Source organism: Pseudophryne corroboree, chromosome 10, assembly GCF_028390025.1.
Source record: "Pseudophryne corroboree isolate aPseCor3 chromosome 10, aPseCor3.hap2, whole genome shotgun sequence".
Classification (NCBI taxonomy): domain Eukaryota; kingdom Metazoa; phylum Chordata; class Amphibia; order Anura; family Myobatrachidae; genus Pseudophryne; species Pseudophryne corroboree.
The window spans coordinates 333,471,912-333,544,000 of record NC_086453.1 but is presented as its reverse complement, the minus strand read 5'-3'; the positions used below and the strand labels follow the sequence as shown (position 1 = coordinate 333,544,000).

Genomic DNA, 72,089 nt, shown 5'->3' with positions numbered 1-72,089 from the left:
GCTGCTACTGCTGTCCCTCATGTGTCACTTGTAGTTACATGGTAACAGGTTCAAGTATCAAACATCCTCACTCTGGTAAAGAATTCGACATAAGACATGTGGTCACTTGCACTACACGATATGTAGTGTACGTTATTATTTGCCCTTACAGGCTTTATTATGTGGGCATGACAACGAGAACTTTTAAAGAACGGATGGCCCTCCATCGGACCGCTATTAAGGCTGCCCTGGAGGGAAAACCTATGGAACAGCCCGTAGCGGCTCATTTCAGAAATAGAGGACATACTTTGGCTTCGCTACGTTATAAGATCATTGACCATGTTCCTCCACCTATACGTGGCGGTGACCGTCAGGGCATTCTTCTTAAAAAAGAAGCTTCCTGGATTTTCAGACTTGGTACTGTGTCATCTATGGGTCTTAATGAGCGTATCACTTGGAATGCGTTCATATAATTAATCTACAATATCGGTCTGAAAATGCTTCTTTAATGTGAATGAATATTTCCATCTAGACGTTGTATGTAATTACTATAAGCACTTTGATAGTACTTTTTGGTTTAAGTGTCTGTTCCTTTTTGGTAATTTCATTGCTGCTAATGCACAGTAACTTTATTATATATGAATTGTTCAAAATTGTTACTATTATTTCTATGTCTCCTCGTATCAGTGTTAATGGTGTGTTTGTTTATTTTTTTCAGCTCCCACGCTGACGATCGGAGCGGGAGAGCGTCTAGCGTTGGCATGACAACGCCGGGTAATGAGTGCGAGGGACGTCATTCTGATGCACCGCACGTTATCCCGGACCACGCGACCTGTCTCTGGCGCCCGCGGTGGGGATGTTCACCGGGATATAAGGTTTGTCTTTTTCATTATTCTTTTTATACTGCTTCCTGAAGACGGGGATATAGTCCTCGAAACGTTGAAGTAAACTGCTATTTTATTCATCAATCCGGGAGTGCCGTGCCTGCTTTCTATAGATTGCACCTGTATCCATATGCATCTTTGGTAAAGGCACACCGGTGGTTGCCATTGCTGTATGGAGTGCCAGACCTACTTGGGACATATATATATATATATATATATATCTCCATCCGTTAAAAACGAGGCGGCACTCAGAGACTTCAAGCAGCAAAGTGAATCGAGTGCAAAAACTGCAGTGAAACAATCAACGTTTCGGGGTACTTCACCCCTTCATCAGGATAACAATACAGTGCAAAAACATCACCCTTTATATGTGCACTAACCCCCTGGCGTCTTCCCCATGCCTGGCTGCCGCTGGCCGTGCCGGTCCGGGCCCGTCATCCGCCCACCCGGAGTGACCACTTCCGCCGGAAGTGACGTCACGGGTCCCGGCCGTGTTGCCCCGGTAACAAAATACCATGATTATGCACAAGCCACCAGTCGCACAGCAATAAGAGAACATCTGCAGTGTTACCTTACAAAGTCAACAATAGAAATCTTCCCAGTAATAATAGCCCTTATTCTGATATAACATGCCATAGTTTGTAAATGAACAAACCACGTGACACTCTATAAAATCTCTAAAAACAAGTGTAAAACATATATGTAAAGTTAAAAAACAAATGTGTAAATACCTATATCCCATGGGCTGGTACCTTCCATTACTAATTTATATAAAAAAAAGTATAAATTGGTAAATAAATATGTGTATATATACGCAGTTCTTCTCCCCCCTGTTGTGCGTTCCGTGACCTGTGCATATAAATAAACCCCAAATATAAAACATATCAGAATTGCTGATGTTACAAAATTTTTAAACATTAATAAATATAAATATTTTAGTCCGTAGACTACGTGCTCCCTAGCTATACACCGGTGTTTAATAAATAATCTTAAAAAGATAACTAAATAAAAAGCACATATAAGCTCTACACAGATAACAATAGCCTGGCGAAATAACCTGTAAAGATGTATCAGTGTACATGTGTAATTATCCAAATAAATTGCATGTGCAAAACATGGGGCATGCTGGAATTTGCCCAGATGTAATAATGGCACAATACTGGTGCACTTATACAGCAGTACCACTAAACTTATACGGCTGCACCACTGGACTTATAGGGCAGTACCCCAGGACTTATACGGCAGTACCAGAGCACTTATATGGAAGTACCCCTGAACTTATGTGGCAGTACCTCTGAACTTATATGGCAGTACCCTTGGACTGGACTTATATGGCAGTACCCCTGAACTTATATGGCAGTACCCCTGAACTTATACAGATTCACCACTGGAATTATACGGCAGTAACACTGGACTTTTATGGCAGTACCCCTGAACTTTTGCAGCTGCACCACTGGACTTATACGGCAGTAACACTGGACTTATACGGCAGTTACACTGGACTTATACGGCAGTACTTCTGGACTTCTACGGCAGTAGCACTGGACTTCTACGGCAGTAGCACTGGACTTCTACGGCAGTAGCACTGGACTTCTACGGCAGTAGCACTGGACTTCTACGGCAGTAGCACTGGACTTCTACGGCAGTAGCACTGGACTTCTACGGCAGTAGCACTGGACTTCTACGGCAGTAGCACTGGACTTATACGGCAGTACATATAGTTTGTGTAATCCCGCACCGGTATTTTAACTATAATTTTCTTGTGTATACTATTCAAATATATTGTGGTGCCTTCTGCGTTACTGAAAATATTTTGGGTTTTCTCAACCCTATATAACCCTGTACGCAGGTGCCCTCCAAATGCTTTTGAGTCCTAGACTCATATGAAGCTACCAAAGAAAAAAGAAGCATTTTTTTGGACGCACTCAGCCACTATTTGTTTACTTAAAATTTCTATTCTTTATTGGATATACATTAAAATTTAAGGAATTGGTGAAATATTAAAATATAGTGTGAATGAGAAAAACAGTATGTGATAATAAAAACTACTCGTTTCCGGGTGGTGATCCCTCAATGTGTTAACTCAATAAAGGCTATATTGCCTGTAACACAGTGTCCGTGTCTGTTTATTAGTATTGACCTGAAAATTACTTTTTTAGCGGGTACAACAGGCTGACAGTATTCTTGCTTGTCCTTTTGCAACAATTTCAAATATGTTTTTATACAATATAGACACTTTTGCTGCTCTTATAAATGTTGCTGGCTTTATTCCAAGGATATGTTTCTAATCTTGCATGCAGGGAAAATAGTTCCTCCACTAATTATCCTTGATTGATGTGAGGCTTGCAGATATATTCTTACCTGCTATAGCTATTGTATTATTCAGAAGATGTCTTTCCCACCATATCTAGTGTATTATCTCAACAGCTATAAGCAATCCATAAGCCTGTATGTATAAACCATCCAATTCCATCCCATCTGAGTAATTATGATTTTATGTAGCCGCACACAACACTGTTCTTTTTCATTATAGTTCCTCAGTATCCCTATTATTTCCCATTCATTTATTGTTCTATTGGTAATAATGTTTATTTTAAATGGTGATTTGATTATATGTATTAAGATCACAGCATTATATGACTTTATATGCTGTGATCTTGGATAGTGCAGGAGAACACAGAGAGCCGGCCGCCCGTCTTAATACCGCTGGCCGCACTGAGCTCAGCGTGTGTGCGGGCTGACGTCGGGATTCCCCGCTCTCTCTCTCCGTCTGACGGCTTCACACACGAAGCCGCTGCCGGCAGCGGAGATAATGAGAGGGAGCAGTCTCAGGTCTATTATAAATCTCAGTGGCAGGACAACACCATTCAAATACAATTATAGACACATTATATCTTTAGTTAACTTTGAGTAAAACACCACCCGGAAGCAGCCCACGGCCGTTCCACCTTAGGCTTCCTCAGGGCCTAAGGTGGAACGGCCGTGGGCTGCTTCCGGGTGGTGTTTTACTCAAAGTTAACTAAAGATATAATGTGTCTATAATTGTGAGTAAAACACCACCCGGAAGCAAAACAAGTGTAAAACATATATGTAAAGTTAAAAAACAAATGTGTAAATACCCATATCCCATGGGCTGGTACCTTCCATTACTAATTTATATAAAAAAAGTATAAATTGGTAAATAAATATGTGTATATATACGCAGTTCTTCTCCCCCCTGTTGTGCGTTCCGTGACCTGTGCATATAAATAAACCCCAAATATAAAACATATCAGAATTGCTGATGTTACTAAATTTTTAAACATTAATAAATATAAATATTTTAGTCCGTAGACTACGTGCTCCCTAGCTATACACCGGTGTTTAATAAATAATCTTAAAAAGATAACTAAATAAAAAGCACATATAAGCTCTACACAGATAACAATAGCCTGGCGAAATAACCTGTAAAGATGTATCAGTGTACATGTGTAATTATCCAAATAAATTGCATGTGCAAAACATGGGGCATGCTGGAATTTGCCCAGATGTAATAATGGCACAATACTGGTGCACTTATACAGCAGTACCACTAAACTTATACGGCTGCACCACTGGACTTATAGGGCAGTACCCCAGGACTTATACGGCAGTACCAGAGCACTTATATGGAAGTACCCCTGAACTTATGTGGCAGTACCTCTGAACTTATATGGCAGTACCCTTGGACTGGACTTATATGGCAGTACCCCTGAACTTATACAGATTCACCACTGGAATTATACGGCAGTAACACTGGACTTTTATGGCAGTACCCCTGAACTTTTGCAGCTGCACCACTGGACTTATACGGCAGTACCACTGGACTTATACGGCAGTACCCCTGGACTTATACGGCAGTACCCCTGGACTTATAAGGCAGTACCCCTGGACTTATAAGGCAGTACCCCTGGACTTATACTGCAGTACAACTGGACTTATACTGCAGTACCACTGGACTTCTACGCCAGTACCACTGGACTTCTACGCCAGTACCACTGGACTTCTACGCCAGTACCACTGGACTTCTACGCCAGTACCACTGGACTTCTACGCCAGTACCACTGGACTTCTACGGCAGTAGCACTGGACTTCTACGGCAGTAGCACTGGACTTCTACGGCAGTAGCACTGGACTTCTACGGCAGTAGCACTGGACTTCTACGGCAGTAGCACTGGACTTCTACGGCAGTAGCACTGGACTTCTACGGCAGTAGCACTGGACTTCTACGGCAGTAGCACTGGACTTATACGGCAGTACATATAGTTTGTGTAATCCCGCACCGGTATTTTAACTATAATTTTCTTGTGTATACTATTCAAATATATTGTGGTGCCTTCTGCGTTACTGAAAATATTTTGGGTTTTCTCAACCCTATATAACCCTGTACGCAGGTGCCCTCCAAATGCTTTTGAGTCCTAGACTCATATGAAGCTACCAAAGAAAAAAGAAGCATTTTTTTGGACGCACTCAGCCACTATTTGTTTACTTAAAATTTCTATTCTTTATTGGATATACATTAAAATTTAAGGAATTGGTGAAATATTAAAATATAGTGTGAATGAGAAAAACAGTATGTGATAATAAAAACTACTCGTTTCCGGGTGGTGATCCCTCAATAATTGTATTTGAATGGTGTTGTCCTGCCACTGAGATTTATAATAGACCTGAGACTGCTCCCTCTCATTATCTCCGCTGCCGGCAGCGGCTTCGTGTGTGAAGCCATCAGACGGAGAGAGAGAGCTGGGAATCCCGACGTCAGCCCGCACACACGCTGAGCTCAGTGCGGCCAGCGGTATTAAGACGGGCGGCCGGCTCTCAGTGTTCTCCTGCACTATCCAAGATCACAGCATATAAAGTCATATAATGCTGTGATCTTAATACATATAATCAAATCACCATTTAAAATAAACATTATTCCCAATAGAACAATAAATGAATGGGAAATAATAGGGATACTGAGGAACTATAATGAAAAAGAACAGTGTTGTGTGCGGCTACATAAAATCATAATTACTCAGATGGGATGGAATTGGATGGTTTATACATACAGGCTTATGGATTGCTTATAGCTGTTGAAATAATACACTAGATATGGTGGGAAAGACATCTTCTGAATAATACAATAGCTATAGCAGGTAAGAATATATCTGCAAGCCTCACATCAATCAAGGATAATTAGTGGAGGAACTATTTTCCCTGCATGCAAGATTAGAAACATATCCTTGGAATAAAGCCAGCAACATTTATAAGAGCAGCAAAAGTGTCTATATTGTATAAAACATATTTGAAATTGTTGCAAAAGGACAAGCAAGAATACTGCCAGCCTGTTGTACCCGCTAAAAAAGTAATTTTCAGGACAATACTAATAAACAGACACAGACACTGTGTTACAGGCAATATAGCCTTTATTGAGTTAACACATTGAGGGATCACCATCCGGAAACGAGTAGTTTTTATTATACGGCAGTACCACTGGACTTACACGGCTGCACCACTGTACTGGACTTATACAGCAGTACCACTGGACTTATACGGTAGTATCACTGGACTAAGACAGCAGTACCCCTGAACTTATACGACAGTACCACTGGACTTATACAGCAGTACCCTTAAACTTATACGGCAGTATCAATGGACTTATACGGCAGTACCCCTGAACTTATACGACAGTTCCACTGGACTTATACAGCAGTACCCTTAAACTTATACGGCAGTATCAATGGACTTATACGGCAGTACCCCTGAACTTATATGGCAGTATCCTTGAACGTATATGGCTGCACCACAGGACTGGACCTATACAGCAGTACCACTTGACTTATATGGCAATACTCCTGGACTTATACGTCAGTTCCACTGGACTTATATGGCAGTAAAACTGGACTTCTACAGCAGTATATGTGGACTTATTTGACAGTACCCCTGAAATTATAAGGCAGTACCCCTGTGCTTATATGGCCGAACCCCTGAACTTACAAGGCAGCACCACTGGACTGGACTTATATGGCAGTACCACTGGACTTTTACTGCAGTACTGTATACAGAGTTAGGGTCATGCTAGAGAACCATAATTAAACAATCTGAATTGCCAGTGGTTGGTTAAAAAGGTAACAATTTATTAATTAAAATTCAAATACAAATAAAAACCTAAATATCACAGGCAGCACAAAAGATACAAATATATGTAACAATAAGTTTTGTAGCAGACTGTAAATTTCAGCAATTGCTAATCTGTTGCTAATTTTTGCAGTTCCTTATTGTATGTATCTGGTATGTAGCTGTACCAATAGTTAATAAATCAAATGACTTGCAGGTATTAGTGGCCGTTTGGAGACTGGAATAAACTGGTATTAAATTAAATTGTGATCCCGACTTTAAGCTTTATAAATTTGCTCACTGATGATCCCTAAAACAATGACCCTTTGTACTTGCTGGTGTTATATATATATATATATACACACTCCAGACTGCTACTCACTATATACCAATGTTTGGGACCTGTTCCAAGATGTGAGGAGGTGGTGACTCCCAAGCGTCCTCAGGAGCAGCTTTTGCTGGATGGATGTGAAACGTTCACTGTGCTAGAACTGAAAGTATAACCCTAAGCACATAAACATGATGCTGTAGTTAGGATAACGTTCAGCAGTTTCCCCTAAAGAGCCCTGACTCCGTTGTCTCACTCTCGTGGTCAGTCATACCTGCGAGACTATGTCTGCTTGGGCCCATGGCAGCCGCGTTTGAAGGGCGGATTAAGTCCGCCCAACTACGATGCCCCCCGGTCTTAGTTGGAGACAAGGCGTAAACTGAGATGGGGCAATAACAAGGGGAACCTCTAACTTAAAACTGAAACAGAGTGAGGAGCACTACAGAACTTAAACAAAAGTGTGTGCGGCTCAGCCGCCAGGATAAATAACAACCAAAGATTATGCTGTCCACACGCCTACACGACACCGTCGTATACTGGCGAGGATAGCCCGAGCAGAGACCTCGGAACTTTGCGGTCAGCGGTTGACCGAAAGTAACCTCACCGCTGACCGCAAAGTTCCCACCATTGGCTACAATGGAGCGCCTATGCACTACATTGTATCTCTGCCGTGTGCTGCCTCACAGACACTACAGGAGCACACAGCCAATCAGGAGAGTGCCACGACGTGGCGTTCCCTGATTGGCTGAAGGGACCCTCTTTGATAGGAGTCAGGGGGGGTCCTGGCAGTCGGGGAAAGGGGTCCCATGTGTAAACATGGGACCCCTTTCAGTGCGTGGTCGGGTTTCCGTTTTTTTGTTTTGCCAAGTACGAGGCGAGTATAATTTTATTTTCAGGTACCCTGTAATCGCCGTCGAGACGTGGGCCGAGTCAGCATGTGAACATAGGTAAGTATGTGTGTGTCGGAATGTATGTAATAAAGTTGTACTTTCAAGGTGTGTGTGTCCTGTTTTTATTTGGATATTTTTTTTGCAGAAGAACTATAGGTACCAGCGGGCCCGTTTAACCCCCGCATGCTGGTACTTGTGGTTCTCCAAGTACCAGCTTGCGGGGGAGGCTTGCAGGGACTTGTAGTTCTTGTGCAAAAAACAATATTCTTTTATTTTACACTTGGCTATCAGCCCCCTATCCGCAGCCCATGGATGGGGGGACAGCCTCGGGCTTCACCCCTGGCCCGTGGGTGGCTGGAGGGGGGGACCCCTTGATTTAATGGGTCCCCACTCCTCCAGGGTACCCTGGCCAGGGGTGACTAGTTAGTGATTTAATGCCAGGGCCGCAGGGACCTATATAAAAGTGTCCCCCGGCTGTGGCATTATCTCTCTGACTAGTGGAGCCCGGTGGTGGTTCAAAAAAATACAGGGGACCCCTACGCTTTTTGTCCCCCGTATTTTTTACACCAGGAGCAGAGCCCGGTGCTGGTTGATCAAATATGGGGAACCCCTGTCAATTTTTCCCCCATATTTTTTCAACTAGGACCGTCTCAAAGAGCCCGATGCTGGTTGTGCTTAGGAGGGGGTACCCCACGCAATTTTTTTTCCTGTTTTTACACTAAGCAGACCCTTTCCCATAGATAACCATGCACAGATCTCACTGATCCGTGCATGGTTATCCAAACTCGACTGGAAAAAGCAGGTCTATTTTTTTGCTGCTTTTTTTAACGAATAAAAAAAAAAAATAGACCCGCACTTGAGCACTCAGAGACTAACACCCAAATACGAATGTATAGTGAATGCCCGTTATGTAGGAAATAACAGCCGCGTTTGACCGATGGTCTATTCATTCGTATTTCAGAACTTTGCCAATCAAACCATTACGAATAGACCAGACACTGCCGAGTTTTCTGCTTAGTGAATTCCCGGATTGGAACTTAGAAAAAAAAACACAAATCGTCCAAACTCGGATTTTTAGTAAATACTAGCCCAGGACTGTGGATTGCAGGATCAGACAAGGCTTCTGGACAAGAAACGGCTCACAAGAAGCTATCACCGGTGTTAGTGTCAGGCAGTGAGGGAGAATATAACAGGAATCTCCCCAATCAATGCAGAGAACCTAATATACTGATGTCGTGCAGCTGCCCTGCTGCACAACCAAAGGTGTCAGGTGGTAGATTAATTGCCTGGCAACGGGAAAGGCTGTCCAAGCCCGGCATCCCCGTTGCCAAGGACCCGGCGGCTCTCCGCGTGCAGTGTCCTCCCGTTGCCAGGTGCTGTGCGGGGATCCGGAGGAGGCACAACGGACGTGACGCGCCGGGACCGTTGCTTAGCAATGGTCGGGCGCTGGTGAGAGCCGCCGCACCTAAAAGGATGACAGTAATTCCAAACTCGTAAAGCTGACAAAGGGATCTATTGCTGTATGTTGCATTCACAGCTGGGAGCTTGCTAGTCAATTTGTGGCACAGATGTTCGAGACTCGTAGCCCACAATGTTACCGGTTTAGATGTTGGTAGCAGCTCGTAATGCTAGCCACGGGATGTTCAGTACAAGCAGCTGTAACCGAGTGTTAGCTTGTAATGAGATCGTCTGGTTCTACACTGGTTGAAAAAAGAGAGTCCTAGATGCGTTTCGTCACTTCCTGTGACTTTATCGATAGGTAGTACTCCTGTTGCTTAGAGGGGTCCTTTTATATGGTAAATTTCACACACCTGTTTTGGATCAATGATTATGCTGCCAATCTGGAGCTCATTGCTCCGCAGATGCTACATCTTTTTAAGAGACCACTGGCAAACACTATGAAATAAAAGTATAAGTATAAAAAATAATAATAAATACATATAGAATACCGGATATATTTTACTCTAATACACATGTCATTAGGCTACAGTAAATAAATATAGTCTATACCAATAAGCTTAATGACCATACATCAGGTTGTGAACGATAACACATGGCTAACATTTTAATATTTTAAAACAACGTAATGACCATGACCAGTTAGTTACTAGACATATTCATTTTAGATACCTAACATTGAAACCTTCCCAAAATTACTTGAAACGGAATTATTGGATGCAATATACGGGACATAAGCTTTAAAATGTTACTATAGAAAAGTGTAATATTTATTGCTAAAATGAGCAGTTTGGAACAATATAATTGTACTCATCTCAGATTAATCACCTATTCCGACAGCCACATACAGTATTTATGTTTATACTAACATAGCTATTGACCTTTTACACATTTATTAATTAATATTTATAAAAATTTTAACCCAAAAATCACATAAGTGATACATTTGCATTAAACCAATAGGCCAAAGAGGCTTCACTAAAGCCGATTAAATTATATCTTCTGGATGATCATTAAGGCAATTAACTAACATCAATGTTCTGAAGGTATTTTTTTTGGAGGATATTTTAAGAGGATCTTCCAATTACAAAAACGCACTCACAGGGGTAATGAACACATTATCTTATATAGCTAATTATCGATTTTACATAGAACGGAATAAATCTAAGTGATATCATCACTGTGGATATTAAATGACAAGATAGATACAATATTATATATTTAAAAGGAAAGAGGAAAGGAAAAAATTAAATATAAATGCTCCTCTCAACTGTTAGGGGTCTACTGCCGTATAAGTCCAGTAGTACTGCTGTATAGGTCCAGTCCAGTGGTGCAGCCATATACGTTAAAGGATACTGCCATATAAGTTCAGGGGTACTGCTGTATAAGTCCTTTGGTACTGCCATATAAGTTTAATGGTACTGCCGTATAAGTCCAGTGGTACTGTCGTTTAAGTTCAGGGGTACTGCTGTATTAGTCCAGTGGTACTACCGTATAAGTCCAGTGGTACTGTCATATAAGTCCAGTGGTACTGCTGTATAAGTCCAGTCCAGTGGTGCAGCCATATAAGTCCAGTGGTACTGCTGTATAAGTCCAGTCCAGTGGTGCAGCCATATAAGTCCAGTGGTACTGCAATATAAGTTCAGGGGTACTGCGTATAAGTCCAGTGCTACTGCCGTATAAGTCAAGTTGTACTGCCGTAGAAGTCCAGTTGTACTGCCATATAAGTTCAGGGGTACTGCCGTAAAAGTCCAGGATTCTGACTTATAAGTCCAGGTGTACTGACGTATAAGTACAGTGGTACTGCATTATTAGTCCAGGAGTGCTGCCGTGTAAGTCCAGGGGTACTGCCATATAAGTCCTGGGGTACTGCCATATAAGTCCAGTGTTCCTGCCGGATAAGTCCAGGGGTGCTGCCGGATAAGTCCAGTGGTAATGCTGTATAAGTTCAAGGGTACTGCCATATAAGTTCAGGGGTACTGCCATATAAGTTCAGGGGTACTGCCATATAAGTCCAGTTCAAGTGTACTGCCGTATAAGTTCAGAGGTACTGCCACATAAGTTCAGGGGTACTGCTGTATAAGTCCAAGGGTACTGCCGTATAAGATCAGGGGTACTGCTGAATAAGTCCACCAATATTGTGCCATTATTACATCTGGGCAAATTCCTGCACTCCCCATGTTTTGCACATACAATTAATTTGGTGCTGCAGAATATTTTAAAAAATGACAGGGGCATGCTGGATATGCTGTCGGTAGCCCGATAAATTGTGGACCACTTCCGACATTCAGCCACTGCGTGCCACTCCTAGATGGGGCAGGTGTTTGTGCCGCACATTTGTGTCGCTTAGCAAAGTCATCCAGCTACCTCATTGCACCTTTTTTTCTTCATTGCTTGATGTGCTGTTTGGGGCCTATTTTTTTAAATCTGCCATCCTGTCTGCCACTGCAGTACTACTCCTAGATGGGCCAGGTGTTTGTGATGCATACTTGTGTCGCTTAGCTTAGCCATCCAGCTACTTCATTGCACCTCTTTTTATTCTTTACCTGATGTGCTGTTTGAGGCCTTTTTTTAAATCTACCATCCTGTATGACACTGCAGTGCCACTCCTAGATGGGCCAAGTGTTTGTGCCGCACACTTGTGTAGCTTAGCTTAGTCATCCAGTGACCTTGTGGCACCTCTTTTTCTTCATTGCATTATGTGCTCTTTAGGGCCTAGTTTTTATAAGTGCCATCCTGTCTGACACTGCAGTGCCACTCCTAGATGGGCCAGGTGTTTGTGCCGCACACTTATGTCATTTAGCAAAGTTATCCAGCTACCTCATTGCATCTCTTTTTCTTCTTTGCATGATGTGCTATTTGGGGACTATTTTTTAAAGCTGCCATCATGTCTGACACTGCAGTGCCACTCCTAGATGGGCCAGGTGTTTGTGCCGCTCACTTGTGTCGCTTAGCAAAGTCATCCAGCTACCTCATTGCACCTCTTTTTCTTCTTTGTATAATGAGCTGTTTGGGGTCTAGTTTTTATAACTGCCATCCTGTCTGCCACTGCAGTGCCACTCCTAGATGGGCCAGGTGTTTATGCCGCACACTTGTGTCGCTTAGCAAAGTCATCCAGCTACTTCAGTGCAACCTTTTGGCCTAAAAACAATATTGTGAGGTGTGAGCTGTTCAGAATAGACTGGAAATTAGTGGAAATGAATGTTATTGAGGATAAAAATACCGTAGGATCAAAATAACCCCCAAATTATGTGATTTAAGCCGTTTTTGTCTTTTTAAAAAAAAGTCATCCGGATCTAAAACCAAAACCCGAAAAGGTGGTTTTGGCAAAACCAATCCAGATCCAAAACACGAGCGAGGATCCAGATCCACAACCAAAACACAAAACCTGAAATTGCCCACTGCACATCTCTAGTTTTTTCCCTATTGTACCATACCAAGCCATGCTGGTTACTGTTTTTAGGGGGGACACCATGCATTTTATTTTAAACATTTTTTTTTTTACATTTCAAAGTGAAACTTAAAGAACAAAACTGATGAGTTTTAAAGCTGCAGAAACTGGCTGATATATGTTGGTTTTCAATTGAAGCTGAAAGCTGACAGATATTAAATAGTCAGATTTTTGACAGCTACAGTAAATGCTGTCAATGTCTGTTGGTAACAACCGGTTTTGGTTTAGAACCAAAACTAATGGTTGTAAAATTTCCCTTGCAATGTTTTAAATATTTTATGTCAAACTTAATGTAATAGCTAAATTTGTAAATAGAGGAAAACATTTCTTTAAAAAACTCAATAATCCAATGAGAGACTCATGGGGGTATATTTACTAAGCTCCCGATTTTGACCAAGTTGGTGTTTTTTTATCAAAGTATCATCTCGGGAATTTACTAAACGCAAATCTCAGCAGTGATGAGGGCATTCGTATTTTTTTGGAAGGCAAAAAAAAAAATACGAATGAATACACCATCGGTCAAATACGCCTGTTATTTTATACAACTCGGTAATTTACTAAAAATTCGAATTCACAAACACTGCCGGCAATAGCCAAACACTGCCGTGAAAAAATACAAATCGTAAAAAAAAGCAGTTTTAAAATAGACCTGCTTTTTTTTACCGTGTTCTGATAGGCATGCACGGATCAGTGAGATCCGTGCATGTTTATCAGTGGGAAGGGGTGTGAAAGTTTTAAAAAAAATCAGGAGAAAAACTTGCATGGGGTCCCCCCTCCTAAGCATAACCAGCCTCGGGCTCTTTGAGCCGGTCCTGGTTGTAAAAATACGGGGGAAAAAATTGACAGGGGTTCCCCCATATTTTAATAACCAGCACGGGCTCTGCGCCTGGTCCTGGTGCCAAAAATATGGGGGACAGAAAGCATAGGGGTCCCCCGTATTTTTACCACCAGCACTGGGCTCCACTAGTCAGCGAGATAATGCCACAGCCGGGGGACATTTTTATATTGGTCCCTGCGGCCCTGGCATTAAATCACCAACTAGTCACCACTGGCCGGGGTACCCTGGAGGAGTGGGGACCCATTAAATCAAGGGGTCCCCCCCTCCAGCCACCCACGGGCCAGGGGTGAAGCCCGAGGCTGTCCCCCCCCATCCATGGGCTGGCGGATGGGGGGCTGATAGCCTTCTGTGTAAGAATAAGAATAATTGTTTTTTGTAGCAATACTACAAGTCCCAGCAAGCCTCCCCGCAAGCTGGTACTTGGAGAACCACAAGTACCAACATGCGGGGGGAAAACTGGCCCGCTGATACCTGTAGTTCTACTACAAAAAAAATACCCAAATAAAAATACACACACACCGTGATAGTATAACTTTATTACATACATGCACACCTACATACACACATACTTACCTATGTTGACACGAAGAGTTGGTCCCCGTCTCCACGTAGAATCCACGGTGTACCTGTAAATAAAATTATACTCACAACAATCCATTGTAGATCGGTCCTCTTCTGTTTGTAATCCATGTACTTGGCAAAATCAAAAAATGAAAAACCAGGACCACACACTGAAAGGGGTCCCATGTTTACACATGGGACCCCTTTCCCCAACTGGCGGAACCCCCCGTGACTGCTGTCAAAGAAGGTCCCTTCAGCCAATCAGGGAGCGCCACATCATGGCACTCTCCTGATTGGTTGTGCGCGCCTGAGCTGTCAGTCAGGCTGCGCACTGTAGAGATACAATGTAGCGCATAGGCGCTCCATTGTATCCAGCTACAGCATCCTGTACTGATTTTCTATGGTTTACCAGTCTCTATGAGTGCCGTTCTGCCTCCATATACAGGTATATTAGTGTGTGTGTGTGTGTGTGTGTATTAGAGATGTGTTGCTGACACTTTTTGTGTTTTGGTTCTAATTCCACTTTCATGTTTTGGTTTGGTTTTGCCAAACCACCCTTTCCTGTTTTGGTTTTGAATTTGGATCTGGATGATTTAAAACAACAACATAAAAACAGCTAAAATCACAGAATTTGGGGGTATTTTTGCTCCTACGGTATTATTAACCTCAATAACATTAATTTCGACTAATTTCCATTCTATTCTGAACACCTCACAATATTGTTTTTAGGCCTAAAAGTTTCACGAGGTGGCTGCATGACTAAACTAAGCGACACAAGTGTGCAGCACAAAATCCTGGCCCATATAGGAGTGCACTGCAGTTAAAGACACGATGGCACTATTCAAAAACTAGTCCCCAAACAGCACATGATGCAAAGAAGAAAAAGAGGTGAAATTAGGTAGCTGGATGGCCAAGCTAAGCGACACAAGTTTGCGGCACAAATACCTGGCCCATTTAGGAGTGGCGCTGCAGTGTCAGACAGGATGGCAGATTTAAAAAAATAGGCCCCAAAAAGCACATGATGCAAGGAAGAAAAAGAGGCGCAATCACGTAGCTGTATAACTAAGCTAAGCGACACTAGTGTGCGGCACAAACACCTGGCCCATCTAGGAGTGGCACTGCAGTATCAGACAGGATGGCATTTAAAAATACTAGTCCCCAAACAGCACATGATGCAAAGAAGAAAAAGAGGTGCAAGATGGAATTGCCCTTGGGCCCAACCAACCACCCTTATGTTGTATAAACAGGACATGCACAATTTAATAAACCCATCATTTTGGCGACAGGGTCTGCCAGACGACTGTGGCTGAAATGACAGGTTTGTTTGGGCCCCCACCAAAAAAGAAGCAATCAATCTCTCCTTGTACAAACTGGCTCTATAGAGGCAAGATGTCGACTTCATCTTCCGCCTCCAATTCTTCACCCCTTTCACAGTGTAGATCCTCCTCACTGAGTATTAATTCGTCCCCACTGGAATACACCATCACAGGTCCCTGTGTACTTTCTGGAGGCAAAGGTCTTCCCGGAGGAATTTGTAATTTATTTTGTTAAACATCATCTTCTCCACATTTTGTGAAAGTAACCTCCTATGCCGATTGCTGACAAGGTTACCGGCTGCACTAAACACTCTTTCGGAGTACACACTGGAGGGGGAGCAACTTTGATAAAATAAAGCCAGTTTGTGCAAGGGCATCCAAATTGCCTCTTTTTCCTGCCAGTATATGTACGGACTGTCTGACATGCCTACTTGGATGTTGTCACTCATATAATCCTCCACCATTCTTTCAATGGTGACAGAATAATATGCAGTGACAGTAGATATGTCGGTAATCGTTGGCAGGTTCTTCAGTATGGACCAGATGTCAGCTTTCGCTCCTGACTGCCATGCATCACCGCCAGTGGGTGGGCTAGGAAATCTTATCCTTTTCCTTGCAGCCCCAGTGGTGGGAGAATTTGAAGGAGGAGCTGTTGATAAGAAACGTTCCAATTGAGTTGACAATTCACTAACCAGCAGGTCTTTGCACCTCTGCACACTTGTGTCTGCTGGAAAGAGAGACACAATGTAGGATTTAAACCTAGGATCGAGCACGGTGGCCAAATGTAGTGCTCTGATTTCAAGAGATTGACCATCCTTGAATCCTGGCAAAACGAAATAAGGGCTCCATCCACAAGTCCCACATACTTTGCAGAATCGCTCCATCTTAGCTCCTCCTTCAATTTATCCAGCTGCTTCTGCAAAAGACTGATGAGGGGAATGACCTGACTCAAGCTGGCAGTGTATGAACTGACTTCACGTGTGGCAAGTTCGAAAGGGTTGGAGAACCTTGCACAAGACGGAAATCATTCTCCACTGCGGTTGAGTAAGGTGCATTACCCCTCCTTTGCCTATATCGTAGGTGAATGTATAGGCTTGAATGGCCTTTTGCTGCTCCTTCATCCTCTGAAGCATATAGTGATGAATTCTACTTTGTTACCACCTCTTGCTTCAAGTTGATGGCGGGACAGGTTCAGGAGTGTTTGCTGGCACTCCAGTATTTTTGGAACGCAGTGGCAGAATGCTGAAAGTGGCCCGCAATTTTTCGGGCCACCGACAGCATCTCCTGCACACCCCTGTAATTTTTCAAAAAATTATGCACCACCAAATTCATTGTATGTGAAAAACATGGGACATGCTGGAATTTGCCCAGATGTAATGCACACACAATATTGGCAGTGTAAAAATAAAGCAGACAGTATTTACCCTGCACAGAAACAAAATAACCCACCAAAATCTAACTCTCTCTGCACATGTTACATCTGCCCACACTACAGTGCACATGGTTCTGCCCAACTGCTAGCAAATTTGCAGCAGCTATCAGGTTTGAATGGGATCGGTATGAAATACCTCCAATCAAAATCCCGATGGTCGAAATCCCGACAGCAATTGACCGACTGTCAAAATCCCGACATGGACAAAATACCAACATTTAAAATAACGATATGGTCAAAATACCGACATGCATTTTTCATTGTGTTTTTGTGTGTATGTCAACATTTGTCGACATGGACACCATATAAGTGTACCGCGTTCGCTCGCCATGCTTCGGGCACGGTGCCTCGCCGTGCTCAGCACACTATTATATTCCCCCTTCAGGTCCACTGGGATGGTAAAGTATGAACAAGTCGGTTTCAATTAAAAAATAATGAAAAACTCATGTCGCCATTTTGACCTGTCGGCATTTTACATGTTGGTATTTTGACCTTGTCAGTATTTTAAATGAAAAGGGGGATGACATATTGACGCCATTAATGATACGTTGCTCACATTGCGTGAACGCTAACGCCCAAATGGACAATTGGATAAAAATTTGGATTGCATCTCCAGTGTGTAGAATTTAATACACTACAAAAATGGTCCTGTCACTTTTTAACATATATGCTATGCTATGGATTAATATTTACTTACATTAAGACATCTCAAATTTACAGCTCTATAGATTTACCAAATTATTAACTCTCATTTATACTGTATTTACAAGGGTGAAAATCAGAAACTCCCGTGTGAAGATTTAGTAGAACAGCTAGTAATGTGATATGGAACAGCTAGTCAGATATGTGATATGGAAAATTCCAAGATGTAGATAGAATACACAATCATTAGCTCATATAAATGGCAATTAAGTATCAATGTATTAATTATACCCCTTTCACACCAGAAATGCAGGGACAAAACCCGGGAATACTGCCACGGGCTCATGCAGGGACATTCCCGGGTTGGCACCTTTCATACCAGCATTTGGAGCCGAGACATTCGGGTCTGCACCTTTCATACTGAACCCGGGATGGCCCTGCATTTTCTGAAAATGGGCGTCTCAGAAAAAACACAAGACCAGGATGTGCCCTGAATAGCCAATCAGCATCAGCAGAGGATACCCGGGAAGGTGGGACATGTCCCTGCACCATTCACACTGTCCAGGTTCCAGGGACGATCCCGGGACCACCCTGGTTGATTGCAGGGTTGAAATGCAGGGACAGAAATCCTGGGATTTTGTCCCTGTACCCTTTCACACTGAGAAATTTCTCGGGTTGATGCGTGTTCATGTGTTTTAACCTGGAAAATTTGGGGCTGTGTGAAAGGGCTATTAGTGACTCATACCTACTATAAATGGAGTATCTCTGGATAAACCCTGCTTTGGCTCCCAGGCACTCCTAGATGAAAGTAAACGGAATCCACAGGGTAAATCCATATCTTGTGTGGAATCAGATTACCAAGATCTCTTATTCAAGGCTTAGATGATCCCTATGTGGGAGTCCTCTTCTTATAAAGACAAAAAATGAATTTAATCATCTGTACTTCCAGTTCGCCGCTGACCGGAACCGGAAGTGATGTTTTTTCCATTGCTGAAAACTAGAAGTAAAGGTTTTTATAACAAATACTGAAAACCTGGTAGTTTTGGAATAATTTAGTAATATTGTGGCTATTTGGAGATGGTTGCAGATCTTGCTTCCTCAGCAAAATCTGCGTCCATCTACTCACATGTTGGGGGCCACCCAGCATAGGGCAAGGCCACCTAGCATGTGTGTTGCACCACCCCAAGATGCATTCATAATTTCATTGCAAATGCATCAATTAGAGGTTGTCCCCTGCCTGTGCAAGTAGATATACAGTAAAGCAGCTTTTTATCAAGTTAATTGATTTTGACAGGTCCACGCCCCCCTACCACACCCCCTTTTATACCCTTTGATAAGCACTTAATATAAAGTTTATAGAGCTTGATATCAAACTGTATCAATAGATAATTGAGTTGAAAAGAACGTCACGCAACGTCGTGCATCAAAACAACCTTATGAAAGAAGCATATTACACACTAAGGTAGTTTTTGCGGTATTGATAAGTATTATGAATCAGTTAAAAATAAATGTAAAAGATCTGAAGTAAGAATGTGGCTATAAGAACAAGACATATACACATTGCACAAGCCAGCAAGAAAAAATTGTAAAAGGAACATGATTTGCATATCGGGTATTATTCAACAGTGGCAATGTGATTTGGTTTCGCTCATAGATCTGTCAAAGTACAACAACAGTATTAAATATATATTAACCGTCATCGATATATTCAGTAAGAGGGCCTGAGCTGAAAGTATGACTGCTAAGAATGCCACAACAGTCGCTAATGCTTTTGAAAAAATATTCCAGCAGGGGGATGAGCCGAAGAAGCTACAAACTGATAATGATAAAGAGTTTCTAAACAAAATCCTAAAAAAGGTATTAGAAAAATATGGTATACATAATTTCACAACCAATAACGATGTGAAAGCGGTAGTAATAGAGCATTTCAATAGGACTTTAAAAATACGAAATGGGGCGCTATTTCACGGCGAAGAATACCTACAGATATATAGATGTATTACAAGACTTGGGTGGTAATTCAGAGTTGATCGCAGCAGCAAATTTGTTATCAATTGGGCAAAACCATTTGTACTACAGGTGTGGCAGATATAACATTTGCAGAGAAAGTTAGATTTGGGTGGGTTATATTGTTTCTGTGCAGCGTAAATACTGGCTGCTTTGTTTTTACACTGGAATTTAGATATCAGTTTGAACACACTCCACCCAATTCGAATTCTCTCTGCACATGTTATATCTGCCCCCCCCCCCCCTACATGCCAAGGCCCAGTCATGCTGCGGGTCCCCCTATCCATTTTATTGAAAGTGGTGGAAGGGATACTGCCGAGTCTGGGTCAGGTGGGGGACAGCTTATTTCAGCACAGGAAGATGGCGAGGTGTATTAAATGTGGGTAATTCTGCCGCCAGGGCCAGTGTACTTTTATTTGATCAACAGTGCCCCTGTATTTTTACAGCATACAGGACCAGTGTACTTTTATTTTAACAACAGTGCCCCAAAATTTTAACAGCATACAGGGCCAGTGTACTGTTACTTTAACAACAGCACCCTGAATTTTTACAGCATACAAGATAGGAACAGTGTACATTTATTTTCACTGACTGCACCCCAGATTTTTTACAGCATACAAGACAGGGCCAGTTTTTTTATTTTCACCGCTCCCTAGATTTTTTACAGCATACAAGACAGGGCCAGTGTACAGTACATTTATTTTCACTTCTCCCCAGATTTTTTACAGCATACAAGACAGGGACAGTGTACATTTATTTTCACTGACTGCACCCCAGATTTTTTACAGCATACAAGACAGGGACAATGTACATTTATTTTCACTGCTCCCCAGATTTTTTTTACAGCATACAAGACAGGGAAAATTTTAATTTATTTTCACCGACTGCACCCCAGATTTTTTACAGCCAGCACCCCTGAATTTTCACAGCATACAGGAGGGTAGTGCCCCTGCCCCCTGTACAACACAGTGACAGCAACACCTATGTACAGCTGCAGCACCCCTAGCAGCACATGAAATACCAGTGACAGCCAGGACAGCACCCCTAACAGCACATGAAATACCAGTGACAGCCAGGACAGCACCCCTAACAGCACATGAAACACCAGTGACAGCTGGGACAGCACCCCTAACAGCACAGGTACATGACAGTGACAGGAACAGCACCCCTAGAGAGCACACACTGAACCCACCCGACGCCACCACCCACAGAGAGACAGAGGTCTGTCTCCCTCACTCTCCAAGTCTGGAGTGAAAATGGCGGCAATGCTTGGCTGTTTATATGGAATCCAAAACCCTGTGAGAATCCGACATCGGGATGATGATGTTTTGCGTCGTCCTGGTTTCAGAGTTTGGCAGGAAGTCCCGAGCCAGGCTCGGAGCTGTGCTCGGAGTGTGAAGTTCCCGGGGGGATCGAATCCGAACCCGCTCACCTCATTATATATATATATATACATATATATATACTGCAGAAGGCGGCGGCACTCAAGCAGGCTCACAACTTAGATTGAAAAAGCGGTGGTTTGGAATAAAACCACCGCTTTTTCAATCTAAGTTGTGAGCCTGCTTGAGTGCCGCCGCCTTCTGCAGTACATATTGAGGATCAGCCTTGGTCCCCTAGGAAGGCACCGCAGCAAGAGTCTTTGTGGGTGAGTAAGTGCCGGGACTGCAGTATCCCCCTATATATATATACATACATACATACATACATATATATACACATACATACATACATACATATACACACACACACACACATATATATATATATATATATATATATATATATATATATATATATACACAAAGCAGTCAGCAGCACTCACGGCTCACAAATAGGGAAATGATGACACACAGTGAATGTGCGGTCAACGTTTCAATGTTGTTCAAATAAACATTTTCATCAGGACCTAAAAAAACAAAAATTTACAGTACATAACTTTATACCCATACGAGGGAGACCGTGGCGCCCGCCGGGTCTCAGTGCATCAGTGATGACGTCACGGAGCCGCGCCGGCCGCGGCGTCACGGAGAACCCTGGACCACCTGTGTAAACAAATAGCAGCGTAAGCTGTGTAGTGCATAACAAAATGCCTTACAAACGTGGATGCAATTTGCGTGACCATTTAGTTAAAACTAACATCCAATTTCCACTACCTGTGGTATATACTTACAAAACTTTTTTGAATCCTCAAAAGGCAGGATGTGTTAAGTGCCTGGGTTGCACTACTTGTAACCACATGATAGTGGGTACCAGTTTCTGCCACCCCTATACAGGCAAACGTTATAAAATTAATTACAGGCTGACATGTTCCACCAAATTTGTAATATACCTGTTATGTTGCCCATGTGGCCTACATTATGTAGGCAAGACTGAATGCTCATTCAAAGAGCACATGGCTGGTCACTGTGCATCCTTCAGAGCAGCTTTATCAACTGGCAGAAGCGACCAACCAGTCGCACGACATTTTTTAAATGCTAAACATTCACTAGCCGTCCTGAGACATCAGATTATAGATAATGTTCCTCCTCTTAAATGAGGTGGCAACAGGGGACTCATGTTACTCAAAGCTGAAGCCAGATGGATTTTGTTATTGGACACTCTGTCGTCCAGAGGGCTCAATGAGCACTCTGGTTTACATTGTTTCCTTTAAATATTGACATACATCTATTGTATACATATATTTGTCCATTGCTATATATTCTGACAGTCTACTATATGATTCCAATACATGGTTTCCTATCGAGCCCCAACCGTGTTTCTTTTTAAACCAAATAATTTACCACAATTATGCTAAAAACTTTAAAACACACCAATATACAGTGCTGCAGGATAAAAGTCCATATGACTAAAATGTTACTAGTACATTCCATGTATATGCATATACCTTTGGAGCTCCAATAAAGGATGTTCTTAAACACGCTCGGTGCTATTTTTGTAACTCCCGGTAAATGACTGGTTATTTCGCAATTAGTAACTTTGCTATTTTGTGCCAATGGACCGAAGGGATGTCTCTATATAGCCAAAGAGTTCCCAGTGTGCCTGCCGCGTGGCAGCCAATTACCCCTTCTCTCCCCACTGCAAATGATTTTTGCTCACCACAGCCGTGCAGTATGGTCTCCGTGCGGCTTACACTTGAACAGATTAAGCCGGAGTTCTTTGGTGGGAGCGGGGGTGACAGCAGTGTCCATGGGGATGGGGTGCACACTTCCAGAAGATGTTTAAATGGTTGATCCAAAGTGTCCTCTGGCATAAATGTGGTCTGGACAACCTGTGGGTGGTTTTGTAAAAATCCTTGACGCGTTTCTCCATGCTTATAATCTCATGGTTTCATCAAAAGGTATTGAGCTGTGTTGGATTGTCCATATTTAAATATCAGGTAACCAATCAGTGAACAGCAATAATTAGAGGTTCACAGGTGTGTGGTTCTTACGAACATATGTCAATTCCAAACCATGCAATGCATGCATACAACACAATAGAACTATATAAATAACATATGGCAACAACCTGCTTATATTCATTGCAGGAATACGTTTTAATAAAATATTATATTACAGGTGGAGTATCCCATATCCAAATATTCCGAAATACGGAATATTCCGAAATACGGACTTTTTTGAGTGAGAGTGAGATAGTGAAACCTTTGTTTTTTGATGGCTCAATGTACACAAACTTTGTTTAATACACAAAGTTATTAATAATATTGTATTAAATGACCTTCAGGCTGTGTATATAAGGTGTATATGAAACATAAATGAATTGTGTGAATGTACGCACACTTTGTTTAATGCACAAAGTTATAAAAAATATTGGCTAAAATTACCTTCAGGCTGTGTGTTTAGGGTGTATATGTAACATAAATGCATTCTGTGCTTAGATTTAGGTCCCATCATCATAAGATCTCATTATGGTATCTAATTATTCCAAAATATGGGAAAATTTGATATCCAAAATACCTCTGGTCCCAAGGATTTTGGATAAGGGATACTCAACCTGTAATTTCATTTAATTTTATTTTATTTTTATTTCTTTTATTATTATTGTTATTTTTCACGAGAGACATAGGGGTTAACTTACAAATCAATCCCATTAAAATGGTAATTATGATTTCATATAGCTCAAGATGGTATGAGGCCAATGGCCTAGCGGACTAAGGCTCCGAGCTTGTAAACAAGCAGACCCAAGTTCGAATCCTCCTTGGACTTCAAGGATGAAACAACTTATTTTGTTTTAAATTTATTTATTATAATTTTTTACACTTTTACTTTGATCTATTTAAACCAGACACAGCTTGATCCCAATATAACATTTATAACTGGTAAATAATTTTAAACTCAGCACAATTAAGCCTTAGATCTCCTATGGCTTAGATCTCCTATGGAGATCTAACTATACAGTTTAGTAGATCCATATAGAGGCATTTTTATAGAGACTTATACATTACTATCTATAACACCTCACAAATAAAACTTATCAAAATCTTACACATCATATTATAGTATAGCTGTATCAAACTAGACAAATCATAAACAGTAATGATAAAAAAACCTTTTAGTATTTTCATATACATACTGAAGATATATATATATATATATATATATATATATATACACACACACACACACACACACAGGAACTTCATCCCATCTTCCCGAACTTTATGCCCGGATTGGGGATAGTACATGTGACTACAGAGCAAGATCATTTTAGAATATTTTACAGGTACATACTCATATAGAGATATATATATATATGTATATAATATTTATATTTCATCATCTAAATGCCATATTACAATCTAGTTTGGAGGACTTGCTATTATCAAAACTAAATATTGTTCATTTCTATTCAATCATTCAATCCATCTGGAGATAATATGCCTAGGGAGAAGATCCAAAACGCTTCGCGTTTACATAGAAGATTGAATCTATCCCTCCCTCGTGTTGTACTTTTGACATGTTCAACTCCTTGGATACTGATCACTGAAATATTGCCATGGTGTTTATATTTCACATGTCGCACTAAACTATGTATACTAATAATAGAAATAAACATAAAATAATTTTTTTTAAACAATCTATGTTTTATTGAGACCATTTCAGCATAACAAAATAGCAATATGTCATCATTACAGAAAACATGTAGTCAACAGTATAGAACAGGACATCTGGAAATCGGGGAAAAAGTACACGTAATGATGCAGAAAAAACATTAAACGCATTCGTACATTGACCATTACATATCTAGAAAGAAAAATACACCTGTCCTTATCAATATACCAATAAAAACAAGAATATAAAAGTAAAGAAGAAAGAGGAAAAGATCCAGAGAAGGAAGGAAAGGATTGAGGTTGATATTCCGTGAATTTCAATACTTAAGGTGTGGAAGGGACGGCATAAGTAGTATAGGTGTGTGATTCTTTAAAGGTTAGCCAGCTAAACCATGTGGACGTAAATTTGGGGTTTGGAAGTTTCAAGGACTGGTTAAGTTCTTCCATATTCATATAATAATCCATCCTCTGGAACCAACGAGAGATAGAAGGACATGATTGGGATTTCCAATAGCATGGTATAGTTGCCCTGGCAGCATTCATTAGGTGTCTAAGTAGTGAGTTCTTATAAATTGACAGAAGGATATCCATCAAGTTGAACAGCCAAAATTCAGGGGTGAAAGGTAAGGATAAGCTAGTCAAATCACTTGTTACCTTGTGGACAGTCTGCAAAAAAAACATCAAAATTGGGCACTCCCACCAACTATGAAGGGGTGTGCCTCTAGCCTGTTTGCAATGCCAGCAGGTGTCAGGCACAGATGGGAACATTTTATGTAGCTGCAATGGGCATCTATACCATCTAGCCAGAATTTTGTATTGAGTTGCCAGCACTTGGAGCGAGGAAGAGCTGGCAAAAGTGTATGTGTAAATACAGGCCCATTGGTCTTCCTCTAGATCTCTGCCTAGGTCCTTCTGCCAGGCTAACACATAGGACGATATAATAATTGATATAATTGGGAGATCAGGTGTTGCGGAGGTGCGTCAGTCAGACATAGCAGTTCAAACTTAGAAGAAGGAGACCTACGAGATGTACCAGCCGACAGAGAGGCTGCATAATGTCGGGCCTGAATATAGAACCAAAAGGAGTGGGCAGGAATATAATGGTCTTTTTGGAGTTCTGCAAAAGCCCGCACCCCACCATCAGAGAGCAAATGAGATATTCGGGTGATACCTGCTGACATCCATTCCATTTGTCGAGCAACCAGGGAGAAAGTCAGGGTTCTCAAATAGAGGGGTAGGGAGCGAAATACCCGGGCAAAAAAAATGGAAGTTGTCTATACTTTTACCACGTTCGTAGTGGGGGCGTCAGTGTAGGGTGCTTCAGCCGGAGGCATTGTTTAATCCAAGGAAGGACGTGGGATGGAGTATCATTTGCGTAGTTTACTATCAATGGCCATTGCTTTGAGACAGGTAATCTGGACATCTCGACAATCCTGGCTAGATGAGTGGCATGGTAGTATGTTACAAAATGAGGTAACTTAAAGCCCCCCCTAGAACGGCTCAGTATTAGTGTGGATTGTGGAATCCGAGGTCTAACGGAACCCCATATAAATCTTAGTGTTAAACGTTTTAGCTCTTTAAAGAATGACATAGGTATAGCAATGGGCAAGGTTTGAAATAGATACAAAATTTTGGGCAGGATATTCATTTTAATTGTGTTAAGTCTACCCAGCCAGGACAGCTTCAAAGATGACCACATCAAAAAGTCTCTTTTAATGTGTAGGAGCAATGGAGGAAAGTTGAGATGATAAAGTTGCGAGACGTCTGGGGAGAGGATAATTCCCAAGTATTTAAGATGGGACTTGTGCCAAGAAAAGGGAAAAGAACTTTGAAGGCCTGAGACCACTGATGGAGGAGATGATATGTTCAGGGCAATCGATTTTGAATAGTTTATCTTAAAGTTGGAGACTTTGCTGAACCTATCAAATTCGCGCATCAGGGCAGGAAGGGATGTCACAGGCGAGGAGATAGTGGCGAGAAGATCATCTGCGAACAGCGCTAGTTTGAATACATGACGACCCAGCGATATACCTTTAATATCATTGTTTGCTCGAATAGCTCTCGCCAATGCCTCCATACACAAGACTAAAATGAGGGGGGATAAAGGGCACCCCTGTCTCGTACCGTTTTTGATTAAAAAGGGATCAGATAGGGCCCCATTGACTCGTACTCGAGCAGAAGGGGATTGGTAGAGAGCTAAAATGCGGTGAAGGCAGAAAGGTCCTAAACCCAAACGTCGGAGAAGGCCCTCCATAAACCGCCAATCAATCCTGTCAAAATCCGCGTCTGTATAGAGTAGAATTGTGTGGGTATCATGCATAGTTACATGGTGGATAAGATCTATGATTTTAGTGGTATTGTCCTTTGCTTCCCGTCCTTGAACAAAACCAACCTGATCGCCATGTATCAAACTTGGGAGAAGATGGCCCAACCTATTAGCAAGCAGGGAGATCAGCCTGTAACTAGAGCACCTTCTTTAGGGATCACAGTGATATGTGCCTCAAGACAATGTGAGGAAAAAGCAGTATCTTTAGAGATTGTGTTGCAGGCTCGCAGGAAAAGGGGCATGAGGTGGGCTCAGAATGACTTGTAGTATGCCACTGGGAGTCCATCTGGCCCGGGCTTTTCCCGATAGGTGTGGAAGACAGGGCAAAGTCCAATTCTTCTATGGTGAATGGTTGTTCAAGAGAGGCTATGTCCTCATCATGAAGTCTAGGAAACGCAACCGAAGAGAGATAACTGTCAACCGCCCTTGAGGGTGAAGGTACTGTAGTCGGAGTTTGGGTTCTCCTCAAGTTATCAAGATCAGTGTAATAGTCTTGAAACGCAGCCGCAATCTGTGGAAAGGAATGTACTGTGGTCCCACCCGGGACCTTTACTGAGCGAACATATGTCTGTGATCTTTGGGCTCTCAGTGCTCTAGCCAACATAGAACCAGGTTTATCCCCCCATTGGTAGAATTTATGACGGCTTTTACATAGGGCCCATTTAGTTTTGTCTTGGAGAAGCTTATTAAGAGATGCTCTAGTTTCAGTGAGTCCCCGCAACACAACCTCATCTAGTGAAGACTTAAGGTGTGTCTTGAGCTATTGGATGCGAGCCAGTAGCTGTCTACATTGGGATTCTCTCTCCTTCTTTAACTGGGACCCCAGTTGAATACACTTACCCCGCAAAACACATTTATGCTCCTCCCAGACCGCAACAGCAGAAGTATCAGGGATATCATTCCAAGAAATATAATCTAGTATAGCGTGAGAAAGTTCGGCAGTCATACGCGGATCATGCAGAAGAAACTCATTAAACCGCCATGTCCACGGTCTAGGGGGTGCATCAGGGGGAGTTATGGTCACATAGATTTGGGTGTAGTATGACCATGTGATTTGGCCAATATGAGTGTCAGAAAAAAGTTGCAAGCTTCTATGGTCTATCTGAAAATCTGAAAATAGTCAATACGTGTATAAACCGTATGGGGTGGGGAAAAATAAAAGTGTAGTCTCTGACAGCGGGGTGTTGGATCCTCCAGACGTCTACCAATTGATGTTCATGTAATGTCTGGCGTATTTTACGATGGTCCTTCGTTAAGATATGGGAGGACCCAGAGGAACAATCCAACGGGGATTTACACAGGGAGTTGTTACTACAAAATACATGGGGATAGTAGTGGTTACCAAGTTGAGGAGCAGCAGACTGTCTGAAATGTGTTTCTTGTAGGAACGCTACACTCACTCTCTCTGTGTGAAGTTCTCATAACAGAGTGGAGCGTTTTTCAGGTATATCAAGGCCCTTCACATTAAAGGAGCATAGTTTGACAGTCATTGAGCCAGATGGCACCATGGGAAAAGAAAATACACAAGCATAGCAAATAGGAAACACCGAACCTCGGCAAAGTAAAGAAGAGTAGACAACCTCAATGTGAGATACATGGGAGTATAGAGTGGGGAAAAAGAAGAGAAAAAGGGAGTAAATACAGGAAACAAGATGAAATGGTAAAGCGTATATAACGATAGGAGAAGAGAAAGAAAAGTGAAAATACTGAACATAAAAATACAATGTTGTGCTAGCCAGCACAAAGGAAGATAGTCCGCTGCTGGAGCATGTGGGGCGTAACCATCGCCGCATGCTCCAAGTTCGGATTGCAGAACAGCCCAACTGGGGAAGGGCAGCCGCAGCCTCTACCGGGAACCAATATGCACAGCTCAGTGAGAATACAGCTTGTCAAAGTGAAAAGTTAAGAAACCGTACATATGCAAACATTAAGAAACGGTACATGGCACATTAAATTGAAAACACAAGAAATAACATCAAGGCTAGAAAGAAGTCCCAAAGTACAGTTGATCAGGGAAGAAGCAAACCATAACGCAATAAAAAATTTAACAGGGAAGCAGATAGATTTGTATACTTCAGGGTTACATATAACAACAACGTTATAATAATGAATAAAACATTATGAATGTATACGTATCTGTAGTGTCGTGAGTGGCACCTCAGGCCAAGTTGGTAAGGATCATGTCCATCGAGACAGTCCATCAAGTGACTAAGGAAGGAGGGCCCCTTCTCGCTGAAGAGGGGTTCCACCTCCATCTCGTCACAGGAGTCCAAGGCGGTCTCGGAGCGGGCAGAGTCGGAGGCTCGAGGCGAGTATGAAGCATGGTCCAATCTTCTAGATGCGGTTTAGGTATAGAGAGAGCGAGACAGAACTGTTCAAGGTCATTAGGTGACTGTAAGACCAGTTGGTGGCCATCGTGGGAGGCTTATATGTTCAAAGGGAAACCCCAATGAAACCGAATGTTCTTGTTCCGGAGAGCGTCCGTGAGGGGTTTTAACAAGCGTCTCTGTTGGAGGGTGTGCCATGAGAGGTCTGGGAATATTTGGATCTTGGTTCCATTGTATTCAATCTTGTCAAGGTTTACGGGCATTGCAGAGAATGTCCTCTTTAACGTGGTAATGGAGGCGACAGATAACATCTCTGGGTGCCTCAGATGGAAGTCCCTTCGGGCGAAGTGCGCGATGTGCCCTATCAAATAGGATCGTGTTGTCTGAAGGAGCATCGGTAATCTCATTTAAGATCTTAGTAAGAGTATCGGCAATATGTGGCCCTTGTACATCCTCCGGAAGACCACGCACGCGGAGGTTGTTCCGCATTCCCCTATTATCCAGGTCATCAAGATGGCGTTGCATGGCCCGCAGTTCTTGTGCATGTAGTGAGACCGATTCTCGGAGCTGTCTGTGAGAAGAGTCGAGTTCTTGTAAGTGGTCATCTGCATCTAAGACTCGGTTGGACATGTGTGAGAGTTCTGTCTTAAGTGTAGAGATCTCCACTTTGATGGCGGCATTTATCTTCTTCTCCAATTCTACAAAGTCCTGTTTCATGGGGAGATCGTCTTTGGTAGGAAGAGAGCGGAGGTGAGATAAAATATCCACCATGGTAGGCTCCACAATAGCAACTGGGCTACGGGGGGCCTGCGACGCCATAGCCGTATTTACTGACAGAGGAGAAGTAGACGCGTAATCAGCGTCTGACGGACTCGTGGCTGTCTCAGGAGTTAGATATTTGTATAAACTGGATTGAGCAGGGGAGTTAGCGGCCTGCTTGGAGCCAGACGGCTGCTTTCCCTTTTTGGTTCTTCCCATTAAAGTAGTAGAATGTAGAGGGGCGTCTTAGAGGTCATGTGATGTAGCTTCACGGAATGTGCGCAATGTAGGTATCAGCATAATCATACAGAGTGAGTTCCCAGGTGTCAGCCAGCGGCAGCCATCCCCATAATCTCAGGGTGGGGTAGGACGGAGGGACATGGCCTGCGCAAGCACTCGCCCTTCAAAGCATTTGTATAGAAGAAATGTTCGACAAGAATAATGCCATAGAGGAGGTGGAGCTACATCGCATCAGAAGGCTCCTGCAACATCGCAATATTTCCTTCTTGTTAGAGACTGGGAGCATACGGAGGATACCACCATAGCGGGATAAACAGGGAATTTACATCCAGAAAATCAGCGCCTGGAGGATATATGTAGTATACGAATTGCCGCGTCCGCCCCCTGCGGGTGTCTAAGAGGCAGAGCAGGGCGACCAACCACAGAGGACCCGGGTCAACCGACAGCCTCCGTCTGGCAGAGGACCACCTTATGGGAGAGTTGTAAAAGGGCCCGTGGCTACAGAGGGACTAGCTAAAGGGGTCACCTCAATATAGCAAAGTACCTCAACTCAGTAGCAGGCAGAGTCCTGGAGTGTATAGCTGATCAGGGTGACAGAAGTCCACAGCAGCCCTCAGGGACCAGCAGGGAGGGAAGATGAACAGGGGCTGTATTTATATTTATATATTGGAGGCTTCCTGCATGGTGGAGGAGCAGCCTGGCCAGGAGGTAATGTGGGAAACAGAGAGCCCCAATATGGCAGCCGCCGAGCAGGGATCCGGAGGGCTGAGCCGCAGCAGGAGCCTCCAAGCCTCCAAGCTGCGGAGAGCAGTGCCCGGGGGAGCTGATGCGGCACACAGAGGGCAGGTAGCGCCGGGGCTTGCAGGCGGGTGGGAGGTCCGGCCGGCTCTCCGTCTCACCGCAGACCCACAGCAGTCCCTCCGGAGGTCCGCGGCAGACGACCCCGAAATCCAGGTCCCGGCGCCCGCACACGGACAGGCTACAACCTGCGGGAATGCGGAGTGCACTCCCCTGCTCCGTAACGCCGGCCGGGCAGGCACCCGAAAAGGTACAGGAGGGGGGCAGGAAGCTAAAAACGGGGAAAAGGGAGCTTCGGGGAAGTAATTAAATAATATAAAGAATAAGAGGGTCAGGAGCTGGGAAGAAGCACGTCTCTCCTCCACAGACACTAGGCCATGATAAAGCCTAATATTTATCATACTTAAAACCCTCTAAAAGGTGAAAGAACACAGTACGCTATTGGCGTATGGTATACCGTAAGGGTACGCACATTGCGTAACAATCGCTTAGCCGTAGTCGAGACGCTCGAGCGTCACGTTCGCTCACGGCCAAGAGATCACAGGCAGGCACGCTATAGGCTGCCGACTAACGTAATGATATGCTACTAGCGTAGCGGACGCTTGGGACCACGAGGAGATCACAAGCGGCGCTGATGCTTACCGTGTTAAACCTTTATAACTATACCATAAAACAATGTATTTATGCCGTAAACCTTGGTGCAGTGATAGGGTGTAAATGTAAAACAGTGTAACCTTATTAACTAGATAGCTGTGCGAGCATCTCCGAGGCTCTGAGAATACTTAGAAATATAAGAAATACACAGATACCGGTATTAGGTTCTAACACCTTATATGAACGTTCTATTTGCAAAAGAATAATACAATACAAGTCATACACTACCAAAATAACATTGACCACCTAACCAGAAAACTACACATAAAATACAATAGTAGTACAATAATACTTGAGAAAGAGAGAGAGAAAGAGGAGAAGAGAGAGAGAGATATGGCTCACGATAACAATAAAGGGAATATGGTTGCGGAGAAACTTACGCTCAAGGGAAACAATCGCATGCGCCACTGGATATCCAGCTCCCGATTATCAGCAATGAGAACCGTTGAAGAGAATAGAGAGCTGGCCCAGTGTGGCTTGTCCTTTTATACCCTACACATAATACAGTTCAAGGGTCCCTATATTCTTATTGTTCATTGGACACAGGAATTCGTCTTCGCATTATAACAAAAGGTCATAGGTTGATTCATACAGGTGGGCTGTGACTATTTCCAACTGCTCAGGTGGGTGGGAAACTAGGTTTCCCGCCGCATGGATAATAAAGTGCAAATAATAGTAAATGTCCATAAACTTCTTATGTCCATAAATATTCGCACGAGCGATTAATCTTCTTCAAACCAACACCGGAATATTGCTAATTAAATACTCTTCCGATGGATACTAAACACCACTGTATAACCCCTGTCTGACCCTTCGTATCAAACAAAGAGGGTTCTCTTTGTCTATGAACATGCTACCTTAACTAAACTTTCAGATTCTATCAAAGAGACCATAATCTACAAAATACATTATACAGTTAAAATATGTTATGAACAAGTCGCCCGCTAGACGCACAAACTTTACCGTAAATGCGCACACCGTGCGCCTGCGGGTGCCCGCAATGGCGAGTATGCGCACGCACGGCAGGGCTCATGAACGTGCAACAGGCACTCGCATGAGGTGCAAATATGGCAGTGTGTAGCGTGATATTTTCTGACTTTGACAGTCCACCCTTTGGCAGTCACCAATAACTGCCACTTCCCAAAACATTTCAAAAAGAGAAAAATATATGTCATGTGTAAATACATTGCCATGGTTGGGTAGGGGAGGAGAGAAGAAGGTGTGAGAAGGGTATGACCTAGTGAGATAGCAGAAGCATGTGTGTATGAATCCATGTTTGGGGGGTCATGTATCATCGTGCCGTACGTGTTGTAAATCAAGCTTCGAGGTATTGCGAAGTATACATTTGAATTCCTTCTTATCCCGTGGTACGGGTCTGTGGATGGGCTGTCAAACTTTACCGAGCTCGTTTCGGCTTTTAGTTGCAACAAAATGGGGGAGCACATTTTAGTTGATGATACATGAATGGGGGAATATGTGAATGCTGATATTTGTGCCTGTATTCCCTATCGACTATGTGTGTCATTACCTGAAGGTTGTAGAGATGAAGATAAGAAACAATTATGGTAAATGCAGTGGTATTCTATGTGAGGTTAATATGCATTTGTTGGTTGAAGTCTTGTTTGAAGTCTTGTTTGAAGTCTTGTTTGAAGTCTTGTTTGAAGTCTCCTTTGGGCTTTTGCTATTAATGGTATGCAAAAAGCCTTGTCAATGTCCATAGACTTACAAAAAAAGTTGTGCTAGCGTAAATTTAAAATTTCTAGGGAAACTGGGGGTCTATGGCATAGTCCATCTGTTGTTTGTGTACAAGGTTGTCAAACTTCTTCTTTAATCCATCTGTTGTCTGTATATAAGGTCATCAAATTCCTCTTCCAAGCGGGTCTTTTTATCTTGGAGAAAAGGAGAAACAGGTGAAAGAAACGGACCGTAGAATCACATTTTCATCACATCATTGTCTCTATCGTTGGGTCATAAATCACATCCATTGGAATTATAATGTCCTCACTCCTTAGACTCATCACTTTAGTACTCCGTTTACACTTCGTTAAAGCCTGAACGCATCTAAATATCAAGCCAATCGATATGACAACACCCAAGATACATAGAAGAAACTTCCCTACATCCATTATAACTCCTTGAGCCCATTCTCCTAAACCAGAGAACCAATTTTGCGGGTTCAACCATGACACCCAACTGGTCAGCTCATTACCCAGAGCAGCAAGGGTGAGATTGTGTCTCCTGCGGAATTCCCACTTTAATTGGAGAATGTCGTCCATCTTTTGGTCTATGACCTCGACCGGGTCCTCGGTGCTATTCGTAATATAAGTGCAGCATTTTACGCCGTACTGCGTTGCCAGTGTGACACAATATCCGCCTGTCACTGCTGTGAGATAATTGAGAATCATCCTATGCTGAACCAGTTCTATTTTATAAGCTTGGAGCTCCCTTCCAGTATACCTGAATGTGTCATCATACATTTCAGTGATATTGTCTAATAAATTTGCAAGCGCTGATATATATTTATAATTTATCACTCCTCTGGCGGTGCGAGTGATATCTAACGCGATTAGGAATTGAATCCCGGTGGATTCACTGATCAGGTCAGAGGCCGGATGCTCTGTTCTCTCTATCAGGTGCCGTTTAACGATGTGCTCGTAATGAGTGTGGGTATAAGGAGCTTGGGCACTGCGGTGAATATCTTTCATTTTAGTATGTGATACAGTCATTACCTCAGGCAGTACTTTTCCAATATAACACAACCCTTCTGAGTTTGGGGCAAGCCACTTATACGCCTTCCTCCCGCATATGAAATATGCATCATCGGGGAGAACATATGGGACGGAGTAGGACATAACCATATTACACATTTTCCATATGAAATTTCCTAACCCTAGTTCTCCCATCTGTTTACTACACGTATCAGTTTGTATGATATGTGCACAGTATCCTGGTGATACCTCTCCAACTCTCATGGACCTACTTCCTAGGGTATACCTATATCGGAAATATTTTCCACTACCAGCTATGTGGCGTATAAGTTCTGTATCTGTTGGCATTCTATCGGCTCTGTATGAAAAGGTCATGGTTTGGTTATTCCATGACACTTCCCAATTTCCCGGCTTTCGGGGATTGGAAATGTTAAAACATACTAGGGACCTATCCACATGATATTGGTGGAGCTTCAAACTAGGAGGACTGGAGATATTAAACCTCCTGTCCACCGGCCTCCCACCACTTAGCTCAAGTACCTCCCCTACCGTTAAAGGGAATGGTACTAAGCCTGATTTACTATGGCCTTGAGGTACTTGAGAGCATACCCAACAATCTGTCTGATTTAACACTTTACCCACTAAGGAGTGATAGTCACTCAATGGATGCCGGTCCATGTGGATATTAAAACTGGATTGGCATTTCTTGATACACCCATCCTCAACTACACTGTCACAGAGCCTACAGATACAGATCTCCTCAGCTAACAATCCTTCACAATTTCTTCTATTGTCAATGCTACCAGATCGTTTTCTGATACTCGCTTTTACTCGGTGATTATGTTGTTCTTGGAAATCTACGCCTCCATCTCTGTCATCAGAACCCATTCCAGAACCTCTCTCGACCTCCATGGTACTCTCGCCGGAACAGACTGCTCTGGTCAACAGAAAAATCCGGATCACAGTCTCTTGGGGCAAGTCCATCTTATATGAGGAAATGGAGAAGAATGAGAAGGGGGAAAGAAATACTTGAGGGAGATGGGATGGGAAGTGGAGAAAAACAATAAAAGGGAACAGGGGATCGACAACTGCCTCCGATCTTATTATTTTCAATGCTCAGGTGCTGTCTCAGTTCTCCTGAAACAGACACTCCAGTGATACAACTTCCTCTACCGTCTGTTCTTTATCACGAGACCTCTCTGGATCAGCAACCTTCTTACAATGGGACGAATGAACCCAAGTCTCTCTCTCGGCAACCTTCAATGCTGTCGTGCTAATCAATAAGACTTGGTATGGTCCTTCCCATCTGTCAATAAGGCAACCTGAGCGTAGAAAATTACGTATCATTACATAATCCCCAGGTTCAATGTCATGACAATTACTATCTGGCAAATCAGGAATCACTAACTTCAGATTGTCATTTTGATTCCTTAGCTGTTTACTCATGTTAACCAGGTATTTTACAGTCACTTCATTGTTACACTTCAAATCATCCTGAGGGTTAATCATAACATGCGGTTGTCGACCAAACAGAATTTCAAAGGGGGACAGATTAAGAGGGGACCTGGGAGTGGTTCTGATGCTGTATAGTACAATGGGTAAAGCTTCTGGCCATGTTAATCCTGTTTCTGCCATAACTTTGCTCAATTTATTTTTAATAGTGCTGTTCACTCTTTCCACCTTCGCACTCGCCTGGGGGCGATATGGAGTGTGCAGCTTACTATCAATTCCCATCAACTTACACATTCCTTGAAAGACATCACCTGTAAAATGGGTACCCCTATCACTTTCAATTATTCTAGGGATACCATATCTACATACAAATTCCTGCACAATTTTCTTAGCAGTAAACATAGCGGTATTTGTGGCCGCCGGAAATGCTTCGACCCAATTTGAAAACACATCTATACAAACAAGTACATATTTCAAATTTCGACAAGGGGGTAATTGTATAAAATCAATCTGTATTACCTGAAAAGGGCCGCCTGTAGGTGGGATATGAGATGGTTCTGTTGGTATTGCCTTTCCGATATTCTTCCTCAAACAGGTAAGGCATGACATTGCTCTCTTACCTGCATGGGATGAGAATTCTGGGGCGCACCAATATGCTCTTACCAACTTGCACATTCCCTCCTTGGCTAGGGACTTCTCCCCTGCACTCTCATTAACTCCGCCACATATAGGGCAGGTGGAGTTAACAGCAGATACAGGTCTTGGGAGTGGTGCACATATGCTCCAGTTGGTTCTCTCATTGGGGATTCGATGCTTTCCAAGCAGATCTTCAAAAGCAGAAACCTGGCATTAGTCATCTATTCCTCCCCATCTTCTTTCTGATCTTTATATATTTTTTTTTTATTTTAGAAATTTTCTTCACACAATATTTATTGACCTTGATTGATTACCCCATTGGGCACTTTGATTAGCCTTATTTGAGCAGTGTTGTGTGATTTGTCAGATTAAGGGAGTAATAAATTACCTACAGGGGGTAGTCGCATTTAATACAGCCAGTTATACCATTAATATCCCCATAAATTGAGTGTTTTATGTCGTATGTTAAATGTGAGTCCGTCTTCAAATAAAAGCTATGTTTTAGATTACTACTAATGAGTGCCCCATAAAAAGGAGTTGTCTTTTCTCTTGCTTATCAACTAATTTGTCTTTAACAACTCAAGGGAGCACCGCCGGGTGTTAGTTATTTTGATAATTTTGAATTTCAACAGGTAATGGTTAACATTGAATATTGTTAAAATAAAAGATTCTTCTTATTCCGGTTTCTGAATTTTGATATACCATTAGACAGGTAGCTCAGTGCGCTATTTCCCCCACAACAAATCTAGTTTCACATTCCCTCCTTGCCCAGATGAGTCAGCCCATGTGCTGCTTCAGCCAAACATGGAAGATATGCTCTGGGGGCCACTGGTTTACCCTGTCCATCTGTCCAGAGTCCTGAGGACTACTGGCCATATCCTTTTGCCTTCCAGACTGCCTTTTCCTGTGTGGAACACAAATTTTGCATCTCACACAACTTCTGAGTGTTGATGGTATTGAATACCATCAATTGTGTGGTGTCTGTCTGTCTGGGGGTACCAGCTGCTAACTTAGCAGCTTCGTCTGCTCGGCTGTTACCAAGTGATACTGGGTCTTGGCTATATGTATGTGCTTTACACTTGATAACAGCCACTCTGTCGGGTTCCTGTATCGCTGTTAGAAGCCTTTTGATGTGAGCTGCATGCGCTACCGGTGTACCAGCTGCCGTCATGAAATTTCTGAGGCGCCATAGGGCTCCGAAATCATGGACTACCCCGAAGGCGTATCTAGAATCGGTGTAGATATTGTCTGACTTTCCCTTAGCCAATTCACATGCTCTGGTTAGGGCAACCAGTTCAGCAACCTGGGCTGAGTGAGGTGGGCCTAGCGGTTCTGCTTCTATGGTGCCTTGGTCATCTACGACTGCGTATCCAGTACACAAGTCTCCCGAGTCCGTCTGTCTGTGACAACTACCGTCAGTGTAGAAAGTAAGATCTACATCTTCCAGTGGGTTGTCACTGATGTCAGGCCTTGCCGTGAAATTTTGGGTCAAATATTCCATACAATCATGTGTGCCATCCCTTGTATTAAATCCTCCTTCCCCACCACTCTCATCCTCCACCCTTTGTGCCTGTCCAGGCACATCTGGGAGATATGTTGCAGGATTTAATGCACTGCATCTCCTTATGGTGATGTTTACGGGGGCCATTAGTGACAATTCCCAACTTGTAAACCGCGCTGATGAGACGTGCCTGGTTTGGGCAGAATTTAGCAATGCTGACACTGCATGTGGTGTATGAATTGTGAGGTTGTGTCCTAGCACTACATCTTCGCTTTTTGTAACTAGCAATGCTATCGCAGCGACACTTCGCAAGCATGTGGGGAGGGATCACGCTACCGTGTCTAGCTGAGCGCAGTAGTATGCTACCGGCCTGTTGGCATTACCGTGCTTTTGGGTTAGGACGCCTGCCGCGCAACCAGCACTTTCTGTTCCGTACAGCTCAAAGGGTTTCCCATAGTCTGGCATACCTAATGCTGGCGCCTGCGTTAGGCACTGTGTGAGTCTCTCAAATGCCATCTCGGATTCGTCTGTATGCGAAATCCGATCAGGTTTGTTTGATGAAACCATCTCCTGCAAAGGTAATGCTAGAATGGAAAACCCTGGGATCCAGTTACGGCAATACCCACACATTCCTAAAAACGTTCTGATTTGTTGCTGGGTTTGTGGCAGAGTCATGTCTCTAATTGCTTGAATTCTATCAGCGGTCAGGTGTCTCAGTCCTTGTGTTAGACAGTGTCCCAGATATTTTACTTTAGGCTGGCATAATTGTAGCTTGTCTTTGGAAACCTTGTGTCCTGTGTCTGAAAGATGAAACAGGAGCTGTTTCGTATCCTTCAGGGACGCTTCCAGTGAATCTGAACACAGTAGTAAATCATCCACATACTGTATCAATATTGATCCACTCTCTGGTTGGAAAGACTGTAAAAAATCATGCAAAGCTTGTGAAAATATACTTGGACTGTCTATGAAACCTTGCGGTAATCGAGTCCATGTGTATTGGACTCCTCTGTATGTAAATGCAAACAAATATTGGCTGTCAGGATGCAGGGGTACCGAAAAGAAGGCGGAGCAGAGGTCAATAACAGTGAAAAATTTCGCAGTGGGAGGGATCTGCATAAGGATGACAGCTGGATTTGACACTACGGGGAATTGACTCAACTATTTTGTTAATCCCCCTTAGATCCTGCACTAGCCTGTAACCCCTCCCCCCACTCTTTTTCACAGGGAAGATGGGACTACTGGCAGTGCTGGATGTTCTTACCAGAATGCCCTGTTGTAGCAAGCGCTCTATTACTGGGTAAACTCCTAACTCCACCTCTGGCTTCAGAGGGTATTGTGGGATTTTTGGAGCTATCCTACCATCTTTTACTTGCACAACTACTGGAGCTACGTTTGCCATTAATCCAGTGTCTTGTCCATCTTTAGTCCACAGTGACTCTGGTATTTGGGATGTCATTTCTTCTACCTGGGATGGATTCCTATTTAATATAACTGTGTGGGACATTAATTTTGATGGGGAGTCTAACATGTCTCGCACTTCCTGAGCGTGATTCTCAGGTATGTCTAAGAATACACCTTCAGGAGTACAATAAATGACGCACCCCATTTTACACAATAAATCTCTTCCCAGGAGATTAGTCGGTGCCGATGCCGCCAGCAAAAAGGAATGCTTGGTATGCAAAGGCCCTATTGTAATCTCTGCTGGTTTGCTAACAGGGTAGTGCTGGACTACTCCCGTTACTCCCATGGCTGGAATTGTCTTACCAGTGGTTCTCATGCCCACTGTCGAATTTATCACTGATTTGGCCGCCCCCGTATCTACAAGGAAATTTAATGATTTACCAGCTACATCAATTGCAATCTCGGGTTCACTTCCAAGACTTGCAATCAATTTTACTGGCTGCAGATTACAGGTGTGGCCACACCCCTATTGGGTATGGTGACCTCCCTGAATCGTGCTGGCAGCAACTACTTGAGAAGGGGGTAAATGGGAACTACCCGAGACTTGCCAGTCTCTTTTCGGGGGATACCTTTTTGTTTCCCCTGCATGTGGCTCATGACTCCGTCTCTGCGGTCCCTGATCCCAATTTCGTGTGTCATGTCGTTGTCTAGGGGGTTGATATGATATTTGTGTGTTTTTCACTCTACAGTCTCGTGCAAAGTGTCCCTCTCTATGACAGAAATAACAGGTTACCACATTTGACTTACCCACAGGGTTTGGAGATTTATACAAAGGTTGCCTTGTAGTCAGGGCCTGTATACTTACGGTCATTAATTTATCACTTTGTAACTCCCTGTGTTTGGTTATATTCCGATCGTGATCAAGGGCGGCCTCTCTTAAAGTAGCCACCGACAGACCTCGCCAACATGGTTGCGTGGTCTGTACCCTAGCCTTCAATACCTCCTTTAATCCATCCATTAACACAGATACTGCTACTTCTCTATGATTTACAATTGTCTTGATGTCTGCTATGCCTGTGTACTTAGCCATTTCCTGTAATGCCCTGTGAAAATAGTCAGCGGCTGTTTCTGCCTCTTTTTGTTTTATGGAGAAAATCTTGTTCCATTTAACTACAGCCGGAAAATACTCTTTTAACTGTAAATTTATCCTCTTTACATTGTCTTGGTTGTACACATCCGTATGGGGTACATCCTCATCTAATTTACAGTCAGCTAAGAATTGTGCTGAGTCGACATTGGAGGGTAAACATGCCCTCAGCAATATCTGCCAGTCTTTGTTATTGGGCTCTACCGTATTCCCTAGGTCTCTAATGTATTTCTGGCTAGCAACTAGATCCTTCCTAGGATCAGGGAATTCAGACACTATTGTTCTTAATTCCATTCGGGAAAATGGACAGTGCATGGCAATGTTTCTGACAGGAGTTACTCCTGAAGTGTCCGTTTTCCCATTTGGCACTGCTATTACCCTAACGGGATTAAGTCTGCTTACATCATTCTGAATAGATTCTACAGCTTGTGGTGAAATGGTTTCAGCATAGTGTATGGTGCCGTACTTACCCGTTGATACGACCTCACCTGTCCCTCCGCTAGGGGCTTTTGATACTAATCTCGGGGGTTGGGACGTGCCTACTGCTGTTTCTGATATGGTGGCTGCTAGAGAGAGCGCCGATATTGTTGCCGATTCGTCCTCTTGATCACACTCCTGGGGAAAGTTTAAAACAGGGTACAACTTGCACGGGTTAATACTTGCATTACTCATATTATTCATATTATCCTTAACATTTATGCAGTTACTAAGTGCCTGTTTATTACAAATTAGTGCGTCATTCTCCGCAACCAACTTCTCTCCCGTTATGTAAGGTGGCGGTGGTGCCGTAGCTATCAGTTTCCTGATAGGGTTAGATCCCGCCGCCTGAGCCAATCCTCTCTGTATTTCACCCTCCTGTTGCCATAACTGTAAATAATCATAATGTTTGATCCGTCTCTTTGTTGATTTAATGAGACATATCCTTCTCCTTAGATTTAGTAACACATCTGGGCTAAAGCTGCCTACTCTTGGGAACTTCTCCGCGTCATGTACAATCATTCTTTCCCATTCATCACATAAAACCTCTGTGTGTGAACCGTATTTTTCACACATTACATACCTTGCCGACCCGATTGGTCGGTTTACTGAATCAACCCGAACCGAGGTTGATCGCCCCCTACCTGAACAACTGGCCCCCATAACTTGCAGGTGTTGCTTTCACTACCTCTTACCTTCAATCAGGGTCTTCAGCGAACCCTTACAAAAACCAAGATGTTCAAGATAGGCCGACGGTGGCGGCTTACCGAGTACCCCACTCACTCGCCCACGCCGACCAATACGCCCACACACTGCCTTAGCGCTGGCGTACTCGACCCAGGGCCCCTGCAACCTGAACCGCTATTTACTGGAACATGCGAGGGTGATCCGAAGAGCACTTACTCTTTCCAGTAACTATTGGTTGCTGGATAGTTCCTGAGTGACCAGCGAACCTCCCTTAAAATAAAAAAAATTACACAAATCACGTTAAAATGTACAAATAGTGTTTATGACCCCTTTCGTACGCAAATGGCACTGGGTCAGATTACTAACTAATGCACACAATTACGTGCGGTACAATCGTTCGGCACATAAGCAACTAATCTTATGTGCGGAGCGACCAGTGGAATCGAAAATTGCGGCAGCGAATTCCTTCAGCCAGAGCTTTAATGGCCTATATGGGTTCTGCACCAACCCCCTGGGTTGTGCTCTTCTCTCTATAGCGGACTTCTTAGTCTGCTGTACCTAGACCTCCTGGTCTGTTCCGGACCTCCTGGTCTGCTCTACAGTAGACCTCCTGGTCTGCTATACTCTAATGCTCAAATTTATGTTTAACAAGGGATGCCTCCCCAGCCACCATGCACGTCACTTACATGTATGTACCTCACGAGAACTCGACTTCTTGTGGTTCAACCCAAAAATTGTAAAAACATATATGCAAACACTCACTCACCACATGTACACTTTACTTTTGTTTCTATTTCTGCGCAGAAATTTCTTTCCTTTAGACCAGATGAGTCGTAAATTTAGAGAAGGATCTATTAGTTTAAATTTCGGACACTAAAATTGACTTGCGCTATTTATCACGTTGCCACCTTTTCGCCTGTTAAAATAATACTATCGTGTGATTTGTTACGTGGGCGTACCCGGACACTCCGTTGCGTAATATACGCTGCGTGCGTCGGCCTTTGGGTTGCGTACGCGAGTCTCAGCCTTTTGTTAGAGACACGTGTACGCAAGGCAGATATCCACCGTAACACAATTAACACGTTTATCAATGTAGGTGATCCTCGAACATCTACCGAGCACCACACAGATCTCTCCTTGTATCTTTAGGTAAAGCTGTGTGCGTGCTTTACAAATTACCCCTTAAATGTATTACCTTTACTCTTTAACTACTGATAGCAACAAATCTTTCTTAGCCCGTTAACAATTGTGAAATGGCAAACAGGAGAGTGATATGAAAATACACGAATGAAAAGAAATGCTGATATATGCGTGCGTGCGTACGCAAGACATAAATAAACAGTTTTAAAAGACACTAGCGTATTGTTCTTACCTCCGGTTCCGGATTCCTTCAGCACCCTTTACTAAGCGAAGCAGACGCTTATCCGGTCAGCACGACGAGGAATATGACCTCCCGCCCTTTGCTGATGGATAATGTCTGCTGAAATTACTTAGTGCAGATATATGAAGGACGGACGAGCCGCCAATTGATAAAGCCTAATATTTATCTTACTTAAAACCCTCTAAAAGGTGAAAGAACACAGTACGCTATTGGCGTATGGTATACCGTAAGGGTACGCACGTTGCGTAACAATCGCTTAGCCATAGTCGAGACGCTCAAGCATCACGTTCGCTCACGGCCAAGAGATCACAGGCAGGCACGCTATAGGCTGCCGACTAACGTAATGATATGCTACTAGCGTAGCGGACGCTTGGGACCACAAGGAGATCACAAGCGGCGCTGATGCTTACCGTGTTAAACCTTTATAACTATACCATAAAACAATGTATTTATGCAGTAAACCTTGGTGCAGTGATCGGGTGTAAATGTAAAACAGTGTAACCTTATTAACTAGATAGCTGTGCAAGCGTCTCCGACGCTCTGAGAATACTTAGAAATATAAGAAATACAGATACCGGTATTAGGTTCTAACACCTTATATGAACGTTCTATTTGCAAAAGAATAATACAATACAAGTCATACACTACCAAAATAACATTGACCACCTAACCAGAAAACTACACATAAAATACAATAGTAGTACAATAATACTTAAGAGAAAGAGAGAGAAAGAGGAGAAGAGAGAGAGAGAGAGAGAGAGAGAGAGAGAGAGAGAGAGAGAGAGAGAGAGAGAGAGAGATATGGCTCACGATAACAATAAAGGAAATATGGTTGCGGAGAAACTTACGCTCAAGGGAAACAATCGCATGCGCCTCTGGATATCCAGCTCCCGATTATCAGCAATGAGAACCGTTGAAGAGAATAGAGAGCTGGCCCAGAGTGGCTTGTCCTTTTATACCCTACACATAATACAGTACAATGGTCCCTATATTCTTATTGTTCATTGGACACAGGAATTCATCTTCGCATTATAACAAAAGGTCATAGGTTGATTCATACAGGTGGGCTGTGACTATTTCCAACTGCTCAGGTGGGTGGGAAACTAGGTTTCCCGCCGCATGGATAATAAAGTGCAAATAATAGTAAATGTCCATAAACTTCTTATGTCCATAAATATTCGCACGAGCGATTAATCTGCTTCAAACCAACACCGGAATATTGCTAATTAAATACTCTTCCGATGGATACTAAACACCACTGTATAACCCCTGTCTGACCCTTCGTATCAAACAAAGAGGGTTCTCTTTGTCTATGAACATGCTACCTTAACTAAACTTTCAGATTCTATCAAAGGGACCATAATCTACAAAATACATTATACAGTTAAAATATGTTATGAACGAGTCGCCCACTAGACGCACATAAACTTTACCGTAAATGCGCACACCGTGCGCCTGTGGGTGCCCGCAACGGCGAGTATGCACACGCATGGCAGGGCTCATGAACGTGCAACAGGCACTCGCATGAGGTGCAAATATGGCAGTGTGTAGCGTGATATTTTTCTGACTTTGACAGCCACTCCCCTCATAAAATAAAATTAAATGAAATTAATATAATATTTTATTAAAACGTATTCCTGCACTGAATATAAGCAGGTTGTTGCCATATGTTATTTATATAGTTCTTTTGTGTGAAATTACGCTGTATGCATGCATTGCATGGTTTGGAATTGACATATGTTCGTAAGAACCACACACCTGTGAACCTCTAATTATTGCTTTTCACTGATTGGTTACCTGATATTTAAATATGGACAATCCAACACACCTCAATACCTTCTGATGAATCCGTGAGATTATAAGCACGGAGAAACGCGTCAAGGATTTTTACAAAACCACCCGCAGGTTGTCCAGACCACATTTATGCCAGAGGACACTTTGGATCAACCATTTAAACATCTTCTGGAAGTGTGCACCCCATCCCCGTGGATGCTGCCGTCACCGCCGCTCCCACCAAAGAACTCTGGCTTAATCTATTCAAGTGTAAGCCGCATGGAGACCATACTGCATGGCTTTGGTGAGCAAAAAACATTTGCAGTGGGGAGAGAAAGGGTAATTGGCTGCCACGCGGCAGGCACACTGGGAACTCTTTGGCTGTATAGAGACATCCCTTCGGTCCATTGGCACAAAATAACAAAGTTACTAATTGTGAAATAACCAGTCCTTTACCGGGAATTACAAAAATAGCACAGAGTGTGCTTTAGAACATCCTTTATTGGAGCTCCAGAGGTATATGCATATATATGGACGGTACTAGTAACATTTTAGTCATATGAACTTTTATCCTGCAGCACTGTATATTGGCGTGTTTTAAAGTTTTTAGCATAATTGTGTTGTGTACAAATATACAATTGATAAATCGAATAAATAATTTGAAATATTAGATAAGAATCTAATCTATGTATGCGCTTCCTCGTGACATTCCTGTGTTTTTCCTTTGTATAACTATAGAGTATTGCAGAATACTCTGTTGGGAGCTGCATGATATATATTTATAGGTACCGATCTGTGGAATATTTAGATTAAGTGCGCTTGATATTGATACTGGTTTAATAGTTAAAACTGTTTGAGTTTTGATAGTTAAAACTGTGCGAGTTTTGTTTAAATAATTTACCAGTATGATATGACAGGGTTCAATATAGCAATTTTTTTCCCATGACATAATGTAATTTTTGTCATCTTTTCTGAAGTGTTAATAGGGTGCATTAGTAGGTTAACACTTCAAGTTCCCATCTCTACCATCGCAGCTCTTAGCAGACTGTGCATTACATTGTATCCATATATGCTGTTATATGTTGCTTTATTTTGTCACTTTATTTGCTTAGAATGTTGCTAGTCATCCAAGCTAATCTCAAACATTGAAGTGCAACAATTTTGTTATGCACTACACAGCTTGCGCTGCTATTTGTTTACACAGGTGGTCCGGGGTTCTCCGTGACATCACTGATGGACTGAGACCCAGCGGACGGCGGGTGCCACGGACTCCCTCAGATGGGTATAAAGGTATGTACTTGTAATTGTTTGTTTTTTATGTCCTGATGAAAATGTTTATTTGAACAACATTGAAACGTTGACCGCACTTTGACTGTCTAAACATTTTCCTATTTGGGAGCTCTGAGTGCCGCTGACTGCTTTGTATATTTATGGACACCCAATTTGCGGTTAATACGTGGAGGGCACCGGCTTATTTACTATAAATTATCTTTGGTGGAGCGCTGCTGATATATATACATATATACACACACACACACACACACACACACACACACACACACACACACACACACACACACACATACATAGTTGTATGGAGAGCGCTCACAACAGGTAGTAGTGTCTCTAACTTTTTCTCTTTAGGATAGTCCTTCAATTTGGGATTTGATCACGAGAAGATGGATAATTCTGCAAAATACCCTCTCACCAGATTCACCCAGATAACAGCATCACTCGTTAATTAAAACTTCCATGAAATTTTTTATTAATAAAATCTTTTCTTCTTTTTAAATGAAGGACTCTTACATCAATATTAACATTCGTGGGATAAGGTCTTAATGGCACTGCTGTCTACCCCAGCCGAAGAGGAGCTCCTATGACAGCCCGTTCAACCCACAAAGGTTAAATCACCCAACGCGTTTCATCTAACAGACTTCCTCAAGGGTGTCTTTAACAAAATATAAAAAAGTACATAATAAATACCCAACTAGTTAACATATATCACCAATTAGATATATACATAAAAGAATAAAAAAATTCAAACCAGTACATAAAATATTACAAAAATGTATTTCAAAGTGACCTAGTTATGGATACTGGTGAAGGCTAAGCAATTTTGAACAATTTATAATGTGGACAGATATAGAATTTCAGAACAACATCATAGATCAAAAATAATTAGCTCATAATTAGCACGTAGGTAGTCAATCGTCCTTATTCACATAAAACATTATGCATATGGAGCAGAGTTTATTCCTAGCCAGAGGTCTAACAGTCTTAATTTGTTAGCAATGATTAATTATAACATCCATATCGAATCAAAATCATAACTTACTTTTTATATGTAAGAGCGATGTCTTAATTGTGAAAATAAATGAGACAAGCCCATATAGCTCTGTGGACACAGGATTAGTATTTATTAGTATTTATTAGCCCCAATTATAAAATATTATATTGGTTTTCAATTAGTCTTAATCCAATACTTACTATCCCAGTATTAAAATCCTATAATTAGTATGAACCAGTGTAGAATATTTCCAGATCTCTTGTAGCTAACGTACAGAACCGTTCGGACTTGGTGTGAACAGCCTTTATTTTTCTAAAAATAATATATACCTATTAGTGAGACAAACTTGTAACTAACGTACAGAATAATTCTAACATGGTATAAACATAATATTAATATACCTATTAGTGAGACAAACTTGTAACTAACGTACAGAATTATTCTAACTTGGTATAAACATAATATTAATATACCTATTAGTGAGACAAACTTGAACAATACTAAACATTATCTTCCAATGAATAAACCTTATTACTTTAAATATTTAGTCAATTTCCATCCAAATCTATAAACAAAATATTAGTATTTTATTTTATTATAAGTGCTAGTGACTATTACCTATTTGTAATCTATTTTATATGGTAAAAACACTATCTAATAACAGTTCCTATAGATGCATAAGTGCTGTGGTTACTTACTATTAGCTGCAATACTGGAGCTTGTGTCCTCTGCACAGTCCTCACTCTGAATGAGCCCTTAGAGCTTTGTTTGGGCTTTTATTCCCCCCTGAAGTTACATCACTTCCTATAAACGGTTTAATTGATTACATCTAAAAACCCTCTTTTTACTGGGTATTTATACACACTACATGTACAAATATATACATATCAAGTGCTCAATTACTTTCTTTTCCTATATTGATCTTATATTTCCTATTCTTATATGATTTTATAGTGAATATAAAGGGTAATTACTTTAATTGATAGTATAATTAACTACATACAGGAGCGTCCTATGCTTCCTGTATGCGTCTCAAGCCTCTTTCATTTTTTTTTTCTTTCATTTTTCTCCTTGTTAATAATGTGGCTCTATGGTGCGTCCACTTGTAGATTTCAAGAGTCGCCTCACTCGCGCGCTGAATCCAGCGCGCGTCCCTGCTGACTGAGGTTTCCATGGGGATGTTTTCCTAATAAGCCGGTTACACGGCCACGGCTCGCTCAAGTGGCGCTCCAGTCTCCATGGGAACGCGGACGTCTATGCTGGTCACGTGACACGCTGCTCACGTGATCGGACTAGGATGGAACGCAGCTTGCGTTCCATTCATACTGAAGTCAGAAGAAATGTTGTTCTTAAAAGAAGCTAATCAATATTTCCCTTTTATATTATATTATATTTATTGGATATAGGATAATATTGGTTATTAAAATTAGATCTTAAAGCAATCCATATAATTAGTGATCTTATACATTTTTAAACTGCTTATATCAGAATTATGAAAAGTTTAAAATTTTCTATCTTGGAAAAAAATTCAGAAAATCCCAGAGGAGATAGTAAGGACTTACAATTATCAAAACGTGAGTCCTTCTGGATATATGAGCTAGATACACTTACCCCTAAATGGTTAAATGAAGGTATTGACAGTTTCATTTATTTAGACCTTTGATGGAGTATCATTCAAACGAATATACTGTTTTTTTCAGATGTAAAATAATGGCTAATTATATGTTTATCCATATCACTATACAAGTTGCTATTTATAACAAATTTGTACTGTTTATTTATTCAGGCTCAAATGTATAAGATCATTAATTAAATTGATTGCTTTAAGATCTAATTTTAATAACCAATATTATCCTATATCCGATAAATATACTATAAAAGGTAAATATTGATTAGCTTCTTTTAAGAACAACATTTCTTCTGACTTCAGTATGAATGGAACGCAAGCTGCATTCCATCCTTGTCCGATCACGTGAGCAGCGTGTCACGTGACCAGCATAGACGTCCGCGTTCCCATGGAGACTGAAACGCCACTTGAGCGAGCCGTGGCCGTGTAACCGGCTTATTAGAAAAACATCCCCATGGAAACCTCAGTCAGCAGGGACGCGCGCTGGATTCAGCGCGCGAGTGAGGCGACTCTTGAAATCTACAAGTGGACGCACCATAGAGCCACATTATTAACAAGGAGAAAAAGGGGGGGGGGAACGAAAGAGAGGCTTGAGATGCATACAGGAAGCACAGGACGCTCCTGTATGTGATTAATTATACTATCAATTAAAGTAATTACCCTTTATATTCACTATAAAATCATATAAGAATAGGAAATATAAGATCAATATAGGAAAAGAAAGTAATTGAGCACTTGATATGTATATATTTATGCATGTAGTGTGTATAAATACCCAGTAAAAAGAGTGTTTTTAGATGTAATCAATTAAACAGTTTATAGGAAGTGATGTAACTTCAGGGGTGAATAAAAGCCCAAACAAAGCTCTAAGGGCTCATTCAGAGTGAGGACTGTGCAGAGGACACAAGCTCCAGTATTGCAGCTAATAGTAAGTAACCACAGCACTTATGCATCTATAGGAACTGTTATTAGATAGTGTTTTTACCATATAAAATAGATTACAAATAGGTAATAGTCACTAGCACTTATAATAAAATAAAATACTAATATTTTGTTTATAGATTTGGATGGAAATTGACTAAATATTTAAAGCAATAAGGTTTATTTATTGGAAGATAATGTTTAGTATCGTTCAAGTTTGTCTCACTAATAGGTATATATTAATATTAGGTTTATACCAAGTTAGAATTATTCTGTACATTAGTTACAAGTTGTCTCACTAATAGGTATATATTATTTTTAGAAAAATAAAGGCTGTTCACACCAAGTCCGAACGGTTCTGTACGTTAGCTACAAGAGATCTGGAAATATTCTACACTGGTTCATGCTAATTATAGGATTTTAATACTGAGATAGTAAGTATTGGATTAAGACTAATTGAAAACTAATATAATATTTTATAATTGGGGCTAATAAATACTAATCCTGTGTCCACAGAGCTATATGGGTTTGTCCCATTTATTTTCACAATTAAGACATCGCTCTTACATATAAAAAGTAAGTTATGATTCGATATGGATGTTATAATTAATCATTGTTAACAAATTAAGACTGTTAGACCTCTGGCTAGGAATTAACTCTGCTCCATATGCATAATGTTTTATGTGAATAAGGATGATGGACTACCTACGAGCTAATTATTTTTGATCTATGATGTTATTCTGAAGTTCTATATCTGTCCATATTATAAATTGTTCAAAATTGCTTAGCCTTCACCAGTATCCGTAACTAGGTCACTTTGAAATACATTTTTGGAATATTTTATGTACTGATTTGAATTTTTTGATTCTTTTATGTATCTATCTAATTGGTGATATATGTTAACTAGTTGGGTATTTATTATGTACTTTTATTGTATTTTGTTAAAGACACCCCTGAGGAAGTCTGTTAGACGAAACGGGTTGGTTGATTTAACCTTTGTGGGTTGGACGGGCTGTCATAGGAGCTCCTCCCCGGCTGGGGGAGACAGCAGTGCCATTAAGACCTTTTCCCACGAATGTTAATATTGATATAAGAGTCATTCATTTAAAAAGAAGAAAAGATTTTATTAATAAGAAATTTCATGGAAGTGTTAGTTAACGAGTGATGCTGTTATATTGGGTGAATCTGGTGAGAGGGTATTTTGCAGAATTATCCATCTTCTCGTGATCAAATCCCCAATTGAAGGACTATCCTAAAGAGAAAAAAGTTAAAGAGACACTACTACCTGTTGTGAGCGCTCTCCATAAAACCATCTACATTGTTATCCGCCTGGTTCTCGACTGGCAGGAGGACCTATTTGGAGAATAGCAGCTGACCTTCCCCAAATACATTTTGGGTCTAAGGCGAATTATTATTAGCACAATTTGGAGATTAATATATATATATATATATATATCTCTATCTATCTTTAAAGGTACACTAGTCACCTGACACTGGCTGATCAATTACTAAGGAGCAGCTGACACATGTTTAGAACAAGTGAGATTACACAGGGGTGCATGAAAAGGCCTGTGACCACGGTTAATAAGAGTTATCAACAAAGTTATCAATAAAGAATTTATATATATATATATATATATATATATATATATATATATATATATATATATATATATAATTCTTTATTGATAACTTTGTTGATAACTCTTATTAACCGTGGTCACAGGCCTTTTCATGCACCCCTGTGTAATCTCACTTGTTCTAAACATGTGTCAGCTGCTCCTTAGTAATTGATCAGCCAGTGTCAGGTGACTAGTGTACCTTTAAAAGCCATAAGATACATGGCAGATACACATTAAACCTAGTGGGCATGTGTGCAGTATATTATGTGTGATACAGTTGCCAGGTTTTAATTTTTGAGACTTTGTGATAGTGTTAGACCTGCATGAAGGTGGGGTACCTTGGCGAGCGGTATGCAGGCTTCTGTGCATTGGCCAATTCACTAACTAAACCTCCATCATTTATTTATTGATGTTGTGAGGATAAGTGAGCTTGCTATGGTGAGTGCTGAACTTTGTTTGTTTATATTTGGGTTGGTGGCCATGGTCTGCATGCACCACACCCTATGAGTGGTGAGTGCAGATATTGCACCCCGCTTCTGGGGTGGCGAGTGCTGTGGTTTTATAGATATATATATATATATATATATATATATATATATTTTATGATCCAGCTCTCAGCTGGCCTCTACTGGCCCAATAGCTCCTGTGCCTTCAAACATGGGGTGCATCCCCATACCATACAGTATAACCAAACAGCAGAAGGTGGCACTCAGAGACTCTTTGCAAAGTGAAAAAAAGTGGTAGCCTTTAATCAAAGTTTCATGGTCACAACACCCCTTCCTCAGGATACAGCAAATACAAGTGTCAAAGTATTAAAAATACAATTTATAACTCACCCCTCCGGACCCCACAGCCATCCATCCATGCACGCCGCGCCAGCTTCCGGGTCATCCACTTTCGGTCGCAGCCGCCCATCATCATCCTGAAGTTACATCACCTGTCACCGGTGGGTGGCTCTGTGGATGCTGAAATAAGTATATCACTGAATATATGTATTTTATGTTAAATCGCTGAAATAAGCGTATCACTGAATATATGTGTTTTATGTTGGTCTGTTTTGTTAAAGTATACCGGTATTAGGATTCACAATTATTTAATAGAGCCAGAGAAACTTTTTATGATGTATTTTTAATACTATATCTTGAATTAAGAAAACATTCATTTGAATATTTTTATTGGATTAATTTATATATTCTAATACCGTGATAATTTTAGTGGGAAATATACAAGATTCACTTGATAAACTTAAGCGCTGGGAGATATTTTATCTTCTTACCTTGTTAATAGTTACGGAGAGGTTAGTGGAAATCCTCTCTCTTCTCCCTAGCAGCTTTAATCTATCAAGTGAGGCAAACAAGCTTAGTCCTCAAATCTGTTTTTTTCTGTGGACGCTGTCTAAACAAATTTAAAGTGATTTAAGTGCATCAAGCTTGGTATAATATCAAATTACAATAGGATATACCAAATATAAAAAGCATATATCAACATACACACGTGCATAAATACATAAAATATAAAATTGCTTCTCTGACTTGCCTATTAATGTGAGCTGCATGCAGTAAGTGACATCTGACAATAGGTGTCACTATTCTGATTAAAGATGGGTTTTATGGATTTCAGAATTTACCATGGGCTCCTAATTTAGTTTCTTATTTGCTTAAATTTATTATAAAATATGCCCTCTTATAATACACACCACAATTCCCCATTACTCACTCTCCCTTTCTTCACTAACACCAACTCTTTCCCTCGTAGTTTTCCAATTCTTAAGACCCATCTCCACTCCTCAGAATCTACACTAACCAATAATTAAAAATTCTCCCCTTACCTGCACCTAATTATCCTCTTCATGTGTCACACATTACACTCCTTATTCATCTTTTCTGTCACTCTTTTTAATTTCCTTTTCCCCTCCGTTTTTCTGTCCTTCCCTCTACCTTTTCGTTTAGTATACACATGTCACTGCAATTATATACAAACGTTAATTAAGTTAACTACAATCAAGCACAGCTTATTTATTTTCATAATGACACTAACTATTAATCTTACTTTATACGGAATCTTAATTTTTAGGATTCTTCAATGAGAGATACTACACAATTTACCCATATTTGGATAAGGGATTTATGTATCATTACCTTTTCATCTCTAATAGCTGTCCTTACATGCAATTATTCTAAGTTTATCAATTTGTAATAGATACCAATACCAATATGATCCAATAAAACGGATCCAGAGAGCGTGGCCTGGCTGGCAACCGAGAGGGCTGCTCTTTACATGGGCTCCAGCCTGCAAGCCTGCAGAAAGCTCTTTTTGCCCCTCTCTGCACCTCCATTACCCCTGCTTCTGTGCCCCATCCTCTCACCCCGTGTTCCTGCCTCTGTGGGAGCATGCTGCGGAATCGGGAGACAACACAGGCTGTCTCTGCGGATTGCGGCCCTCCTACCTATGTGAAGCAGGGGCCTGGATTTTGGAGAGACTCATACACGGGCGACGGTGCCGCACGCGGGTGACCGGGTCCGCCCTCACTGCCGAGCCGCTCGCCGGAGCTTCCCTCACCGCTCCCCCACACAGCCTGGACATTGCCACTCAGTTAGCCCGATCAGAAATGAAAACTATTTACGAGCTACAGACATTAAAACCTGGAGGTCTGGACAGTGATTGAGATCAAATGGTTTTTATAGTATGGAAAAAGGTGCTCTGTTGAAGATATTCAGTTTTAATCTTTTAATATTTGTGCTATTTTTTTTTTTTAATGGTATGAATACTGTCTATTATTCTCATTTAGATGACATAACCGGATGTGACGTCGTGTCATGAGACGTTTTTTAATCTATAAATTATTTCTAAGGATGTTACAATAACATCATATAACAGAATGATAAAGGGACTTTAAACAATTCACTTATGTGATCAAACCCCTGGGTTAAGACTGTAAGAGAGAACGGACACCGCCGCGACCCGGAAGTGATAGGGGAGCCTGACCATCACCATGGCAACGGATAGATGCCGGACGCTGAGACGCGATCGAGGGCTATGGATCGGCATGAGGATGTCACCACCCGCAAGGGACCATGGGACTTGGTAGTATTTAGCTGTATAGGGTCCAGCTGAGGGGGTGACGTTCCTATTGGCTGTTTGACAGTTTAAATTCCAAGACCGGAGCAGCATTGCAATTATCAATACACCTTGAAAAAGACCTCTGTTTTGGGGCAGAAACGCGTCGGTCAACGCACAGCACCACGGGATATTGCACGGGGGATTTTGCCATCCTGTTCCAGCCAAGCGTGGAGATAGAGGATTACCAGGATCCTCTTTAAACATAAAACCCGCAAGCTGGATTAGATCTGTTTACAGTTCTGAATGATTTGGTAATTACCCATCTGTCTTTCCCATTGGAGACTGTGCAATTTATTATGCTGCTATATTTTACCAACCTTTGAATTTTAAATGTATTGTTTATGAATTGATTTGTTATTAAATTGTGCTTCACTATATCTATCTCCCTAAATTTTCTTTACATGTTCAAAAAAAACAAAACACATATTGAATGATGGGAGTCTGAGTGTTGCCATTCTGAAACAAAGACAAGCGCAGGATAAGTTACACTTCCCATTATCTTTTTGTACTGTTGCACCTTTGGTGAAGGGTGAGGGATCCTTCAGGAAAGTGTACTCCTTCCAGCTGCTTCACTGCGCATGAGCACTTTCCTTATCTATTGTATTTCAGGACTTATCCCCTACCACTCTTAAGAGGCGCTTTGATCTGAGGGAATATACCCAGATTCTCAGGGAGAACCAAATCAGATACAGATGGGGTTATCCCTTCGCCCTGATAGTGCAGCTTGATGGGAGGCGGCTACTGGCACGATCCAAGGAGGATGCCCACCGGCTTCTTCTGAAACTGAACTTGCCCTCCCCTGGCAAGCCTTCTCCCCCACAGGATGTACCTGGCCCTCAACGCACCCCGAGCTCACCTCTCCCACAACGTGCACCTCGTCGTCTTTGGTCGACGGTCCCGGCAAAAACCTCCTCCAGACGTGACCCTCAGTGAACTTTCTTCCACGAACTGCCTTGATGTGTTACTGTATATTACTATATTTCATAGTGTTTTGTATTTTAGAGGTTCTCTATTCTCTTTCACTGAGCTTCTCTGATTGAACTCATGTTATTAATGTTCATACGGTTCTGATGTGATTTACTGTTACCAAATGTTGCTCCGACCCCCCAGGGTCACCCTATTCGTCCTTTTTCCTTCCTCCTCTTTCCGTAGGTTCATAGACTTGTGACGCCACGCCCTCCACTGATCCATTATAGCCGGTTTTGAGCGTAAGGGAGACATTTTCCCCCTTATTACCCCATATTGAAGCTCATTCGTGTGGACCCGTACAATGGGTCTTTGGCTCTGTTTATTGTTGCATTCGTTCTGTTTGTATTGTTTTCAATGTCTTTTTTCTCCTCTTTCTTTCTTTTTCCTACCTTCTCCCTCTCCTCTTCCCTTTGTTCCTTCAGGAGCCCAACCCTGTATGTTTAGGGATGCTATAGCTCTGCTCTTTTATACACTGTTATGTCAGTTAACGTTATAACTTACAATGTGAAGGGTCTTAATAGCCCCCAAAAGAGGACTAAATTATTTCTTTCTAAAACAGGTTGGGGGAGATCTGGTGTTCCTTCAGGAGACGCATTTCAGAGGTACTTACCATCCCGAATTGCGATCTAGACATCACCCGGTAGTTATACATGCATGCGATCACACCCAGAAGAAACGGGGGGGTCGCCATAATGTTTCCCGCCCACCTACACTTGGAGTCAGAAAAAATTATTAGACAAAAAGGGTAGATTTCTCATTATTGTGGGCAAGCTTAATAATGTTCCTATAACTCTGATTAATGTCTATGCCCCTAATGTTAATCAGGCCTTATTCTTCGCCTCCTTAGACTCCAAGATTGCCCAATATAGAAAAGGTGATAAATTAATGGCAGGGGATTTCAATACCATACTCCATCACAGCCTCGATCGCTCCCATCCCCCTCCCCCTTCCCAGTTCCATACAAGCAATCGTAATTATAGAGCCCTGTTGTCACTACTTAAAAACCACCTAGTCTTTGAGTCTTGGAGAGTCCTCGACCCCTTAATCAAGGACTATACTTTCTTATCACCGGTGCATAATCTTTATACGAGGATTGATATGATTATGACTGGGAGAGATTTAACCTCTAAGATCCAAAAATGTTCTATTCACCCAATTACATGGTCTGACCATGCCCCGGTATCTTTGACTCTCTTTGGTTTGTCCCGCACTCTATCTCCTCCCTCCTGGTCCCTCAATGACTCCCTTCTCCAGCATACTGATGTTCTGCCACAAGTCTCTAAGGTACTGACAGATTACTTTAACTTGAATCAGACCCCTGGTATGTCTGATATGACCTTGCGGGAGGCTCATAAGGCGGTCCTCTGGGGCCACTTCATACAGATCGCAGCTAGGCTCACTAAACAACGCTCCCAGAAGATTTTGGAGTTGACTGACCAACTCCATCGTCTGGAAGAAATTCATAGGTCTTCCCTACGCCCAGCTGACTTGGATCGGCTACTTAAAAAGTTAGGGGTGAACTCAATATATGTTGTCTCATAAGACGGAACAATGCCTTAGACGCCTCAATCAGATTTATTACGAAAAAGGGTATAAGGCAGACAAACTTCTTGCCAGGAAGCTGAGAGCCCAAATTTCCTCCAAGAATATCTTGTCTATTGTTGAATTCTCTTAGGTTAACTAAATTAACCATCTTGTTGCTGTTTGGGTTGTTAGGTAAAAGAATGAATTGAAAATGGATTTATAAAAATCAATTATTATTTATTAAAAAGGCCACGCCCGTATACAGGGGAGAGGTAACATCCTCTCAGCCTGGATCAAATCCTTTTAACAACAGATACACGTATCAACAATGAGTTTTATATAATACACAGTTACGCCCCTTTCTTATATCCCTCCCATATGATTTCATACCTCTGGAATACAGTGTTATGCAATATTGGGACAATTGTCAAGAATACTAAAAAGATACTCGTGATCTTCAACTGTGTCCATATTAGGAATTAAATCTGGACTCTATGAGCTTTTAGGATGTGCGTAGGTGGAATCAATACTTAGCCAACAAAGTTGTTTTTCTTGCCTCTCTGTGTGTATAAAGTTCAAATGAAATACAAATGAATCTGCTAGAAACATCTAGCTAGAACCAAAATGGATTCTGTTATGCTATACTAGTGAATATGAACCCTTTGCTACTGTGATTATTGGGTGTATACATAATATACATACTATCCCGTAGTATGTATATGTGTATATGTGTATATATATATATATATATATATATATATATATATATATATATATATATATATATATAATCTGTTAGGCCTTTAGCAGGTTGCCTCTGTCACAGTATTCGACAGCTCCACCCTTTGATCAGGGACATTATCCATGTGCCCTGTCATCTCAGGAGACTTTCTGGGAACGTATAGTTCGCTAATAATCATTTCATATAGTATTGCTATTCTGCGTTTGACAGTAGCCTTCTAAATACAACATAGGCCGCACCTGTAGGCGGTGAACATCAAATGAATGGCTATAATCACATCGGGGTCGCCAAAGAATAAACCTCATCACAGAATACATCATCACATACAATATACTTAAAAACATTTTCCTAATCCTGAAAATTGAATACTAGGATTTAAACATTTATCTTTATCTTTTCCAGTCCATATCATAATGTCTTGGTTAAAGTTCTTTTTTTATATCATGGGCCTCCTTTATATATTTGGCAATACACGTATCAGGATCCGTAATGTCTTTGGTCAAATAAGCACAGCAGTGAGCTCAAAGTGCTGTTTCCGTTAACGCTGTAAGTGAAAGATAAGATTAGAGCCAAATAAAGTAAAAAGCACATAGATCACCTCCCCTTGTTAGTCAGCTACACGTGTGTAAGAAGGGTACATGAAATAAATAGAGTGAACAACCCGAGGTTGTAGGGATTATATGTAATTGAGTGTAATTATATATTGCAATACTGAGCTGCTAAGAGCTGCTGGTTGTTTTAACCATAAGTCTGTTTGCTAACATTGTAGTTGTGATAAGAGGGTCTACTGCAGTTTCCCAGTTGACAGACGTGTCGAGTGTGTGAAAAATTGCAGGGATTGCAAATTTTTCCAGCGTATGGGAAGGGCAGGGAGGATTAACCCTAAGTGTGCATATCATGTATGGAAGAAATATTCCATAGAAGCACCAATTTTGTATAGTACTGTGACAAAGGGTACAGTCTATGTTTTGCATTTCAATCATGCTGTATAATATTGGCCTGATCAACCAATACTAAGCGTATTTTGAAATCGGCAAAACTGTTGAAATCTGCAAGAAATTGAAGTTTGCAAACTGTATTTAAATTTCTGTGTTTTATGGTGTCTTGTGTGAGGGGAATTATTTGTTCAATTAAGTATATTCTCAGATCTGGGTCTAATAGAAACCTTCTGTCTGTGATTGGCATGGTTACAAGTTTTGAAATAATATAAATATATATATATATATATATATATATATATATATATATATATATATATATATATATAATTTGTGAACTGAGGATACAAGAGTTGATGTCCGTGTTCAAATGGCTTTTGGCAGATCTGTAGTTAAAAATATGTGCTTATCTAATGTTACTATCTAACTATGAAGTGAAGTTTCCATATGGTATGGTTTAATACGTAAATATTCTTTAATGCAATATATTGTGAGAAGGTCTGCCAGCAGAAAAAAAAAAAAAAAGAAAACCCCTTCAGTTTCCAATGCTGTGTAGCACGGAGAGCTAGGGGGCTGTAAAAGCCCAGAATCATGTGACCCCCCCCCCCCCCCCCCTTTCCAGCAGCAGTGTAAGCCATGACGTAGTAAAGAAAAAAAAAGTGTTCAGTGAGCTTCTAATGAGATGGATCATAATAAGCATAAGTCAGTGGTTTCCAAATTTTTTTTTTTTAATCATGTGGCCCTAGAATATCAGAATTTTTTTCACGGCACACCTAGGAAAAAAATGTATTATTATACATACATACATTATCCCTTATCCAAAATGCTTGGGACCAGAGGTATTTTGGATATCGGATTTTTCCGTATTTTGGAATAATTGCTTACCATAATGAGATATCATGGTGATGGGACCTAAATCTAAGCACAGAATGCATTTATGTTACATATACACCTTATACACACAGCCTGAAGGTCATTTTAGCCAATATTATTAATAACTTTGCGTATTAAACAAAGTTTGTGTACATTGAGCCATCAAAAAACAAAGGTTTCACTATCTCACTCAAAAAAGTCTGTATTTTGGAATATTCCGTATTTTGGAATATTTGCATATGGGATACTCAACCTGTGTATGTATGTATGTGTATATATATATATATATATATATATATATATATATATATATATATATATATATATATATATATATATATATATATATATATATATATATATATATATATATATATAGTGTGTGTATATATATTTCTTGTGTGTATATATATATATATATATATATATATATATATGTGTGTGTGTCTCCCCAGCCAATTACCTCACCGCACGTCACTGTTCACTTAAAGTTCACAGTCCCAAGCATATCTAGAGGAAATAATATATAAATGGATAGTTCTTGATATCCTAAGAGATGCTTATCCTCCCACTGCGTTTATTTGTGTGAGTCTCAGTGCCTCTGAAGTTAAAACATGCTGTATTATTAATTGAAGCATTAAAAACTACCCATCATTTAATCTTGCATCCAAAAAATGCTAATCCAGCTATTCATTAAGTGCCTTTAGTTTAACAAGTCAGCTCCTATTAGGATATATTTGTTGTAGCGTGCTTTCACAATTTGATTATAGACCACTATGGCTGTATAGAAAGCCGTGTGTACGGCTAATCTCACCCGTCACTGTCCGTAGCTGCACTGCCCGATCTCTGTCCCCGTTCCTTACAGTCCTCAGCTGTTTCACTTGTACTGGGGATCCACACTACACAAAAAGTGTTAGCGGCTGCAGCCGGCAGCTTGGGATAGGTGGCTGAATTAGCAGCTGGATATCCACGCTATATAACCAGTGTTTGCGGCTGCAGTTGGCGACTTAGGATAGGCGGCTGAATTAGCGGCTGGGCACTCAATCAATACCGTCCGTGGTTATACCTCCCGCCAGGCGTCCATCTTCGTCCCGCACAGCACACAGTCGCTCACCTGTGCTGGGGATCCCACGGCCCGCCTCCCGGTGTCTGTGCTACACCGGCACTCCGCTCTTCACCAATTGGAGCCGCAGCTGGATTCGCGGCTGGTGGCTGGGCACTGATCTCTATCCCAGATACCACACAGGTGCTTCACCAATGGAAGGATAAATTGGGTCTGCTTCCAAATGCTTGTGTCCACTTCTACAGGGGTCACTCTTGATGCATTTCTCAGCCTCGTATCTACGGCTGTTTCATCAGAAGTATACCCTCCCCTTACAGCCTGCTACTTTTATCCCCAAAAAACAAGTGCATCAATCATCTAATTAGGTTCATTAACCCTTTCACCTTGAGGACTGTTAATAGCAATATATAGACTTAATAACATTATAGTATTGATATTTTAAACATAATTAAACATTTATATCATTTCTAATTTATTATCAATATTATTAACACTATTTCGGGCCAATTATCCAATGACTCACACACATAAGACATCCTCTTTTTTATTTGATTATAATTTATAGATCAAATATCATCTATTTTTCAACTATCCCCCTTTTCTTTAGATTCACCCTTCTACTATAAACAGGCTATGAATTTGTCATTAGTTTACAAATTCTACATTATAAACTATAAACAAACTATATTTTAATAATTATAAAAATTAAATATAAAATTATCTTTATCGTCCCAGTTTCCCAAAACTGAAACATAGGGGAACATCCACATTTTCCATCTATAAAAATAAATAAGAACAAATAAATTTGTATATAGCACATAAAATAATATTATAATCCCCATGTTTGAGACGGGAACAGACATTACTTTCCAATATATAATTATTAATCCATTATCTTTGACAAGAATCAGTTCTATAGATCAACCAGAGTTACATCCTCTTAATATACCAATAAGATATATTTATTTTTATTATTTTATATATTCTATTATATTATTCTTTTCATTAGTTCCTACTCTCGCCTTATTTCTTCATTAGTTCTGTTATGGAACCTGAAACCATCACTACCCTATTCGTGATAATTTACTCTAATCCACTTTCCATTCTTTCATTTAATTAACAGCCTATTCAATCAACCAAATATATCTTAGCCTCCAAATATTTGTGTTATATCAAGCATTATCTCCTCTAGTATATATAACCCCCTATATATTATTCAATTCGATCGTATCATTTAGACCGTGTGGTGCCAGAGATCCCAACCTAAATATCCAAAATGCTTCCCTCTTACATAATTCCCGATATCTATCCCCTCCCCTCACAGTAACCTTTATCTGTTCAATTCTAAAAGTGAAGGCAATTGAACAGATAAAATTATTTGGAAGCAGACCCAATTTCTCCATCCATTGGTGAAGCACCTGTGTGGTATCTGGGATAGAGATCAGTGCCCAGCTGCCAGCCGCGAATCCAGCAGTGGCTCCAATTGGTGAAGAGCTATGTGCCGGTGTAGCACAGATGTCGGTAGGCGGGCCGTGGGATCACCAGCACAGGTGAGCGACTGTGTGCTGTGTGGGATGGAGACGGACACCTGGCAGGAGGTCAGAGGCGTATCTAGGGTAGGGCGAGTGGGGCACATGCCCTGGGCACCTTGGCAGGCCCAGGAGAGGGGGGCGCCGCCGGCGGCCAGGGCATCATGCCCCACTCGCCCCCGTCATGCCGAAAGCCGAAATGTGAGGGGAGGAGAGCGCACTGTCTCTCCCTCCCCTCACCGCCGCTGAAAGCCCTAGCAGTGCTGCCAGCAGCGCTGCTGTTTCCGGCCTCCGGCGGCGTTAGCCAATCAGAGCTTGCGGACCGGCTCCTGATTGGCTGCCGGTCCACGAGCTCTGATTGTCTAGCGAACTGGCGCCACACAGCCGCCGGAGACCTGTCCTGGAGCGGTGAGGGGAAGGAGATGCGCTCTCCTCCCCTCACATAGAACAAGCGGCGCCGCCGCGCCGGTGACTCGGTAAGTGACTGGGGGGGAGGAGGGGGGGAGAGAGCACAGTGGGGCATGTAACTGGCTCAGTGGGGCATGTAACTGGCACAGTGGGGCATGTAACTGGCACAGTGGGGCATGTAACTGGCACAGTGGGGCATGTATCAGGCACAGTGTGGGGCATGTATCTGGCACAGTGAGGTATATAACTGGCACAGTGGGGCATTGTATCTGGCACTGTGGGACAATGTAACTGGCACTGTGGGGCATGTATCTGGCACTGTGGGGCATTGTATCTGGCACTGTGGGGCAATGTAACTGGCACTGTGGGGCATGTAACTGGCACTGTGGGGCAATGTAACTGGCACTGTGGGGCAATGTAACTGGCACTGTGGGGCATTGTATCTGGCACTGTGGGGCATTGTATCTGGCACTGAGGGGCAATGTAACTGGCACTGTGGGGCATGTATCTGGCACTGTGGGGCATGTATCTGGCACTGTGGGGCATGTATCTGGCACTGTGGGGCAATGTAACTGGCACTGTGGGGCAATGTAACTAGCACTGTGGGGCAATGTAACTGGCACTGTGGGACAATGAATCCGGCACTGTGGGGCATTGTATCTGGCACTGTGGGGCATTGTATCTGGCACTGTGGGGCATTGTATCTGGCACTGTAGGGCATTGTATCTGGCACTGTAGGGCATTGTATCTGGCACTGTGGGGCAATGTATCTGGCACTGTGGGGCAATGTATCTGGCACTGTGGGGCAATGTATCTGGCACTGTGGGGCAATGTATCTGGCACTGTGGGGCAATGTATCTGGCACTGTGGGGCATTGTATCCGGCACTGTGGGGCATTGTATCCGGCACTGTGGGGCAATGTAACTGGCACTGTGGGGAATTGAATCTGGCACTGTGGGGAATTGAATCTGGCACTGTGGGGCATTGAATCTGGCACTGTGGGGCATTGTATCTGGCACTGTGGGGCATTGTATCTGGCACTGTGGGGCAATGTAACTGGCACTGTGGGCCATTTTCAGTGGCCACACCCCTTCAGGAGCGTGGCCACACCCCTTCTGGAATGTGGCCACTCCCATTTTTCCTCCATGCTTCTTTTGCTATGTTTATTTTTCTTGGGGGGGGGCGCCATTTTACATCTTGCCCTGGGCTCCAAAAACCCTAGTTACGCCTCTGCAGGAGGTATAACCACGGACGGTATTGATTGAGTGCCCAGCCGCTAAGTCAGCCACCTATCCCAAGCTGCCGGCTGCAGCCGCTAACACTGTTTGTGTAGTGTGGATCCCCAGTACAAGTGAAACAGCTGTGGACTGTAAGGAACGGGGACAGAGATCGGGCGGTGCAGCTACGGACAGTGACGGGTGAGATTAGCCGTACACACGGCTTTCTATACAGCCATAGTGGTCTATAATCAAATTGTGGAAGCACGCTACAATAAATATATCCTAATAGGAGCTGACTTGTTAAACTAAAGGCACTTAAAGGGGATGCCCATTGGAACTTTATAGTATCCGGTGTGGCATTTTTTTGGATGCAAGATTAAATGATGGGTAGTTTTTAATGCTTCAATTAATAAAACAGCATGCTTTAACTTCAGAGGCACTGAGACTCACACAAAAAAACGCATCACTGTCCCAGCGGGAGGATAAGCATCTCTTAGGATATCTAGTACTATCCATTTATATATTTCCTCTAGATATGCTTGGGACTGTGAACTTTAAGTGAATCTATTATTACTATTCATTAAGAAGCTGTTTTGGTGAGCAAGGGGCAGAGAGTGCCTTATAAGTGTTCACTGTGGAAGAATATAGATACATTGTTTATAAAGTTTGTCTATTTATTTGGAAGTATATCCACTATGCATAGCTGTGTTGCAAATAGGCACTATTGAAAGAAACTCAGTCTTTGAAATGTTTTTATGTCCACTTGTTTTAAATATTTCTCATATGGAGAATTGTTATTAATATATGGTATTGAATTTTATATGATCTGGAGGACCTTATTGGTTTTAAAATATAATAAAATAATCTTTATTATGGACAGCGCTTTCAATTTTTGTTCTTTGTTTTACTAATTGTATTGGGATTCAGCAACCCAATAATTTGAAGGCAGCAGTCTGTAATTAAGGAGAGGTGAAATATTGTTAATAGTTTTGGGAGCTAAACTACTGACACACATATAAGCTCAGCGCTTTCTTATTCTGGTAAATAAATGTATTATAATTTTGTACTTTAAGATCACTATGTTACAGTGTCAGTTTCTCAACATTTATTAACTTTTATAGTTTTAAGTAAACATTTTTTCATAATAAATCCCAGATAAATAAATTCCTGTACTTAATGTCATATAAGTAACTGTCATAAATGGAAAATTGTGACAGGATTATAAAAAATTATGCATATGTGTTGACTCAATCCTTTGGGGAACAGGGTATCCAGTTAAAATATCAATTGCGCTTCTAGTTGTAATAGCTTTTTCGCTCTCTTACCACCTCTCAGGGACATTGGGATATGGTCTATGATTATATATTTTAATGAAGTCATACTATGGTTAGCAGCCGCAAAATGACTTGCAACCAGTTGTTCACTGACACCCAATTATACTGCTGCCCAAATGGCTGACCGGTGTTGCGCCATTCGCTTCTTGAATTAGCACTGGGTCTTCCTAACATAGTATAACCCACAAGGGCATACCAATACATACTGTATATAACAAATATAGAACTGCAGGTTAGGGGCCAACGAATATCAATTTTCTTGCCAGTATATGGGTGTGAGATAGTGTCACCTGCCAACATGTAGCCACAAGTCGTGCATCCCACACATTTGTAGCAGCCATTTTTTCTGCTCAAAAAATGTGTAGGTTTATTTTTAAAATCTGTAATGTCATTTCTCACAACCATATCGCTGATATTCATACTACGAGTATAGCTTGGCATTACCCTAGTGTTTTTTTATCAACAGCAACTCAGTATCTGTTGCTACCAAAGGCCACCATTTTTTAACCTGTTTGCTAGTCACAGTGCTTGCAGTGTTATACTCATTGATCTATGGGACAGGTGATACCTTTCATCTCTTTGTTTGAATTTGTAATAATTATCTCCTGTCCTTCGCTGAGGCATGTTCTTTAGCATCTTTTAATTCATGGTGGGGATAACCCCGTTGTGCAAATTTATCCACCTTCATTTAACTGGGTCTCTGTTTCTGCTGGCTCACTAGTAGTTTTGCATAACCGAAATAACTGGGAAAATGGAAACCCCTATACAGTGGCTCCAAGGTGGAAGCGGTCATGTCTCAACAGAGTAGCGGTAGAGGTGGTACAGAGGTGGTAGAGGCTAAGACAGTAAAGCAATTTAAACATGCATGGGATAGACATAAGGATATCCTTACAAAGAAATGAGGATCAAATAAGGATAGAGATAAAAATAATATAAAAAAAAAGGGGCAGACTAGATGGGCCAAGTGGTTCTTATCTGCCGACAAATTCTATGTTTCTATGAGTATTCCTATCCGTTAGTAAATAAGGTGGTCTTAATTTTCCCATCTTGGATTGCGTTTTTAATATTCAAGAAACAAATCTCTGTATCACTGCTATTCATCGTGAATTTTACTGGACTGTCTGATACATTGTGTTGATGTACTAATGCTTTTAAAACCGCTTCCTCCCCTGTCCAAAATAATAACAAATCATCTATGTTGCGATGATACAGGAATAGATTGTCTTCTATCTCCCTGTCCTCAAAAAACAGGGGGGTAATTCAGATCTGATCGCTGCTGTGCATTTACGCACAGCGGGCGATCAGGTCCAAACTGTGCATGAGTATGCACCACTACAACGGCCATCACCAGTCAGCGACAGGATGGTGTGAAGGATCCATTCACACTGGCATACGCAGGGTGATTGACAGGAAGAGGCCATTTGTGGGTGGCAACTGACCGTTTACAGGGAGTGTCCGGAAAAATGCAGGCATGTCCAAGCGTTTTGAGGGAGGGTGTCTGACATCAGCTCCGGCCCCGAGCAGCCTGATTCTATCGCACTGGAAGAGTGGAAGAGACCGGGATGTCACATGCGAGATGACGTCGCGCGCGTCACGTGACTTGTGTGATGACGTCACGCAAGTCAATGGGAGGCGTGGAACGCAACCAGGAAGCGGGATCCATGATCCTGGAGTGCAAAACAGACTATTAAGTCCATTTAGAGGTTATTATATTGTCCCACTGAAACCCAATGTACCTATAAAGAAAGACCAGTATTAAAGAACAATTAATAGGGTCCTTAATTAGATTCAATGAACGCCAAAAAAGGTTTTTAAATTAATTTAAGTTTAAGACCAAACAGGAAATGATGTAACCCATTAAGGGACATTAATAGAGAGCCATTGTGCCTATCACTCATTTCACATTTGGATTTCATAGCACACAGACGTGTAGAACTGCTGCTTGTAAGTTCAACTTCCACCTTTATCTAACTTTTAGAATTTTTTCACTAAAATAACTTATTCTGACTTAACTCTTTTCTAATTTATAGATTCTTTAACATATCCACAAAAATAATTAAATATACTGCTTTCTAAAATAGGTAATAATCTGAACATTGACAGCAGCTGAGGAAAGGGGAAAAACTTTTTTTATTCAATAAGGACTCTTGGTTCTGATTCAAACCTATTGTAAGTACTCAATATAAAATTTTGTTTTCAGTCTCAGTCTCATTAAAACAACTATATATATATATTTATTTATTTATATATAAAAAAATTCTTGTATAGGAACTTATTGCATTTAACAACAAAAAAAACCTATCCGATTTGGGTACTGGGAACCTCTACAAACATTAAATCCAGCTAAAGGTCATTAGACTGTGGAATCCAATTGAGATCGTTTTTAATAAATTTGTTTTTAGTAAGTATTTATTGGCTATAAGAGTTGTCCATATAAATTTATGAGTTCATAAATGAAACCAAATATTTTTCTCTAACCTAGGTTAAATAATCTGCCTTTGCTTAAGAAAGAGAACTCTTTCAATTAATCTCGTCATCACAGTATTAAAATTCTATTGTCTAAAAATTAGTAAATATATGATATTAATTAAGATATGGACCAAATAGAACAATATGGAGTCTTTCAACAGACAACCATTATATAAACAATAATGAAAGTTACCACTCATGGTGAAATATTGTGATTTTTTTTTCAATGTGATATTTATGAAAGATCTTTTGAACTACATATTATGTTATGATGGATCTATCAAACATGTTGTGTTTAACTTATTTAAACTATCATATATATTGTGTATTAAGACTTGTTTTCTCCTTTCTACACCCAAGACACAGCTGAAGAAGTCACCATAGATGAAACGCATTGGATGAAAGAAAATATTTCATTTTTATTTTGTTTTAACATTATTATATTTACAAAAACTGAACAAACATACAAGTTTTTTATTTGTCAGAAATTATTATGAAAATGTATTTCTGAATGTGTTATTTTGTATATTATTAATAAAAAAATGGTTTTAACATTTGGGTGTATGCATTTATAGGGTACTAATAGAGCATCCTCAGTGCACAAACATATATATTAAAATGTCCATTCAATAAAAGCGCTCTTCAGAGTTATTTTTTCTTTTTACTGACTTATGTGGGCCCATATCGGCAAAGGGCCTTTTCTCTCAGGGTAGATGCCCAAAATAGCTGTATTTAACAGGGAATTGAATTTAAGGTATTTATAACCAGGCATTATTATATTGATTAATAATAGCGCATTAGGACTTCCGGTTCCGGCAATGGGAGAGTGAGCAGCTTCTTCCGACAGCTCCGCTCCCAAATCACCCGACACGGCAGTAACCCTGTCTGCTAAAGGTAGACATCGCTCCCGCTCCCCACGAAGGATAGAGGGGACGATGGACAAGTTCCTGAGTGTGTCCACTCCTCCCGGGGTGCTCCCGCTGCATCAGCCGCTGCGACAAGAGAAGCGCCGGGGAGATTACAACATGGCGCCAGACGGCGATAATGCTCCGGGGACGCCTGCACAGAAGAAAACAATTGCGGAACCTGTGTCAGTTTCTTCTCTGGCTTCGGGCTGCCCAGGTACTTTTTCTTCCTCTTATGAGGATATGGTTCTTGCAATACAGTCCACTATGGCGCCTCTGCTACAAAAGGCAGTTTCTGACATTACGTCTCAATTGCAATCTATAACCAGCCGTGTTACTGATGTTGAAAAGCATTTAAACGATACTATGGATGATGTTAACATTTTACAAAAATCCGTACGGGCTCTGGAGATTGACAATAGGCGTTTAGCAGAAAAGCTGGACAGTTTTGAAAACAGGGCCAGACGGAAGAATTTAAGAGTTACAGGCCTTCCTGAGTCACTTAAAGGGACTTCTTTGGATCATTTTGTTCGGGTTACTCTGCCTAAGTTGCTACAAGTAGAAGCAGCATGTGCTGATATCTCTATAGAAAGAGTACACAGAGTGGGAGATATCTCGAAAACCACTGCTCAGAAACCAAGAGTGGTTGTTTTTAAAACCTTAAATTTCCTGCACAAGCAAATTATTTGGAAAGCATCTCGTAAACTACACCCGATTCAGTGGGAAGGACATAATATTCGTATATATCAAGATTTCTCGGTTGAATTATCAAGATTGAGACGTTCTTTTTCTGATGTCTGCACTACCCTGGTCCGAGCAAATAGGAAATTTATTATGTTTTTCCCTGCACGTCTCCGCATATTTTCGGGCACATCGTATTCTGAATTTACGACCTCAGAAGATGCTGCAGCATTCCTAAAGGAAGAGTCCTCTGCGAAGGAATATGGTGACATTGCTGATGCTGTGGATAAGTGAAAAAAAGGACTGCCCTGATGATTATTTAGGTTTAAATAAGTGTATATGAGGTCTTTTTCATGTTCAGGGGGTGATATGTCTCTCAACGCACTTATGGGACATGTTAGAGGTTATTAAGATTGATACTGTTAATATCTTTATTTAGGATATACTTCTTACTTACTGAAATTCTATAAGTTATGTAAAATTTAACAACGGAGCGGAGCTGTGCCGTTTCTAATTTCTGTTAATTAATAAGATACTAGGTCTGCTATTTGAGACCTTTGGGTTACGGATAGCAGTCAGTTACTGGAAGTCCAGTTTAGTTTAAATTAATACTGCTCAAAATTTTTGCTCAGATATGTTTGTTTATTTTTTTATTTGTTTTTCCCTTATGTGTTTTCCTCCCTCCTCTATCCCTTCTTTACGGATATATACAGTATCAGAAGATGTATAGATTTATAGGTGATAATGTCTCTCAGAATAGGATCACTTAATATTAGAGGTATACATACACCTGCGAAAAGACGTAGATTACTTGTATACCTTAACAAGTTATCGATAGATTTGATATGTCTACAAGAGACCCATTTAAAAGTTCCGGAAGCGAATAAGTTAAGAATGCTGGGTTGGGATTTGTTGGCTGTAGCCTCTTACAATAATAAGTCACGAGGGGTAATTATTATGGGGAAAAAAACATTAAACAGTCATGTCTTATCTGTTCTCTCTGATCCAGATGGTAGATTTGTGGTGCTTAAGGTGGATATACAGGGAACCATATTTAATATATGTAATGTCTATGCTCCTAATCAATATAGGAAAACCTTTTTTACCTCATTATTAGCTAAGCTTCATACTTATGATCCTGTTTCTTTAGTGGTATGTGGGGACTTTAATTTAGTTTCATCTTCTTTTCTTGATCGTTCCCCTGTTCCGAAATCCCCCATTGCCCTTCCAAAAATAGGAGTCCCATTTTTTGTTAAAACTCTTAATCTAGTAGATACTTGGCGAGCAGTCTACCCGGTTGAGAGAGAGTTTACATGCTTCTCCATGACTCATAACACCTGTTCTAGAATAGATTATGTTTTACTTGCAGAATCTTTATTTACTAAATTATCTACTGTAAATATTGAACCTCCCACATTATCAGACCACGGTATGGTATGGATTAGTATAGATCTCAAGAAGTCTATGGATACTAAACCTTTGTGGAAATTCCCTTTACATCTTATCAAAGCTAAAGGTTTTAAAACGTGGCTGGAAAAGATGTGGGGAAAATATCAAGTAAATAATTCTGGTTGTGTTGGGTCTAATCCTTCTAACTTTTGGATGGCGGCCAAGGCCGTGCTGCGGGGGGATTTAATAGAATATTCTTCTCGAATTAATCGACTGCGGAATGCTTCCTACTTGGATCTACAAGGTAAGCTTTCTAATGCTTTTCAACTATTTAAGCAGGCTCCTTCCTTGGAGAATAAAATACGTTATAATACAGCTAAGACCCACTTTTCAGAACTTCTACAGACAAGTGGTGATAAATATTATTTTAATGTAAACTCGAAATATTATAAATTTGGAAATAAGAACGGTAGACTCCTTACGAATCTATTACATGGATCTAGAAAGCGAACAGTGATTAGGCCTTTATTGAAGTCAGACGGAACTTTTACAGATTCAGATTCTCATATAATCGAAGTAATGAAATCATTTTATGAGGAGCTTTATGCGGTTCCTACTCATCCTATAAATGCTACCTCTGTCTCTGGTAATCTGGAAACCACCCCTCCTACTTTTATATCTCCTACTTCCTTTCCTTCTTTTCATGCTTTTTGGGATTTACTTCCTCTTCCTCAACTCCCAGAACCTTTTCTTCCTGTTTTGATGGCTCCTATAACCCCGTTGGAGGTTGTTGGGGTTATTAAGCAGTTGAAAATGTTTAAAACACCAGGACCTGATGGGTTTTCTAATGAATTTTTTCGTTTATTATCTACCCACATTGCTGATCCATTGGCCGCATGTTTCAACTCAATTATAGCTGAGGGAACCCTCCCTGCTCACTTCTCGGATGCCGTCATTAAAGTTTTACCGAAGGAAGGACGTAATCTTAGTCTTCCGGGGTCTTATAGACCAATTTCACTTCTTAATACTGATTATAAAATTTTTACTAAAATCTTAGCGGAAAGATTGAAGTCTATTCTTCCAGTTTTAATACATAAAGATCAAACTGGCTTCATAACAGGGCGGCATTCGGTGGTGAATGTACGGAGGGTTCTCGCAGCTATATCTCATGTAACATCTAATCATACTCTGAGGGCAACACCTCATATGATAGTGACGTTAGACGCCGAAAAAGCGTTCGATTTA

General features: G+C 41.3%; 2 long non-coding RNA genes across 2 annotated transcripts; both read right to left on the bottom strand.

Annotated features, from left to right (window-relative positions):
• Nucleotides 1–47,025: 47,025 nt before the first annotated feature.
• Nucleotides 47,026–48,250, bottom strand: LOC134965603 (uncharacterized). The gene is made up of 4 exons (XR_010188462.1): nucleotides 48,209–48,250; nucleotides 47,711–47,822; nucleotides 47,559–47,618; nucleotides 47,026–47,171 (listed from the first exon to the last, which is right to left on the bottom strand). It is a non-coding gene; the product is annotated as an uncharacterized LOC134965603 (long non-coding RNA).
• Nucleotides 48,251–51,207: 2,957 nt separating this feature from the next.
• Nucleotides 51,208–61,192, bottom strand: LOC134965602 (uncharacterized). Its single transcript, XR_010188461.1, has 3 exons — nucleotides 60,661–61,192; nucleotides 52,517–52,645; nucleotides 51,208–51,310 (listed from the first exon to the last, which is right to left on the bottom strand). It is a non-coding gene; the product is annotated as an uncharacterized LOC134965602 (long non-coding RNA).
• Nucleotides 61,193–72,089: the final 10,897 nt, after the last annotated feature.